The sequence below is a fragment of the Haemorhous mexicanus genome, chromosome 1 (genome assembly GCF_027477595.1).
Source record: "Haemorhous mexicanus isolate bHaeMex1 chromosome 1, bHaeMex1.pri, whole genome shotgun sequence".
NCBI lineage: Eukaryota > Metazoa > Chordata > Aves > Passeriformes > Fringillidae > Haemorhous > Haemorhous mexicanus.
Genome location: NC_082341.1, coordinates 75,357,804 through 75,429,892, shown reverse-complemented (window position 1 = coordinate 75,429,892; position 72,089 = coordinate 75,357,804).

Sequence of the window (72,089 nt, the reverse complement as noted above, 5' to 3'; positions counted from 1 at the left end):
TTGGAAGCGTATCAGGACTCGTGCACTCAACATGCACCAATAAGGATTTTCCAGGTTCACTTTGGGAAGTATTCACCCCGACAGTGTACTCAGGCAGGTTCCCAGGCCTGTGTTTCCCCCCCATGACAAGGGACCATTTTGCAAGTGCAGAATACTCTGCTTCTAACAAAACAGAGCGTACAGTAGTGGTGGGCCTGCCTTCCCAAGAACACTTCAAGGCTGGAATATGCTCCTAATCTGATTCTAATTTCTCTGTAGGTATCTTGATACAGCACTGTGCAGAGTGCCAGCATGCTAACCTCATAGCTCCAGGGAACCAGAGATTGTGGACTTCATTTTAAGGGACTCTGAGAGGAAGGTAAAATTTTTCCATAGTTAACATCAGCTGGCTTTTCTCTTACACTTAAAGCAAATTTTCAGGCTATGACAATGCTAAAGGCCTCTAGAAATGGACAAAGTGTTTTCCAGTATAATTCATTGCCTAGTATATCTTAGGCATACAAAGGGAGGTATCCTACTTATTTTTTCTACTGTTTCCATTCTACTTTGCACTAAAACAGGTCAATCAGCATTCAGAAGCAGATACATTCTCCATGTTCAGCTAGATCCTGAGCAAAAAAATCAAGGAGGTATTTGAGGAGGTCCTAGAGATAGAATCATGGCTTCGAGATATCACTGTCTGTTCTGGTATCATTCACTGATGTGTAAGTAGAACACAGGAGGATTTTATAAACAGTTTATTTAACTTTTATAAAAAAGTATTTTTTTTACAAAAGATAATAGATATTATATCAAAACCAGGAGGATATTTTCCTGTTCTTCTTTGGTGTGGGGCAAGACCTGAAAGTTATGCGAAATTATGTTTTACTCATAGTTGGTATTTAATTCCCAATCTGTAGCAAATATGAATTAGAAATTACTTATACTTTAAAACAGATTTTAATTTTAAGACAGCTCTTTCAGAGTTTCTTGAAGGAAAGGAGGTTCTCAGACCTTAATAAGATAGCTTTATTATTTTAAGTTCCCTGTAAAAAGAAAATGGACAGAGGTAGCTAGTATGTTTAGAAGTTAATGGTTTCTTGTGGTAATTTTTGATTTTGTTTCATTAGTGCATTTCATTGGAACATCACTGCATATGAAAAAATATTTATTATTATTATTATCAATGCATTTGATGCACTTATGTTTCAATAAGACAATGTTAGAAGCAAGGCATGATCTCTTATCACATTTAACAAGACTGTAAGTCACTGAATTGTCTTATCATCAAGGTTAGTAACACTGCACATGGAGGAAAAAACTGTCCCCTTCTCTTCAAATTACACCAATCATATCAGTTTATTCTGTACTAACAATATATGTGATCCATGCATAAAGCTGCATGCTAGGATTTTAGAAGAGCCTAAAGGAACATACTGCTCAAACCTGCTGATTTTCAGAGAGAATTAGAATGCACTTCATATTTTTATCTTTGTACAAGTTTTTGTTCCTACATTTGATGTATCTAAATTAAAATACAGTCTGAGATGATTCTGTTACTAGCTTAAAGGTAAATTTTCTCCCAGAGACAAACCAACAACAACAAAAAAAGGCTGGCCTATGTTTTTTTTTGAAGCGTGCTGACCTTCATGTGTTGTTTTGTTGTCGTATATCATTTATGGACTAACAAAACTATCAAAGGAGTGGAGCCTAGAAATAGTAATGCATTCCACTTTACACTAAAGAAATTACCCTTTCAGATGCACTACTGTCACTTACAAAATAAGTGGACTGTGTGTACTTTCTATGGAATGTGCCATTTGGCCTTACTGATTGCCACTGGCAGTGTTCATTAATCTACCTGCCTGACATCATCCTTTTCATGAAATACGTCTTTCTAGTTTTGTTGCTTTTGCTAATGCTTATTCCTATGCTTTGAATTTTATGGTGATGATGGATGTTGTATGCATGTGTGCACAGTGCCCTGTCTGATAGAGGGTTGCTACTTTGCCATGCAAATGACAGACTTGTCTTTTTTTGACTGGGAATTTGTTGCAGTCATCAGAGTGACAGCCTCAAAATGCATCAGCGAATGAATCAGAAATTCAGTGGTCTAAGCTGGAAATAATTTGATCTGGGAAAATTTCAGGTAGTATGCAGATACCTGCTTCATCTTGCAGGGCATATGATCTAATAAGCAGTTATGCACATGGATAACTTTATAGATGTGCCTAGTTTATTTTAATAGGACTGTCTGTCTGAATAAATAACTCTTGCATGCAAGAATTTGCAGAATAAAGCTTTTGATTTGCATATAATAAAATTTCCTGAGTTGGATAGAGCCCACAGGGTTCATCAATTCTGACTCCTGGCCATGCACAGGATGCTCAAAGTGCTGCGTCTTGTGCCTGAGACCATTGCCCAAATGCTTCTTGAACTCTGGCAGTCTTGGTGTTGTGACCACTTTCCTGGGGAGCCCATTCCAGCGCCCTACCACCCTCTGGATGAGGAACCTTTCTCTAAAATACAACTTAAACCTCCCCTGAGACAGCCCCAGGCCATTCCCTTGGATCCTGTCCTTGGTCACCACAGAGAAGAGATCAGTATCTCTCCATCTCTTCCACCCTTGAGGAAGTTGTAGACTGAAGTGAGGTCTCCCCTCAGCCTTCTCCAGGCTGAACAGACCAAGTGCTCTCAGCTACTCCTCACATGGCTTCCCCTCCAGACCCTTCACCACTTTTGTTGCCCTAGTTGTTTTGGACTTAGTTCTGTTAGTTTTGGGAAAAGAGGGTGTTTGTTGTGGATGGGGAGGAAGTCCAGATTTGCTGGGGGCAAACGGGCAAACCAGGGTGAAGGGTGATTGGACAAAGACACCATCCAATCATTCAACGCCCTGAGGAAGCAATTGGCCCAGAATGAACCTCGCTAAGGGCCAATCGGAGCCCCAAAATTCCATCAATCAGGGCAAGGATCCAAATCCCACCAATCCTGGGCCAAAGGGTGCTATAAAGGGAGGGGTTTTCAGCTGGGCAGGGTTCTTTCCTGTTCTATGAGTAGAGAGAGCTGCTCATGAGGGACAGAACCCAGCTGTTCTGTACACATTGTCATTTTGAGCTGATGTGAGGGGGTCCAAGCCTATCTTGGACCCTCCGTTCTTTCTGGTTTATTTTTTTTAAATAAATGAGAGCCTTTTTCATCCCTTTTTGAAATCTGGCCTCTTTCGTTCATAACACTCCTTATGACGTTTTCTCAAAGCTTTATATTCTTCTAATATAGTAGTGCCCAAAAATGCACAAAGTACAGAGCGGAGCAGAACAATTCCCTCCCTTGCCTGGCTGGCCATGCTGTACCTGATGCCCCGCAGGACAAGGTTGGCACTCCTGGCTGCCAGGGAACTGCTGGCTCAGATTCAACTTGCCATTCAGCAGAACTCCCATATCCCTTTCTGCAGGGCTGCTCTCCAGCCTCTCTGTCTGTACAGACACCTGGGTTTGTCCTGCCCCAAGAGCAGAATCCATCATTTTCCCTTGTTAAACTTCATATGGTTGGTGATTGCCCATCTCTATTTTGTCAAGGTCTCTGTGCAGTGCCGCTCTGCCTTTGAGGGAGTCAGCAGCTCCCTCCAGTTTAGTATCATTGGCATATTTACTTAGGACAACTTCTAATCCTTCATCCAAGTAATTTATGAAAATGTTAAAGTGAACTGGTCATAAAATTTAGCCCTGCAGTACCCCATCAGTGACTGGTCACCAGCCATATTTATTCAGCTGTCTGCTGGACATTTTATCTACAAGACCATGGTGAGAGACAGTATCAAAGGCTTTACTGAAATTTGAAAGGATACATCAATTGGCTTCCCTTGATCAACTATGTGGGTAGCTGTCATAAAATGAAATTAGGTTTGTTGATCAGGACTTTCCCCTCACAAACCCATGCTAGATGTGACCAATGATTGTATTGTCTTTATTTAGGTGTTTCTCAATAACTCACTACATAATCTTATCTATAATTTAACAAGGCACTGCAGTGACACTGACAGGTTTATAGTTTCCAGGGTCATCCCTCTCACCCTTCTTGAAAATCAGGACCATGTTAGTTGGCTGGAACCTCTCCAGATTCCCAAGACCGTTCAAAAATTATTGATAGAGGTCTTGGGATGAGATTAGCCATCTGTTTGAGTATTCTTGGATGAATCCCACAAGCCTTCATAGGTTCATAGGGATCCAGCTAGATCAGGAAATCCTGCACAAGTTCAGAGTTGGCTCCTTGGCTAGGAGTTAGCATTCTTGGAGTTACAGCTCAGAGTTCTGAGGAACCCCTGCAGGTGAAGAAAGTATTAGATATTTCTACCTTGTCTAGGTTCTTGTTTGTGAGGCAACATGGACTTTTCAATATGTTAGACTGTTTTCAATCTTTAGCTGTTTATATACCATCACCATTGTATAGAGTTTTTCCATTTAAGCCTCAAATTTAATTTTATTAGAAATGTAATAATTTAATAAGAATGTGATATTCTGTTAGCATTGATCTGTCATCCGTTCTCACTCTTTCCTTCTATCACTTTGTGTAAACTCTGCAACAGACAAAATCATTGTTTTGCATTTGTTTCTCTAATAGCATAGGACAAAGCATTAGCTGTTTCAATAGAGTGCTTGACAGGTTTTAATACACCCCGTAATTCTGTCCAAGTGGAATATTAATTGCTAAATGCATGTAAGGTGTTAACTCAGAGAAAACTGCTCAGAAGTTATACTATACTATATTATAATGTAAAATAAATATAGTTAAAAATGCTTGAAAAGGGAAAAACATGTGAGCTCTTAACAGGGAAATATAATGAAAGAAATGCTGCCCTTACTGTTATGAGAAATGAAAGTACAAAAAAAATAAAAAAAAGGAAAAAGGAATTTTAGTATTTTTTGTTTAATGCAGGCTTAAATTAATCTATTTGGATGTAATTTTTATGTGAGAGTTTGTGTTCATTTGGGGTTAGGCTTCTCCAGCATTTATTCATAGCATTTATTCAGGTCAAATACCAGTTGTAGCTGTCTTGTACCTCTGAACCTGCTGAGGCCCAGATGTAGGGCACAGTGTGTAATAAAGGCTTTAGATTAGAGACACAAGTAAAAGCATTCATGGAAGGAGCAAGTTGCTGTGCCGTTCATTCCTTTGAATAAATGATTGTGGGTTTATCCCTGTTTTGATGATGACTCACTTGAAATACAGATGATTTTCAAAAGTAGGAAGTTTGAAAGCATCACATCCTGTACAGAGCAAGATAGTTTGAGTCTGAAATGCTGGCTACATAGGAAGTGCAAGCATTGTGGTCTTAATCCTATTCAAGTTGCATTACTTAATTTTTCAAAGCAAAATCCTTCAGTTCTTGAGTGATCCTAACATGGTTTATTATTAACTTAGGCTAGCTATTTTTTCAGTGAAACAGACATGTTACAAAGTTCTTACTAGAGCATAAATTGTTTGCTTTACAGAGGAAATGTGGTCCAAATGAAGCATTCTTAAATGTGTTCAATACTGGTATGATTATTATTTCTAATTTTTATTCTTAAAACAGTTTCCTTGTCCTTTAAACTCCTTTCCCAACTATGAGCAAAGTTTCCTTTTTTTGTCCTTGGTTGATCCATGGAAGCTTATTTGTCATTTGTTATTCTTCTACTTGCTTTGTTTTCTCTGCCACCTGTGCTGACACAATTTGCTTGTGTCCCTGATTTTTTTTTTAGTACCTAGTTTGTAGCATTTCCCATGATATCCCTGAAAATACTGATGAATAAGGATTTTATGATTTACAGGCAGCCAGAAAGGAAGTATGTATGCATTTGACTAACACAGTAGCTTGTGTGATATCAGTTGTGATCTGTAGAAGAGTAGGAGCACAATTCATGATTCATTATTTGTCTGTAGTGTGAGGATCAGATTCTGCTAGCAAGGGCGACACCTTCACTCGTATGGCTGTCATCTCTGGTCCAGAATGGTGTTTCAGCTGGTGCCAGTCCTCCAGTAGGTCAGTTCCAATAAGTCACATGCTTAAAATCAGAACACAAAGTACATTGGATGCGAATTGGATATGGAAATAGATCCTTTCCTTACTGAAGTTCCTGTTTATTTAAATGAAATCTTGATGTGAGGCATTATGCTCACAAAGCAATGAGTTGCATAAGGGGAATTGAGGATATAGCTCTAGTACATTCAACATATATCATTAAGATATACTTTTGCCGAAATTTAAGTCTTAAATATCAGTTGGCAGAGGAACACTCTGTTAAGTCGTTTGCTCTTTTATGGAAATAAAAATGGCTTAAATATATTTCCGGTCTTAAGTTACAGCCATTCCAGAATTCACATTGTCGAACATAAATTTATATCCTTTTAGAAGATTAAAAGCATCAGTTGATATGAACTTTATATGTCAAGAATATTCAATATGAACAGACTACTCAGTTTTCATGTAAAATTTTGCAACAGGATTTGGCTTCTCAAATGAGGTTTTTTGTGTTCACTTTGTGAGGCAACTCTTGTCTTTTATGAGTATAATAGCTATAAGTTTTCCTCTTGAACTAAGTTATTTTTAATGCAAGGACTACATCAAATGCAACTCCTTCAGTTTCACTATTACTTTGGAAAACAGAATAAGGATTTGCATTCTTACAAATTGTAATTTGTTTATTAGGTGTTTATTTAGTTGTCTGCTTTTCTAAGTGAATCTTCAGTATTCCTCAACCAGATTTTAAATTCATGAAATCTTTACTTCATACAGTTTTTTAATAATTTCTGTATCACACAACTGACACATAACATTGTGCAATACATTCTAATAATTAACTTTAAAAGGAGTCATCATAATATGGATGGTTTATTATCTGTATCTGAAATATGGGGAAAAAACCAAACCCTCAACTGGTTATCATTAAAAATAACCAATAATCCCATGTAATGAAAGCAGTCTAACAGTGTCAGTTAGATGGTTGCTTACTTCAAGCCAGAGACAGCAACTTGGCTTTGTTCTCCTCAGGTTTTTTTTCCTCAAACATGAGAAAAATGTTTATATAGAGCAGTTCCTCATCATTTGTGATGCTTTGGCTTACATTGTGTAGAGTTTTTTTTTTTTTTTTTTTTTTTCAAAAGCAATTTTCATGCCCAAGTATGAGTGGCTTCTAAAAACAGAGTAAAGACTATGGCAAATTCTCCAGTGAAGCGGCAAGCTGAGAATGAATTAGTGGGGAAGGCTTATCCTTCCCTGTCGAGCGGCGAGCGTCCAGCACCGCTTGCAGTGGGGGCACTATCCTGGGTCGCGTTACCAGGACAGCGCCTGAGGAGACTGCTCCACTCTATGGCAGAGACAGCTCCCTGTGGCGGACGAGGCTTGCGGCAAAAATCAACAGAAATAAGAGAGGGGATTCCAGCCCACAGTGCAGTCAGGTTTAATCAATCCTGGGGAATCCCACAGTTGAAGACAAAATTACAGAGATGCCCTGGCTTATAAGGAGCAAGGGAAACAGGGGAGGAGTCAACCTTTGGGCGAATGGGAAACCAGAGGGGAGTGGAATACAGAGGATTCATTAAGAGAAAACCAATGGAGATACATTGAGGGAGGAGCCCTGGTCCCTGAGCCAATCACTCGAGGCTCCAGCTAGAAGTTTCTAGAGGGAAGGGAGAGAGCGCCGAGTGACGGACAGGGCACCAGGGAGGGATCAAAAGAAGGATGCATGGGTTCGGGAGGAGCAGGGATGATGGGCAGTGTGGAGGAGGGTGGAGTGAACCAAGCCTGAACCATTACAAACTGAGGGGGAAACAGTACAGTCCAACACAACACAGCGCTCCAGTGCCAAATTGTTCATTTTAGTTAAATGTGCACTTAGGGAAAGAACAGACAGAATACTGAAAATATATTTGGACTTAGACATTTCTTTTATGTTTTTCAGTTGTATCCTTAGGTCAGCCAAAATTCCAGAATTTTCTTGACTCTTGCCTGTGAAAGCAAGTTACTGTGTAATCTAATGTAGCTTGAATGTAAAAAAAGAGAGAATGAGAAACACTGAAAATTGCATTCTTCAAAGGGTTTTGGTGATTTCTTAATGGGGTTGGTTGGTTGGTTGGTTGGTTGGCTGGCTGGCTGTGGAAGGAGAAAAAAAAGTTTTGGAAACATTTTGAAAAGGCCTTTTGGCTAACATCTAGAGGGCTGTCAGGAGATGTCAGAAAAAATTTCATCGATAGCCTTGGACTAGAATTAATTTCACTTAGCCTGAAGCACTAAACTGAGCTGGAAAGATTCCCTGAGAATATTCCACTGCTGATTCATAGAGCTGCATGCCTTCGCAAACTGATTTACCTTTCTCACACTCCAGCTCACCAGGGGAGAAATATTTCTTTTTCTTCAGATTATATGAGGTGGTCAGGATGACACACTGATTTACTTGGTTGTTTCCATTCCAGGCTATGACTTATGAAGGCCTTCATCATGTGACCCCCTTCTGGCTGCAATGAGGGTTAGGCTTTTATGTGAATCTCAGCTACTTCCACCCATAATGAATGACGTAAACAGAAGAGAGGAACTTGTTATATTTTTTTACATTGGGCGAGGTCAGGAAACAATGGATAAAATTCAGGTGGTAACAGAGGTTTCTGACTGCTTTTTGTAAAGTTGGTTTGTTATTATTTTAAGAAGTAACAGCTGCTTGTTTTCCCTGGTCCCATGATTTTCATTATGTTATATCATAATGATTTCAGTGGCTTCAATCTGCTCCTTAGTCAAAAACATTAAAAAGATTTAAAGATCTGAGGGTTTTTTTTTCAGAAGCAACACACAAACTACATTGGTATTGTTGGCATCACAGTCATTGTGGTACAGATCCAGAAAAAACAGAAGTAAATCTGTGCAATTACCAGCGCTAATATTCTTGTCTCATGTAAACAGTAAGACACGTGTATAGCAAAATGTCTTTTGAAGTCTAAAGAAATCTCATGTGAAGGAATCTGCTTTCAAATAGTTTTTCTTACTCATGGTTTTTGTATGTTTATTTTGATCAGTCACTCACTTCATCATTCTGAAATATATTTTTAGAGTTGTGATTTTTTAATTAAAAATTAAGATTATTTTCAAGATAATTTTAGCTTTTATGTCATTTAGGCCTAGGTTTTTACTTTGGTATAGAAAATTCCGAATTTTATTAAGCTGCTCTTGCTTAAATGCTTACCTAAATGATTATGTCACTTCGGAAAGTTTTGTCTATAAAGACAGTAAAACTCCAAATGTTGTATTATTCCATTACAAATCTGCAACAGATGCAATGTTTTTCCCACAAGTATTTTCTTTTTTTTTTTTGTCCTTTTGCCAGCTAACAAAATAACCAAATAATAAAGTCTTAGGAGACATAATTCCAAAGTTTAAATATTTTGTCATGCCTCTAGTTGAAATACAATTGATGGTTCATCCCACTAGCCTGAGACATTAGCTAATTCATCATGACTAATGTGTGTATAGCAGCACTGACTTTATTCCCTTGGTGTGATTAGCTCAGTTGATATTAATAACCTTCACAAATACACCAAAATATATTTGTTTTCTGTAAAATAATGATGGAAGACAGTAAATTTACCTATAGAAAGGTAAACTTTTGTCTTCCTATGATTTTGACTATTCTGGATTTTGGTACAAACACTAATTTATAGATGTTCCTTTTTCTGACTTTGGGAGCTGTGTTCGTGCTGGAGCCCCTTTTTTTACCAAGATCATTTAATCTCTCATTGGCAGAGACGTATCTGAAGCCTCCAGATACCGGAGCAGGGAGTTCATCCTTCCTCTGTGCTCAGCACTGCTGAGGCCATGCCTTGAGTGCTGTGTCCAGTTTTGGGCCCCTCAGTTTAAGAAGGATGTTGAGAGGTTTGAACATGTCCAGAGGAGGCAACAAGGCTGGTGATGGGCTTGGAACACAAACCCTGTGAGGAACGGCTGAGGGAGCTGGGGGTGTTTAGCCTGGAGAAAAGGAGACTCAGAGGTGACCTTATCAGTCTCTACAACTTCCTGAAAGGTGGTTGTAGTCAGGTGGGAGTTGGTCTCTTCCACCAGGCAGCAACTGGAAAGGATGAGAGGGCAAAGTCTTAAGCTGCATCAAGGGAAATATAGTTTGGATATTAGGAAGAAGTTTTTTACAGAAAGAATGATAAAGTTCTGGAATGGTCTGCCTGGGAAGGTCGTGGAGTCACCATCCCTGGATGTGTCTAAGAAAAGACTGAATGTGGCGCTCAGTGCCCTGGTTTAGTTTAAGTGCTAGGCCTGGGTTGGACTAGATGATCTTTAAGTCTCTTCCAACCTCGCCATTCTGTGAATTCTGTGAATTTTTTGATGGCCTCCATTGGGAGCTCCTCCATGGTGTAACACGCTATGGAAGCTTTGATTTGATTCCTTTCAATTATTTCTTATTGTCTCTCCCTTATTAGAACTTTTCCAATTTAACAACCACTCAAGAATAATTGATTTCCTCATCTGTTTTGAAGCACCATATTCATATAGGTCTTCAACTTAGTTGCTGCTTTGTTGCATTTCTGTTAAGTGAATGGCCCACATTAAAAGACTATTAAAAGCAGATTATTGTTCCAAGGATTTTCAGTTCTAAAATGTGTGTGTTCCTGGGAAGCTAAGGCAGATGAAGAGCAAGAATTAGGTACTGAAGAAGAGATGAAACAGTAGACATTGAGGATGTTCCTGTCACAAACAAAAAGACTTTTTAGATCTCAATGAGAGATCTAGGTGACAAGAGAAACACCTTATAACTTTTGATCTCCTAGTGTTACAGAATCAGTGCACTGTGAACTTATGAATAGTCTAGTAAAAATTAGTAGAAGACTGAGAGATATCTCTCTTTTATTATGAAAAGCCAGAGTTTCCAATGCCTGAAAACTTAGAAGCAGATTGAAAAATATTTAAGTGATTGCCTGCACAATGGTGTTGATACTTTGAATTTTCAGTTTCCATAATTTTTTTAAAATCTTATCTTTAGCTCTTCCATTTTTTGCATTTTCAGGGACGGCATGGTACCAGTCTGAGTAGTGTTAAGAAGTAAGAACTTACAATAAAAATACCATATATCATAAAGGTCTCTGTGTTACCATGAAGGGAGTCTGTCAAATTAAATATATATATATATATATATATATATATATATATTTAATTCTATGCCTCAACGTGACTGAATTCAGTCGTACCTAATTTAGTCAGTCAATCAGAAAGAAACTTTACTCTATACGCATTGTTACTGTTAGTGTAGCTCTGGCCTGGACTGTTGCATCTCTCTGGTGGACTCATTAGGCTGGGCTTAAGGCAGAGTTCATGTGTTTACTCAGCTTTTGAGCCAACAGTGGAGCTCTTCCAGATGTTGATGGACTGGAGAGGTTAATTGTCTCTTGGACTGGCATCTGGCCTCGAGCTGCTGAGTGGTTCAGTTTGGCAAACTGTTGCTAGCGGCGAACCTACATTAGCAATTCAGCTTTGCCAGGGAATGTCCTGCTGAATGTCTTCACTTACTGGGCTTTAGCTTTCATCACAGAATCATTTGTGAGTGCTTGAACTGTGCTTGTTTGGTGGTTTTTTTTGGTTTTTGTTCTTTTTTTTTTTTCTTTTCTTTTTTTTTTTTTTTTTTTTTTGGTGAATCTAAAGCAAAAGAGATATTACTGGAATAAAACTGGTGAATTTCAACTGACACAAAGACTCCTTTTATTGCATTCTGGAGCTAGTCTAAAGTACCATTCCTGTTCTTCTTTATCCTCCCACCCCCATATCTATGCAGTACAGGTTTTAAATCCTCAGCAACAATTGCTTCTCTGCCACCTATGGCTCTGTTGCACTACAGTACTTTGTAATGTAGACACAGTCAAAAAAAGTGATCTTCTGAGTTGTTATGTGGCTTAGTTGCCAAACATTGTGGAGGTATTGACAAGGCTTGCTTAACACGGGAAAGAAGAGACCTTGGGGGAAAGCATTGCCAATTATTTAGTGGCAGGTTCCAATTTTGCACCTAGACTTCTTGGCAAGATCTGCACTTCTGTGATAGGGACCCAGAAGAACACTGGAACCAGTACTCTAGTTTTAGGATGGAAATTTTAAAGTCTGTCTTTTTGTTATCAGTGGTTGAACCATTACTTTTACTTGGGTTTGTATAATTCATGAAATACAGAGGATACCTGACAGTGTTGCTGATGTAAATTTCCAAGATTAATTTGGTCCTAGATGTTTTTTTGGGGGAAAATATCAATGTGTGAATGGACTTCTTCTGTTTTTTCTCACAATGCAAAGACAATTACTATTCCAAAGACAGTGTAATTTTTAGTTTTTATTGTCTAGAAAGGTTGAAACTCTATGAGGAGAGTAATGATAGACTTTCTGGCTGAAGACAATACCTAACAGAAACATACTTGCTGAACAGAAACACAGCATTTTACTGGGTACTGAGACTGCTGAAAGAGATGATTGCTTACGTGTGGGCTCTGTTTCAGAGCCAGAACATTTGGATAAAACAAGTTAGCCACAGAATTTTCCTTGTTCTCATATTTTTTAACTGTGAGTCTATCGAGCAAGGCACTAGGTAAGCTTTTTTATTGTGCTGAATATTGCCACTTTTTAAAGTTATGGTTTCAGTATAGCAACATTGGATCAAGCCTCAGTGTATTGCATTGTTTATTCCTTAATGTATTTTTAGTACTATATTATTCAGAAGTTTGTCAGTCTCATAATCTGACAAATGTCTTGAATGTTTATAAAATGTACCAAAGTGAATGTTTTAAATACATAATTAAAACTAAAACTCAGTTTTGATCTATTTATTATTTCCATATTGACTTCCTGATCTCTTTTTTAATAACAGTAATGTAAAGTTAAGATTAAAATTTATTCTAAAAAACATCCTACACTGTTCATCAAAGGATGTGTTGATGTACATAAATAGATGTAAACCAAAGTGTAAATTGACCACAGTGTTGTATATCACATCTTCAGAAAAAAACATCCTCATACCCAGAAGACTGAAATGGAAAACAGTTTTGTGAGGTTTTTTAAAATAAATTTTGACTAAATTTGAATAAAATTTTGAATTAAATTTACCTTGGTAAAAACCAGCACCATTGCAGTGTTTGAAACTCAGTTGATTTCTTGCACTAAGGAAAAAAAAAAAAAGAATTCTTCCACCGTCTATCTTTATTATTCCATTCATTCAGAAACTCTCTCAAAATAGCATATTTTTAGCAGCAAGAAATAAAACAAGATTTCTAATATTCCTGATGGTTTCTCATCCTACTTCTCATCCTTTTTTCCCCAACAAAATTAAGATCAGTGTAGTGCACAATTTATTTCCACACCTAATTTCAAAGGGCTATGCAGCCATCCATTTTGCTCCCAAGATCCTGGTACCATTACTTGAAATGTAACATAGAAATGTAACATATCTGTGGTGCCAATTACATTTAGGTTTGCTTTATAAAACAGAAATAAGGAGCAACAATCTACAATTTGTTTTTGTTTGATTGAACAAAGTTTTCAATCCTCAAAGAGGAAGTGTGGAAGTTGATAGTACCAGTGGGGGAATACCTTTAAATTGAAAGAGCATAGGCTTAGATTAGATATCAGGAAAAAAGTTTTCACTGTGAGGATGATGAGTGGCTGGAACAATTTGCCTGGAGAAACTGTGGATGATCCATCCCTGGAAGTTTTCAAGGCCAGGTGGGATGGGGTTTTAAGCAACTGGATCCAGATTTCCTTTGAAATGGCAGGGGTTTTGGAACCTGATCTTCAAGGCCCCTTCCACACTTAAATTATTGTATGATTTTGTGCTGTCATTCTGTAAACTTACATTAAAACAAAAATTACTGTAAGTGCATATTGTAGTAATACAGTCTTGGAAACTCAGAGTTCAGGCAGGGAGGCTGTTAGAGTGGAGTATGATCTCCATAGATCAAAGGCAAGCCAACATGCACAACAAGTTTGAAAGTGTGAGGCATTATCTCTGCTGGCATGAACTGGCATGGCTCGGCTTGCGTATCAGCAAGGAACAGGATCATCAGTGCATTTCTGTCACTAAATGTGAATGATTTATTTAAATGCATGGAGTCACAAGAAAATTATAGGAAGCAAGCACCACATAGTAAAATCTGAGGTCCTTCACATTAGATTAGCCTGGTATAGGAACTCTGGCAATGCAACCCAGCCATCCTGACTCAGACACCCACAGAGGAGTCACAGAGTCATAATGACTAGAGCTCTTTTACTGGCAGAGATGATGAATCGCTTGTTATCAGCTCTAAGACTGCACAGCAGAAGTCAGGAGCAATGAACAGGAGGTATCAAAGCACCAGAGTAATTTGTTTAAGTGAAAGAAATAAGGGCACAATCCAACAATTAAAAAACCTGTGAAGAGACTGTACACAGACCAAGGTGCATTTTTTAAAGGAACACATTAATGGTGAAGATGTGAACCAGCTACTGATGTGTTATCAGTAAAAGCAACTGTGAAATATTGTGGGAAAGGATTTCAACAGCTTTGTCGCTTGGTAAATGATTTTCCTTTTCTTCTATGATAAACATTTATTTCCCAAGTAGGCTTTCTACACTTCAGTCATACATCTCTATGTCTTAACAGAAGACTGTCCTGCCCACCGGAGCATTATCTTTCAGATGTCATTAGCTGAGACTCCTCATTCCTTTAGAGGAGGGGTATTGGGATAGTGGCAAAGGTTATCACAGGTAAACACTGACAAACATAGGTTTTCAGTTGCCCTGCGATTTTTCATAACAACCACAAGAGTCTGTTTCACACTCAGGTAAATAATGAAGTGCTTTACATAACGTGTCATAAGAGGGGAAATTTGGTCTTGGTGTATTGCTGCGTGCCCTCTGGCTTTCTGTAGTAGCCAAAGAACTGCAATGAAGTACCTGCTGGTTGTATACTTCCTTCATGACAGGAAGATAATCTGTCATTCCTTCTGGCTTGATCTGGTAATTATTCCCTCTTAGTATCATAGATAAAAAAACAGATGAATTTTCAAGAAAGCTGGATTCCCTCGTGTTGAAATGAATGGGACCATTTCTACTGACATCTTCAATAGACTTTGGATCATGTAGGTGTTCTCTTGCCTGAGACTAAACATTATCTTAGTCATGCTCTTTTCAGTTTTGATCACTGGTTCCTGCTTTCTTTTTAATGCAAAAGTATATCAAACAGCTCCAAAACACTAAAAAAAAAAAAAAAAAAAAAAAAAGGAATAGGAAAATCATCAAAAGATTGGCAGCTCATTCAGAATGCTGTTTTATGGTTTGGGAATATATATTTTGCATACCAGATAAAACTTTCAGGAGGGCAGATGTCAGTTGCTTGGGATGGATTTACTTACAATATCTAAGGTAAAATGCCCAGGTTCTGATGGCATGTGTTTATTTTTGATTCTTAGAAATCCAGTCTTTTTTTACCATAAACAGACTCCAAATTTTACTTCAGTTTTGTTCCATAAAGAAGCTTTGCTGCAGTCAGCCCTACATGATGAACATATTCTGGTTCAGTAGTGGAATGAGTGAAGCTACTATGTTTTGTAAGGGATGCTGATGAAGTACAAGTTTATTTCTAATATGTGTGGGTCAACTGATAAAAAAGATTTGAAGATCATCTTCCCAATTCTGAATTTATTTAACCCTGAATAAGAAGTGGAATCTTAAATGCAAATGAGGAGAGAACTTTGTGGATATTTGCCCATGAGTGTGTGTTGCTGAATGCCCTCACACGTTAACTTAAATGCTGTCTTGTTCTACATATTCTAGAATGTTCCGCAAGAATAAATTATAGATGGGACCTTTGCACACATTGTATTGATTAAAGATGCTGAACATTAAACTAAGAGCATACTCATCTCCTGAAAAAATGTTCAAAGTTCTAATTCTAATGTAGATAGAATTACAAGAAGTGTACACTTGGCAAAAAACGGATGGAAGTTTAGTGTAATGTATTAGCAAAAAAATTTATTTCTATTTTGGGGATGCCTTCAAGTAGTTTTTTGGATTTCATAGGTTGGAAACTAAAACTTTTTGGCCTTTTGAAACCTTGTATGTCATATATGAATGCTTGGTGGCTGTTCAAAATGAAGAAGATAAAGGGACAATATTTTCTGTAATTCAAAACTGGGATAGTGTTTTCCTAAAAACCCTGTATTCTGAAAGTATTAGTTTTCCTGAGTAAGATGTATGCATCAATGTAGTTTGAAATTCTACGTATAAAATACATATAATTGTACTGAAATTCTAGGTTACCTCTAAAGTAAAAGCGCTAGCAGTAGTGGCTACAAGAAAGTTATCAAATTAATAAAGAAGTGGGATAATTCATAATGTTAATAACATAATGTTTCCATTAATATTTTTGGTATGCTAATTGTTTGAACATAAATTAACAAATAAATATTGTTAAGTTAGTGGCTCTTTTTGAACCTCATCATTCACTTTCTACTGCACTTCTACATTAAGAATTCATTGAGGCTCAGGGAATGCTGGGGGTAACCAGTGTACAACTAATGTAGTGAGATTTGTGAGAAAAAATATAGGAAAAGCAAAGGAAAATGTTTGAAAACATAGACAAATTTATTCTTATCAATGTGCATTTATAAAGTACAGTAAATGTTATATGTTTGTTAAATTATTACACAGACAAAATCATTTAGATTATAAATGGTATTGACTATTTACAGCCACCAACCAGACAAATCTTTATTGTCAAAGAAAGTAACAAATGAAGAATAAGCACGTGTTGAAATTCCAACTTATGGACAAAGAATACAACTTTTTGCCATTGTGTCTCCCAGAGCATAGCAGAGTATGTAGTTCATTCTGACCATACTGTTTAACATATGTTGCTTGGATGTTTTTGTTGTTTCTATTGTGAGTATAAACAAATCGGGAAGATGTGGCTTTTTTTTTTTTTTTTTTTTTTTTGAGACAGATTGAGGCAATAAGAAAAAATTGATCTAATTTGAAGATGACTTCATCTCCAGACAAGAGAAACCCTGTTTCTTTCAGAGGTGGATGGATGTACTCCTACTATTGACTGTGATCACAACAATAATGAGTGCTTCTACCTCCACTACTTTGGGGATTATGGAAAATGATTGAAATAAAACAGTAATACTGTTTGTGATTCAAGATGAAAATAACACTATGTCACTGACAGAAGTCTCTTATTTCAAAAACGTACTCTGAGTTGATTAAAAAATAGTATTGACCCCATCTGAGCAAAACATTCTAAATCCAGATGGTTGAAAATCAACATAACCTAGAGTGATTATAATATTAAATTTTTTAATTCTTTGTGATTGGCACTACTGAATGTCAGATATAATGGTTAGCACTGCAGACACCTTATACCACAGCAGGATAATGTCCCAGAGACTGTTTACATAGTTATTGTGTTACCAGCCCTGCTATCTCATATTAAATGTGCAGATCCATCACTGCAAACATAACTGCCGGATTTTCTTTTTTTTTTTTTTTTCCTCTGGTGGCATCAGCTCTGTTTTATTTACAGTCATTCCTAAATGTCTTAAAAAAAGAGTGGGAAATCCTTTTTTAGTTATTTTTTCTTCTCTTGTCTTCATAGCTAAAAAATGTAGGCTTTCTTAGTTTTCTTGGTAAGAGAATCTCCAGCCTTGTTTTCCACCTGTACTCTGAATTCTAATTCAATAACTATTTCCCAGTTAAATGTAATGAAATCTGGACCAGATAAGCATGATAATCATTGGCATATGGTTATTAGCAGTGCAAGTGTCCGTGATAACTTTATCATCTTCTTGTTTGCTGTGAATTAGCATTTACACCGCCTTCAGCACATTGGTTGTGTTTGTCCAGTGATGTACAATTCTTCTGACACCACCATCCAAACTTCATTAATATTCTGTCCTAAACTATTAATTTACTAATGTTTCTGCAACAGTTCTGTTAACTATTTCCACCATCCTGTCTTCTGGCTTTAACTTTGTGACTGTTGATTGTGCTCAGATCAGTGATCAAAGACCTGAACATCAATAGAATATTATGAAACACTGGAAAACTGGGTGAAGTTAAAATAGAATTTTAAAAAGCAGTCTGTATTTTCTTCTCCAGCCTTCTTACTCAAAATTAGAGATACTGCAACAACAAGCCAGGAAAAAATATGCCTGCAATGTGTTCAGACATCACATTCACACATGACGAACGCATATTGAAAAGTATTTATTTTACAGTATCTGTAAGTCACTGGTCTTGTACACGTGCATATATTCAATCATGCATCAGCTGTACTGCAGTTGTCCATGCTTGGTAGTGGAAAAATAATTTGTGATAAATGATAACATGATTTCTATTGTTGGATGAACCTCTCAGCCTTGGTAATTTTAATGAATGTATATCCCTACTTTTGCAGTTGTCTGGATACTGGAAAGAAATATTTTCCTAGAATTACCCGATGTTGTCAATGTGTAACTGAATCAATTATCACTGACCATCAGTATTTGGTGGATAATGAGAGGTGAATTGTCTGCTAAGATATGTGGTGAAGATTTGACATTGACTTAAAAAATAGCATGATTTGCCAGCAAGTTGTGATAAGATATTAAATGGAAAGACATAAAAAATTTTATACCTGACATCACTGTGTATTACACTATTAACTTAAGGACTATATTTGTCAGACTGGATAGCTCGAGAGAGAGTTGTAGTGAATGGCAGAAAATACTGTTAATTTCTGCTGCTTTATTAGTCTAACCAGCATGGTATAGGTGATTTGCACAGACTCCTGCAGGCTCCAAATGAAGGTGAAAGGCCAAAACCATTTCGTTTGGGGACCTTTATTAAAAAAATATTTCCCAAGAATTCTGTATTCTCCAGAATAAAAATACTTTATTAATCCTAAATTTTCAAGAAAGTTACAGACATTTATGATTATTGTCTCTTCTAGTTTGTTTAGCATTATTTACTGCAAACAGTGCAATTTTATAGAACTGGGTAGAATGCTTCCAAGAAAAAAAAAAAAATGAAAACCAGCAAGTTAAAAATGCATTGCACCTCCATTTGTACTAAAGTGAAGAAAAAAATTGAGAAAATTTTATCTGATAACCAGAAAACATATAAATAAGTAAAGAAACACGTAAACACCATTACAGCTGATAGAGCTGTTCTGTGGAAAGCATGAGTTAGAAAATCCATCTTGCATAATTAAAATACTGGACCCTTGTACAAGATACTGTGAAAATTTGTACCTTGTTTTCTAGAGGAAGGTAAGGTAAATAATAAAACATATTACTGAGGAAGAAATTAACCAAGACAGTTGGTGATGCTTCCTTATTCTAATGGATTTTAAGGAGAATCAATAGTATGTAAGGCTGCTCAGACATTTCTATTAAAAAACCCAAAACACATATTTAAGACAATGTATATTTTTGTGTATGTATGTGTGGGTGGGTCTCTAGATATGTCTGCATGTAATTCCATACGTACCTGTGTACTGAATTCTCAGGTTATAAAATCCAGCTGAGAACTTTTTCATTTAATATATGGTCATGGTGATGTTGTCTATGCCCAAAGTCTTAAATTAATTTATTTTAAAAATTGAAATTCAATATTTTTTCTTCATTGAAAAATTGAAGAGACCTTTGGCTTTTCAAGACAAACATATTTATAATTGTAGCTGCTATTTTTTAATTTTCTTTTTGGATTTACATATTTTTAAGTCAGCCTAATCATTGAAGTGCCTGAATATGTGGACATTTTTTAATACTTATCCTGCAGCAGCACAGTTCAAATAATCAAGGAAGTGGAAAATAAGCTGATATCTATTACCTAGGAAATGTTAGTTAATAATAAAAAAAAAATTAATTTGAAGGGATATGACATCAACTGACAAGCTAATAGAGAAAAAAATTGGGGATTTGGGGAAAAAAATTTGAGTGAAAGTTATTAATAGTGCATTAAAAAGAAAAAAAAAAAAAGGGAAAAATATAGATACTGGCCAAAGGAAAGAAATGTCTAATTTTTTCTTTTTTTTTTCTATTTAGTGAAGAGGAAGAAAATTAAGTGTTCCTTAAATTGAAATTGTCTGCTCATTTGTTCATCCTTTTTTTTTTATCATCTTTTCTCAGTTTAATGAAGGAAAACACCTTAATTTTAACACAGTTGGATCCTATCCCTTGTGCTTCACTCTAATTACTTTCTGTGTAGAAGCCAGTCAGGAGACTTAAATGGTCTCATAGAGACTCTTGTGGAGGCAGCCAGATGGTGACATCTTCTCCAAACTGATACTAGAATTTCAACACTGAAGTTGTTTTTCAACAATCTATGTATTTCATTAGGTAAGAAAGTTATGTGCAGTGTTATATTTAAATAACAAGAACATTTTCATTATGCAATCAAAGATCTGGAGTTTGGATACTAATACTACATGATTTTTCATGTATGAACAGTACAGAAATAAGTTGGTCCTAATAGTAATCTTGAATATTTGGCGGGCAGATAGTTTTTAAAGAAAAGTAATGTTTAACTTGCAAAGACAGAGAACGGTATGGAAAAATCTCTCTTTTCACAGTAGGTTTCATTGACTTTTTAGCACGCTAACACTACTCAAGAATGAATGTTTGAGTCCAAAAGCATCTGCACTAAGATATGGAATCCAAAGTGCAGGACAAGTAATAGATTTTCAAAGGCAATGTGTTTTCTTGCCCAGTTTATATGTATTTCTCATGTACTCCTTCTGCTCAAATAATTCTGGGTTGAAAAAAATTACATTACTGAGGATTTGTGCATTGTAGTGATTTGCGCTTCTTATCTTTTGTCCTGTGAAGAAAACTTTCTCAATGCTCTTGCATTTTGTTCTCTGTGTAGTGTTCTCTGTGTAGTACCTGAGTGCCTCACAATCTTTGAGCTATTCTGTCTCACAATACTGAGGTGAAAAGGGAAGGTTGAGAAAGCCAGATCACCTCTGAGGTTTCTAAAAAAGACAGTGTAAAATACTCAGAACCTTGATTCCCTTGCATTCAAGTCACTGTTAAATGAAATTCCTTTCCATATTTTATGGTGGTTTACTTTGATGATAAATTATTCTCTGGTACAGCCCTTATGTTGTTTAAAAATAATTTTTTCTTGTTTCTTTTTCCCACTGGCAGAATCAATGTAATTACTTAGAAACAGCCATGCTAAAATCATGCATTGATGGATTATGTATAAGGTGTCCAGATGGTAATAGTTTTATATATTGTTTCCAGCTCCTCTGAAAAATTTAGAAAGAATCCAGAAAAAAAAGTCTAAAAAGATTGTCATTGAAGTTAGGAACATTTGTGACACTTATTTAAGTGGTAATTATATAAAATGCATAATGCATTATGAGTTGTTTTGAGGACAAAATTTTGAGGTCTAAACCAGATCATCATTGGCTGGGATATAGCGAATACAAAAAATTAAGTCACACATAAAAGTGAAACTGTGAACAATTTATACATGTAGCTGGCTGCAAAATGCTAATTTTTCCCGGGAGACGGGGAGGAGGGTGGAAATTATTTGTCAAGAAAAGATGTTTGGGGGGGGGGGGAGGTTACAAAAGGCTATTTTTTTTTTTTTTTGGTTTTTTATAACACATTTAGTAATTTATTTGAGAAAATGCAATTATTGTTGAATTTTATCCCGTTAAGTCAGAATTCTTTAGGGAGAAATATGTTCAAATTGGCATGAGAAAGTATTCTGTTCTGTGTATTTCTGTTTCTGAAAACTCTCTGAAGACCATAGCTGTAAACAACACTGTCTCTAGTTGATTGAATGCCTGGATTAGCGTGGCACTCCTACACGAATCCCTAGCATGGGTCAGTCACACCTTAAAGAAGAGGAAACTACACACAGCTGAAAATTCTGAAAATTTGTGATATTATTATGGGCTGTACTACACATTCTGAGCGCACAAGAAAGCTGTAGGGAATAGCATTTGAGAACATACAGAATAGATTTCTTCCCTACCTTGACACAGAGTTACACCATGCAAGATTGAAATAACAAAAAAAAAAAAAAAAAAAAAAAAAAAGCCAGCTGTTTCCATTTCTCTAAAAAAAGTTTTCAGAAACCGAGGTAAAGATTTTGTTCTGAAATTTAATATAATTTTACAGTTTAAAACACTTTGCTGTAAAACTAGAGAGGACTGAGTATGAAAGACTCTGATATGAGAATCAAGAAGTTTACTATAACTGAGTTATGCCTAATCTGAGAGTTCACTTCCATGGAGCTTGGGAGGAATGGGCAGGGCAGGGTGGGGAGCAAGGCTTTTTTGGTGCATGGTCCCAGAATGTGCTTAAATTGAATTATTCCTATATTTTTTGCTTTTTAGTAATACTGATCTAACAGCTGTTTGTAAGAGATTAGAAGAAAACAGTTCAAGCATCTCTAAATTACGCTAAAAATGACCCTTGCCTTTCAAGCAGTGTGGACACCTGCTGCAGACCCTCTTAAAAATACAGAGTATTTGGGAAGAGGAGTGATGGTGTGACAAAGTAATTCTTTTCATCCTGAATTTTGTGCACAGAAGAAAGCTTCTACTTATTCCTTCTTACAGTTTCCATCTGATAACTTTTATATTCATCGGAATAAGTATTGCAGTTTTCACCTGTTCCTCCCGTTTCAATCACACACTGGTTCTTCTGGAAAATTAAAAAAAAAAAAAAAAAAAAAAAAAAAAAAAAAAAAGCCTGCTGGATATAAGCTCAGGAGGGAAACTGGTTTCATCTTTATCAAAAAGCCTTCCTTTTTCTATGTTTGCAGAAGTTTACAGGTTGTTTGAATAGGAGGAAAAACAAAGAGAATATGCTGTGCTATTTGGAAGACTTCAGTGCTACAGATGTCAAAAGAACTGCTTCTCTAATTTTGCCCTCATTACGAAATTACTTAAGTCACAAGCTGTGCAGTATTTTCACTGTTGTCTCACCAACAGGCATTGCTTCTGTGCTGTGGAATTCTGCAGAAAAGATTGCGATAACCTGTAAACAATAGATAGGATTTAGTGCTGAATTGAGAAGTCTTCCTAAATATCAAAAGAATTCATCTGTTTCGCTTTCTGTGGTATGCAATCTTCAAAAATTTAAGAGCTGCCTTATTAACCTTATATTTTTCAAAATTTTGCATGCATATTTCTCAAAAGACAGAAAAGATAGTGTAATTAGTCTTCTGAGGAAAAAAAAGGTATGCTAAATCAGTATTAATCAGATCTGGCTTTTGGGTATATATCAATCTTATAAAGCTGCCCACAGTGGAAGGAGTAAATTGACAAAGAGGTGGGATAGTAACAAAGGGGCAAGCAGAGGATTTATTCTTGCATAATTTGAAAATGGGGTACTTGTGCAATAGAAGAGTGAAAGAAATGGTATGGAAGTGAATGAACTCTCCACAAAGAGCTCCATGGCTTTGGCACAACAGGCTTCAAGTACAAGGTCGTGGGATTCTCAGTCTGATGAATGTCTTCTCTGCCCCCAAGCTCTGCTCTCAAAGACTAGCAAGGGGACGGGAGAATTAATAAAGAAACGAGAGAGACAAGAGTATGAGCCAAAAAATGGCAATAATAGAGAGAGGAGATGTAGAAACAATAGCTATGTTATGGTTGCTTCAGCAGAGAAAGTATTTCATCCTATTTTTGAGAATCTTTATATGTTACAAGACCTTTGTACTAAGAAAAAAACCCCAACAACCAAATATTGGCATTGAATAACAAGGTAAAATACATATTTTCTCTCCCCTACTAGGAGAAAAGGTAGTGTTCCTCTTGTTAGCCTTTGGGTCAGTTTCATTTGAAGAACACAATTGATAGCAAATAGTATGTACAATCTACATATATTGCTTCTGGTTAAGGAAAGTGGCACAAGACTTCAGGAAGTGAAGAAAGTATCTGTAAAAATTCAAAGAATTAAGTCATTTGTTGTTTTCTTTATATTTTTAATCCTTATTCCAGTTACTGACACATCAGATATAACAAATTAACATTAATGTCTATTTATGGAATTTATGTATTCCATTAACACATGCAACATAATAAATCTCAAAAAAAGTAGTATATTTGTTCTGACACATTCTTTTCCTTTAATGTGTAGCCTTTCCAGTAGAGCACAGAAGAGATATTGTTCTTTAAAGATGATTTTTGTATTACTCATGTAAACTAGTAATGCTAATGTGGCTACAGGGCCCTTATATCAGAGTATCATGCTGCTCTTTTCAAGACGATATTTTCAAGCTGAAATAGTCATTGCCAAGATGAATGATAATTACCACTGATACACTGGGAACAAATCAGTCCTTGAAATAACGAACAGGAAAGGAACAACATGTAAAATGGGAACTGGTGTCTTTTGATATCTTGATGATGGCAAGGTGTGGTAAAGTTCTTCACAGAAAAACATAAAATCATGGGGCCAGGGTCAAGGCCCCACAAGGAGGGGGTTTGAAGGGTGCTGTGACAGTTTGCCAGATTGTGATTTCTGTGGCAGCCATGCTGCTGGAAGATGTGCAAAGAGGCAGTACAGAGTCGCACAAATATCCTGGCTACCTGATGGAGATATTTGTTTAATCTCCAAAGGAGGACTACCCATGGCAGAAGGATTTCTCACTAAATCCCTTTCTCCTGTCTCCCATGCCTCATCCTACCCATCATGAGGCAGGAGAGCATGAATACATGCTCACTGGTCCTGAACCATAATCGCACCAGGATCTATCGCATGCGGAAACATCACAGACTCTGTAGCTCTCTAGAAGGGCTGTTTGCCAAAGCACTCTGGCTGAATGCCTGTTATAAATTGCAGCTTCTCCTCTTGATGCCCCCAAAAGTTTAAGGGAAGCAGAAAGCGAAATGAAAGGTGAGGTTATTTTGAAGGCTTAATTTGGGAACAAGGGGAGAGAAACAGCGTGAATTTCCAGAATACAGAGACAGGATAAACCATTTGGGCAAAATCAATACCATATATACTTTGATATAAATTGGCTGGAAAGCTCAGCTCTCAACATGGCAAATGAATTTTAACCCTGAGCTGGAGTAGGAATCTCACTGTTAGTAAAGCAAATTCCCTGTGTTAGACATTCCCCATTCCTGAATAAACCTTTCTTATTGACATGTCCAGGGAACCAGGTTATGTTCCATAGCTTTTGAAGATGGTAGAAGCTAACCTCTGGAAAAAAGATGCTGGACTCACACATGAAGCAATGGTCTCACCGGCAAAGAAGCAAACTATCAGCTGAGGAGGAAAATATATTAGGAAGGACCTCTGCAAATGCATGCACATTTTCCAGTAATTGTAAAATGCATTCCTATTGCCTAGAAAATAGGATAGAGCTCTTTAAGTCAAGGGAAGCTTCAAAGTTTCCCAAACCTAATCTTTCAGTTCCAGACAAATTGAAGCCCATCTAAGTGATGTCTGTCACATTAAGATACCAGTACAGCACTGCGATCCTTGCTGAGTTGTGTGATTTGCATTGTTGTATTCGGGTTTTGATCAAAACTTCTGTGTTTGAGTGAGGCTGCGCTGTAGCTTGATCCTGGATGGCTCCTTGAGCCTTGGCATGAGCGCAGTGCCTGCCTGCATGTGCATGTACTTCTGCTCACTGCAGTTTTTCACCTTCATTTCCTGCTGCTAACACCGGCAATTTCCAAGAAATAGGTGGTTCCAGGTGATGGTAAGAAATCCTTTTAATGGAAAAAGGCAGCTCTAGTTTTTTTGCTTGGAAATGCATGAAAAAACCTGCAAAATCCTCGGCAAATCTCAATGAGGAGTTCCATCTTCTGATGCTTTTAACTTCAAATGGCACCTCTTTACAGCTTATCATCACAACAGCCCATGAAATCATAATAGCATTTGATCAGTATGATCATAAGACCATTTAGATCACCAGCTCCTTCTCTTGCAGATCCTTTCTGTCATTGTCTTAGTGGGTTTGCAGAGTTTCCTTCTTGAAGGATCTGTGTTGCTGTGAACTCAGGGGTTAATTGAGTCTTCAGAACTGTTACAGCATTAATAGATGCACGTACTGACCCTCATCAAGCTGCTGATCTCATCTGTTAGTTTTTAAAGTCAGAGATAATGCCGTTATGTTGGGTTACCTTTCCCAAGAAAAGTTTAAGAAATATGAAAAGGTTATTTATAAAATTACAGTAAACTCAGGAGAAGGCGAAAAAGGCCACCTTGCAGTGAAATTGCAGTCAAGGAAACAGCTTTATGACTCAGAACTAAATTAAACCTCTTCCTCAGTTGTGTAAGTTACGATGAATAGAGGAACAAAAAAAAAGGCAATACGAAAAAAAACAGGGACAAATTAAAGTGCAATTAATGTGCTTAAAGTTGAAACAGTAAATTATTCTGCAAAAACAGTGAATGAAAACATGTATATGGTAAAGAATTAAAATCTTAAAACCTCACACAAGCCAGGGACAGTACTCTCAGACTGAAAATAAGGTAGATGTACGCTAAGAAAATTTGCTCATAGCAAAACCTGAAAACCATTGTAAACATAAAGGTAGAACCGGAATATTGCAGTGAGGGTTAGAACTTTGAGAAATGAAGTGATAAAAATGGGAAAAAAATAATCATTCAAAGTACAGTCATCCATTCAGGGACTAATGAGAAGAACATCTGTTATACCACAGCACTTTATGGGGTTGAAATGAAGGAGAGAGGAAACTGCAATGCTTGATAGTCAATATTTGAATGTTTTCCAGTTATCCTTGTGATATGAAATCCTGAAGGTGAATACAGTATGAAATCCAGAAGGTGAATTCATAGGTATTTTGGAGAGGCATTTCTGCAGAGAAAGGAGAGTTTGAATGTCTTGTACAAAGAACTGGTCAGATCTCTGTAAGATTGTTTAAAATTCAGTCCACCTCCCTTCAAGAGATAACAGTTTCAGACTAGAATTGATGAAGAAAGTGTCTGCTAAAATGAGAAGAGAATGGAATGTCCATCCCTTGGGACTGATTTAAAAGAACCTTGCTTGTTTATCGTAGTAAACAAAAAAACTGAGAGTGGATATGATTTATTTCTGTGCACTGTGAGAAAAGCTCTAGAAAGAAAAGAACTTTTGAAGCTTAAAGGGCAGCACTGACTTAAAAGCAAATGTATATAGCAGTCCATGACTAAAGTTACTCAGTGAATGTAGAGACCCCTAAGACTGAAAAAGTGCAAATACACCTGGAAAATCATATCTGAAGAGAAAGTGCCAGTGACTCACCAATAAATTGAAAGCAGGTACTCACTGCAGTTTAGGTTAAGAATACATGATTTAATTGTCTGTGATTGCAGAGGAGTGTAGACAGCAACCTAAGAAGTCTTTTATTCCTGTGTTTTCCATTACCCATGTGATATAAATTGGTGTGAAGATCCTTGAGCTTTTCTGTGCTAATTAACTGTGCTCCAATACAACACATCTTTCAGCAAACCAGCACTGAATTTTAGGTAATTAAGTTAAGCAAATCTTGCTGTAATGACTACTAGCATCTGGGAACGTTTCCTTGTGACATTTCTCCTTTACTCTAAACTGTAAAAGTACTTTTGAAAAGCCATTTTTCTACAATACATATGGGCATTTAATGAAGAATGTAAGCACATATTTTGACCTTTCTTTGTGTATAATGTAGAAGTAATAGTATTATAATATCAATGTAGATGAAAAATGCTAAAAATATTGTTCTTAAATGTTTCACTGTGTATCTAATGTAATTACTTTGGGTCTCATATTATTATGAACCGCACAAATGTCTTTTTGAGAGCATTTGTTACATTTTCTTCACAATGATACTTATAATATTGTAAAAGGGTTATTTTTATTCCAGTTATACTTTGCAAGAAAAAGATTTCCAAGTAACATCACTTTTTATTCTAAAAACATACCAAATTTTCTTTTGAGCAGAGAGAAAGGTGGGTGATATCATACAAAGTAAAAAATGTAGCTAACACTCAAATCAAGAAAAAGATGTTTTGATTTTGCTTCTTTTGGAAATCCTGCCACTGGAACATGGGTGCACCTTGTCACTGTATTTCACAAGAAGAAGTTTGTCGCAAGAGGTTCTAATTGTGCCTGAGAGCAGTGTGATCAATATTGCCATTTGGTGCAACCTTACGGGTTCAAGGTTCTAGAACTCAGAGCCAAAGATGCTGTTTCATTGTTGCATTAGCAGCTGGAAGCATAACAATTTTTACACACACAGTTTGCATGGTGACATTCTCTTTTTATCCCCATATCAGGAAAAGATAGGAAAGGAAGAGACAGGTCTGAGTCTCTGTTTTCTGCAGTGGACAACACATTCTGATCTACAGACATATTAAGCAGAAAATTCTTTCTACATCCCATTATTTTTTTCCTGCTTTGGGGCAGTGACAGTTCTCTTCTATCTCAAGCTCTCCCAGAGTAGTTAGTTCTGCATGCTGCTGTGGAGTAAAGAGTGAACATTAAATTTAACCCCAAGTTGTGTTTGTATGTATTTCACTGTGCAGCAATCGGAAGGATGAACACAGCAAGCCTGCAAGGCAAGACCCCAAATGAAAAGCACTGTGTGATTTCCTGGCATCTATACCTGACAGTGGTCTGCTGTGTAACTGTTGATGAAATTACTAATTTGACACATGCAAAATGAAAATCAGATTAAAAGAATATGACTCTTGAGATGTGATCTTGCTCAGACAAGAAAAATGCCTGCTGTTTTTCTAGAACACTCTGATTAAACTACTAACATTTAAAATGTGCATAATAAGAAATTTATGATTCTCTCAAAATGCCTGGTTCAGTGAAAGAAGGACATAAGCTAAGCATTGTGACTGCAGTTTATAAAATCTCTGCTTTTATAAACAGAAGAATTACAAGAGTTTTATTTGGAAAGACATGCTGACAGCTGTAAGAAACCAGATCTTGCTAGCTGTACTAATGTTAATGGTGCCATTAAAATCAGTGTAACTGATGGTGTGAAGAGGGCAATCAAGATTTGGCCCCATACTTGTGCTTTGTAAACATTAGCATTACAGAGATTAATATAATACTGACTAGCCAATGACATGTTAAAGCCTTAGTAAAGTTAATTTGTTTGGAAAGCTTTTCTTTTAAAATCTAAAACAAATGGTTCAAGTGAAATGTGAGATGTACAGGATGTAGAGAAAATCAATAAACCAGCAGACTGTAAATGATGTGGAAATAACTTCTTTATGTTTTCCTGTTTTTGTAGTTTATAGTTAGCACCAGTACATAAACTTAACAGCTTTGTGCAAGGGAAGAAAAGTAAATCCAAATGTGGGGAGTGTTGAGATGAGCTACCATTTCCTCAATTAATTCTCTTTTTTTCTATGAAACATTAGATTTCTTTTTGCATACTACTAATTGAAAAATACTACTATGTGATGATTGGTTAGCAATAGCTTGGCTATTTCTATTCATTTTTTTTCTATTTATCTGCACATTACTTCAATCCCCTTACTAACTATTTTTTTCCAAAAATAGAGTTCACTGATCCTCCTGAATTCCCATCCAATATTGCTGCTTGTAGGGATGAGAGATATTTTTAAAATAGGTATTGAAAATCATTCAAATATATCAGGTTGTTTATATTTCTTGTAAGGACTTTATGGTCGCTCAAATTTTTATGTTCTATAGCGCAGCTTAAATGGTCATTCTGCAATCTTCATAATACTGATGTATAGTAGGGAAAATTGGGTCTGTCCTAAAAGCATTCACTGATAAGGGATGCACCTTTAGTTGTGATTTCAAAAACCTATACAAACCCATGCTGGGTGTCATCACAACTAAATGCCATGGACAAGTGGTACTTAAGAGAATTTTAAAGACCCTTCCAGTATGTGGCTGCTGATAAATGACTGTATAAGCCTGTTTTATGTCTTCTAAGATTGGACCTTTCATCAAAATTTTAGAATAGAAAACAGCAACTGGGAAATTTACAAGCAAGATAAGTGTATATAATGTGGTACAGGCTGTAAGTCTTCTGCCACCCATAGCTTTTTTTTTTTCATTTTTTTTATTTTAATCTGTAAACAAAGAGAATTTTTATATTTTATGTGTGGACTGAGAAATAAGTTAAGAGATAGGAAAGAGCTTGGTTGAAGGCAGTGGAGATTGGATTAAAAGCAAATCTGTCATACAGCTTCCCAACTGTAAATTCAGGTGGAATGGTCTAGATCTCTCTCAGCTTTCTTCAAGCCTCTGGCAGAAAGAAATCCATCTGAGTCCGAGGGCAGATTTATAGAAAGTCTTTGGAAGCTGGCATGTAAGTGCAGTACAAAATTATTATCGTCAATGTGCTGATGGAGAAAAGTTGTTGATGAAAAGATTAGTAGTAATTTCAGGCCTGTTCACTTAGCTGCTATTAGCAGAGAAGATGCTGGAGAGTGGTGGCATGGCTATCTGTAAAAGTAAAGTATGTGTGTCATAATCAAATGTAGTCAGGAGGGCGGTCACAGGGAGACCGTTCTTCAGTCTGGCATCAGCTCATCCTAGCTTGCTTATTTCAATCACATGGGAAGTGTTCCAGCCACAGCTACAGCACAGATCTTTGCAGTTTTCAGTTCTCAAGGTTTCTGTGTGAAATCTCCAGAGTGAGGCTTTGATGGGTACTGCAAGGGTCATAACCTGGCAGAGGAAGATGAGTCAGACAGTGAACCTGAGAAGGGACTCTGCATTTAACATCTGAACCTGTTAATGGACACTTAGAAAGAAGGTAACTGGATGAAGAATAAAAAAAAAAAAAAAAAAGTCAAAATGGAGAGCCTGGTAAGCTAGTTTGCTAGTTATGGTAGAGATTTTATTCTAAACAGGAGCAGGCAGAGCACTTAAGTGTAAATAATGTGCAAAGTATAGATCAGAAGTGGGAATATCTGCAGTAAATTTAGCTTAATTCACTAAATACAAAGCATCAAAATCTTTTCATATGTATTCAGTTTGAGTTATTGATCTTTTTTTCTCCATGCTTTAATTCCATACAGAGCCCATAAAAATTGTATAAGGAAAGGTAGAAAGAGATCCTTGTTTCATGAGCAGAATGAAATCACTGAAGCCATGTCTCCAGACACCATCTGAAGACCTGGCCCACATGATCCTTTATCTAGAATGGCATAAGACACTAGCTATAAATCCCAAAGTGTATTTTCCTGATGTCTGATTAAAGTAGTACGCACATGCTTGTGATATAAATATTCACTTTACATTAAAAATCTGTGGTTGGAAATTCTGGAGTTCATATTATGAATACATAATTTAGTTCCATGAATAATAGTGCAAATTAAATCAAAAAGGGAGTGCAAACTTAAGAAAAGAGCACAACTGCAAATGGGAAAATGATAACTAAGTTTGAAAATATGCTCCACCTTTTTAGATGTGTTAAGCTGGCAAGTAACTGGAATCAGTGGAGTAGAGATAACAGAGAAAAATTTTACAGTTGCAGTCCTGACCCTACAGAGTGGGAATTTTGCCATAGATTAATTGGGGCTGACATTTTATACAGTGCTTCATCACTAACAGTTCAGGGATCTGATCCACAAGTGATTGCTCTGCTTGGAGTTTTTCCATTGCTTTCACAGATCTTTGGATCAGACCCATGTTGCAGATGCATAGTTCTGCCATCTGAGGGGTAATTTCACATGTAATTGTTAGAGCTATCAGAAGAGCCTCAGGCAAAGTTGGGAAAGAACATCTACATCTGGACGGAGACCTTGAGATGTAAGCAGGGCAACGATTTTAGGAACACTACAATGATTTTTCTTGGTCTAAAAATCCAAATAAATGTATTTCTTTAACTCTTAACAGCTAGCTTTGCTGGAGGAAGTAAAACTTTTTCCTATGAATTGATCCAGCTGGAGAACTGCTGTCTCAGCTGTACCCTACATAATTTCTATTAGGTTAAATGTGGAGTATTCCTACTTTCATGCAGGTAGCATGTATAATGTACATACAAACATTTTTGCAAGAATCCCTGATCTAAGCTCAGCTATTTATTCAAATGTGTTGAATGTAAAGTATCAGAATGGTCCCCTGAGTTCTGAGAGGCTTTTCCTCTGTGAACAGTTATGTACAGCTGAGACTTTTGGTGGTATTAGGACAAGGGTGCTCATTAACTCTCAAGACAAAGGCCAGATACTCAACCAGACTAAATGAAGAGCACTGTTTGTAAATCTCAGACTTTATGTGTTTGGTTATGCTGTAAAAAAACCTACTCTATAAGCCTGATAATTGGAGTAAACAATTTGATTTTTTCAGGGCTAGAGAGTAAATGCTGGTACTAGCCAAGAAAAAGTAATGTAACAGCTGTTTTTGCATACCCAGTAATTGTCACTCTCCTAGAACGCTGTGAACACCTGCATTTTTCTGTTGTGACTTCAAATAGATAAAAGATGTCAAAATAATCTGGCTTTATATAATAATGTGATTTTCAAAATCTATTTACACCTTACTATATTTAGCATGAAAATATAATCTTGCAATGTCGATTAAATATGTTAATTTGAAAAAATAACATATTTATAAATTTTTAAAAGTATTTTACTTAGTTTTGGGGGGGAAAAATAGTTTATCTTCTGGTATCTTCAAGTGCTGCCCATCTTTCTGTAATTGTATGACACTATCACTATTCACTATTCTGTCTATTCTTGCATAGAGAATTGAAACATCACTTGAGTTTCCTCTGAGGATGGATTAACAAGATTTGCTATGACATGATTTGATTAATTAATGAGACTAGAGTATTCTTTGGTCCTGGTGTGCTGTTCTTGAACTTCTTAGATGGGAAAATTCTAACCTTCAATATTTGAGAAGTCAACTGGGTAAAGCAAAACTCTTGTATGACCTTCACTAATAATAAAACTGAAAATCCATTATAGAAGATACCTGAATAGCTGTACACATTCAAGGTGATTTTTTTTTCATATTTGAAGAATGAAAGTGCACACGATTTAAGTAGAGTACAGAAAAATACGTCACCGGCTGTTTAAAACATAATTAGATGCCTTTCTACTTTTTTTTCTGCAATCTTCTACAAAAAGAAATAGCTTTTCTAAGTGCTGCACCACAGTAGTAGTGTTCCTCTGTGTACATACCCCCAAGGAAATAGAGAAGGTTCTCAGAGGGCAAATACCAGATGAAAGCCAGCACATCTGATCCATTGACCCTGCTTTAGAAATTTCTTGTCCATGACTGAGTATCAGGCTATATAGGGAAGTGTTGAGAGCCATGCCTGTGATATAGTTGTGAGATACACATTTTAAAGCCAAAGGGTCTACCTATCTCACCAAGAGACTCAGATTAGTCTAAAACAATAAAATTCCATCCATTTTACAGATGACTTTAGGCTTCCTTCATGCATAGCTAGCAGAAGTAACAGGAATCTGGATTTAGAGACCTGACAATGCTGTAAATTGGGTTTTTTGTTGAGTGTAGTTGATTTGGTCATTAAGTCAACACTTCAGTGGAGGCTCTTGGGATCTATAGTTTGCATGTTGGTGATAAGGGTGTCAGGAAGCTTTTCACCTTCTCTTTCCTTCCTGCTCCCATCAAAGAAATCTTTTGTGAAACAAAGCTTGTGGACTTTGATTACTATTTTTACTCTTATCCATAAATTGACTCTCAGTATGTGAGTGTAAATATTAAAAATTTCCTGTGCAATAAAAACCAGAGTTGAAAATTAGAATATTTTATCTAATCAGACAGGGATCAAATTGATTGTTTCTTTTATGTACAAAAAGAAGGCAATGACTCTGCAATGTGCATTTCCTTCTCAGATATGTTTTGAAAAAAATGTAATAAGATTAACATTATGGATGTCAGCTGGATTTGCCTTCACAGATGCCAGACAGCATTAGCAAAGAAAACCTGATGCAAGTTTTTTAGCTAATATTATTAGACTTCTTTCCTCCTACATGCCAGCACAAGATATGCATTAATGAAATTAGACCTGAACACATCCAACAATCCTAAGTCAGTAGTAGAGAGAGGAAATAATTTATTGTAGGTGACAGAGAACAGCTATAAAATACAAACTACATCTAGTGAGATGGGAAAAATGAATCACTAATGACTGATGGCCACCAGTACCACTACCCTCAGAAAGATAATGCCCCTGACAGACATAGCATAAGTGGATAAGTGCACATTGCATGGAAATTATTCAGGAGCCTTATAATGTCATAGAAATCTGAAGTTGCCTTTACCCATCTCACTTCTGGAGTCATGCACTGCTATTACCTGGTCTTGATATCTCTGCATAGGTAAATAATCCCCTATCAGGGACACAAAAAACCCATAGTAAATGGTGTTTCACGTAGGCTGGACAAGTACTGTAACAGTTATTAGATATTTATCTTTAAAATTTTCAGTTAAACAACTTGTAAACAGTTACCTGCAATTTTCCTACCTAGATGGAGATTTGAGTGAATCCGGGTATAAATCCATTGTAATGTTTCAATCCTATAGAAAAGAGGCATGGAAAGGCAGTAGCACTATGGGGAATGATCTCTTATATATTTTGTATTGTTAAATTGAAGAGTAAATCCTGTCTTTTTATTTAAAATGTTTTAAAGATCAAATGTTCTGAGCTAGAGATATATTGGTAAATTAGGCATGACCATGTTTTTACCCTAAGAAAATCTACCCTGACTCAAAAAAAAAAAAAAAAAAAAAAAAAGAATTACAGTTTAGGCATTATTAGAGGTTTAACTTTTAGCTATGAATTTTCTCTAAGTTTGTGCCTACCCTGTGTGTGCTTTAATTTTTTTACTCAAAAAGATCTCCATTGAAACAGATTTGTTCCTTGTGTTTCCTATTCTAGTTCTGAACATCTACATTGAAATCAATGAATCTCCATCACTTTCAGTCTCAGAGGAACTTTCTACTGGACAGAAGAGCAAAGCAGATTGAGGAAAGAAGTCTGCAGGAAAGTAAAGGTGGTGATCAAAAACCCAGTAAGAGAGAGACAGAAAAACACAGTAGTAAACATATACAGAAAGAGAAAGCTTGGACTCCAGTACAGACAGAGATGAAAACCAGGTACTAAAGTTAAAATAATAATTTGAGGCTGGTAGGGGGAAAAAAAAATTTCCAAGGTGGAGGGGAGATAAAGGTGAGGCAAGGAGGAGGCAAATAAGATTTTTTCTTTTCTTAACAGAAAAACACCACTTTTTTAGAGTGAGAATAGAAAAACTACGAATCCCACAACTTTCTTGCTCTCAGGAAACAAGCCTAAATTGTAAATCCCTTTAGCAAAATAAATATATAAATTACCTCTTCTGTCCTATGCTCAGAGGGGATAACTTCCACTCAGTCTTTAATTAAATACCAAATTAAGCACAGTTTTCTATTAACTGCTTCTATTTCTGCTTGAGAGCATGATAACATTATAATGTCTGTGTCATTTAGAGCCTGGTATGCAGTCTGATCACAGAGAGAAAGTGATATTAGCCCTACTTCATAGGACATAAAAAAAGTTACCAACTGGATTATACAGAGTATCCACTGGTCTCAAAACTAAGCCTTGGACTGAGTAAACAGAAGGTAAAGGCTATGTAGTTTCTCACATTGAGAAGTCTAGTGTCAGGATTCTTGATGAATAAGCAGGGCTAATTTTTTTTTCTCACCTCAGGAGATGAGCAGTAAAATTTTAGTGCACCACGTCATACACTCAAAATGTCCCTGCCTCAGAGAAGAGTCAGCAGAATAAAACATTTGCTACTGCCTCAGCCATTGTCAATCACAGTGCAGTTGTTTTGATTAAATTGCTCAGAAATGTGGGCTTGTGTTACCAATGTCAGCCAGAGCACCTGGGCTGCTGAGATAGTGCTGAATCTGCTTATGCTTAGGGATGGGAATCTACAGAAGAGGAAAATAACAAGAAGCTTAGGAAGGCAGGAAGGAAGGCAGAAACCTTAATGTTTTAGTCAGTGACTACAATTCAGGAAGCCTTGAATTTTACTTGTGGTTAGAGATGACCTCTGTGCCACAGGAAGAGAAAGCTAACAGCTTTTCAGGTCATCCTTAATGTAACCCCACCTTGTAGCCTTCTGCCTTCCCCACTGCACACATCCTAGCTTGAGTTCAGAACATAATATCATTCTACCAGCTTGTGGGTCTAAATTTAGAGTCTGTGTCTTATGATGCAACCTGTTGTTATATAGTAGCATAAAATCATGGAGAATAATGGGACATTACAAGGTTATGTATTATCCTCCTGTTATGAGGCCTATTCTTCCAGGCATTCAAAGACAGAGAAACTACAAACTCTGCAGGAACCCATTCCAATATTTTATTTTTTTCAAAGGGAAGAAACCTGAAGATATTTTTGTCTTGTGTCTGATCAGGTACTTCCTGTTGTCTACTTAAACTCTTACTTGACCACAACACCAGCAATCCAATCATCTCCTTCTTCATAGCTGCTTTTATATATTTGAAAATATTATCATCCTCTCTATTAGACTTCTCCTCCTTCATTAACATAGTCTGTTTTTTTTTTTCAATCTTTCCTTAGAGGTCTGTGTTTTATAGTTCTCTCATCAGTTTTGTTTTCTGTTTTGACCTTTCTTCACCTGGTCAAAGGGGAGAAATTATGCAAGCCAGCTTAATTTGAACTGTACCTAATTGAAATACTTGTCCTCACAACTGTAGAGAAGGATTTCACTAGTTATCAATAATCTAAAAAATAAAGAAGTTCATGTGTGTTTTGTGGGAAAGCAGCTCTGCTCATGTAATGGAAGCCAAATTAGGACTTAAGAAGTTTACTGATTTATTAATAATATGTAATTAACCAGCAATAAATGAATTACATACAGGAACTCTATCCGTACCTACTAGATAATAACTAAATGCTAATATAACGATTTCTGATCACATTTTGGAACATTAACATTAATTATAACTAATGTCAAAATATTCTACCTGAACATGCACACTATGTAACTCATATTCCCTGCCTGACTCCAGGCCCTGAGTGTCACCAACCCATTCCCTTTTTGCGAGGAGAGAGGAGATTCCCTGTTTGCCCAGCCCTCTTGTGAGACATTTAGATGTCCCAGCTCTGCATGTACTTCTGCTGCTTCCTATTGTCTGGTGTTGCACATGCTGGCAAGGAATCATCTTGGGAAGGCCAACACACATGGTGGTTCCCTGCTTGCCTCAGCTTATGTTCTCTACATACATATGTAGGTATAAAAAATACTGAGTTGGAAAGGACTCACAAGGGATCATCACTCCTGGCTCTGTACAGGATATCTCAAGAGTAAAAATGTGTGCCTGAGAGCATTGCCCAAATATTTCTTGAACTCTGTCAGGGCTGGTGCTGTGACCACTTCCTCAGGGAGCCTGTTTCCAGTGCCCAACCACCCTCTGGGTGAAGAATCTTTTTCTAATATCCAACCTAAACCTCCCCCTACACAACTTCAAGTCATTCCCTTGAGTCTTGTCACTGCTCACAAGAGAGGGGGCTGTTGCCTGCCCCTCCTCTTCCCCTTGTGAGAGAGCTGTGTAGAAAGTGATAAGGTCTCCTCTCAGATTCCCTGCTGCCCTGGCTAGTGCAGGCTGCTCCTGGTGACCTTGAGGAGGCTGCACCATCAGTCCTAGGAAGAGTTTGTGATGGGATGACTGCCACCAGTGTCAAACCAGAGGCTGACTCCTGCTTTTTTTTTCAATCCAGAGTCCCTTCTCTTCATTACAATTTCCATTCTGTTTACACACACACACACACACACACATACACACACACACACACACACACACACACACACACACATCTATCCATCTATCTGTCTGTCTATCTATCTATCTATCTATCTATCTATCTATCTATCTATCTCTCTTTCTAACATGAACTTTGTTTCAGAAACCTCTTTGTAATTCCGAGGTTACATTGTGATCTGTCAGGTAAAGGTAAATACCTGCTCAGATGTTTTTGTGTTCAATTCACCCACAGTACTTACACTCATATCCTTATTTTTAACAAATGTTGTTTTCTAGGACATTTGCCAAATGTGAACAAAGTGAGTACTCTCGCATGTGTTTTTGAATTTCAGACCCATTGGTCATTAAATATACATCAATGATCTTATCTTACAGATTTGGGAAATTTTTAATTTTTTAATTTTGATTTTACTTACCCCTTCACCCCCTGCCTGATGTAAATCAAAACATCTGTCCTTAATATTCCCCTAGGATGCTTCAAATTACTTTCTTGGGCCCAGCTACTAGACAGAATCAAATAAAGTAATACAGATTTGCCAAGTAGTGAAGGGATAAAATGCTTTTAGGGTTTTTTAATAAATAGGAAACAGTCTGGGCAAGATAGTTTTTAACCATATTCTGATATTGAAATGATTGTGTGTACTGCTGGCCACTCCATGGTTGCTTCAAGTTGTAAGAGGATCACCCTAAAGAAAGCCTGAGGAGAAACCCAGTTCTGGCTGTTGAAGCAAAATATGTGATTCACAACCCATGTCAATACTAGTCACAGTTAGAGGAAGCTTGATTTATTTAGCTCTCAAATCTTTCTCTTTTCAGACTCAGAACATGTGTCATCATCACTAGATAATTAGGACAGTCTTATCCAAAAGAAGAGGACAGGGAAAAGCTAAAAATGATGACAATGAAGCATGCAAAGACTTTTGAATAGTTACCATTACCAAATCAGTAAGAAAAGAAGAAAGAGGAAGAGGAATAATCAGTCCTTTTATCATTTGTCAGAACTTGGAATAATATCATGTGTAGGCTGCTTATTGTGATTGAAAGTGCATATGCTAAGGAGCAAACTTTTCTCCTATTCTCATATTCTTGAAGGTCACAATGTCCTGTAGGCTATGAAAGGACAGAGTGCTTTGAATTTTTAGTTTAATAATCAAATTTGGTCCATGACCTTAGTGTTGCAAATCATCTGTATGTGTGTTTAAGAAAATACATCTACGGTTAGAATGCAAATACAACAGAATAATCTATAAGTCTTTAAAACACCATCTGAAAAGAACAGTGATGTTATTCCCTGCCCCGTTATGGGGTCCCACATCTTCAGAGCAGGAATGGTAAGGAGGAAGCCAAAAACCACTCATTGCCATCACCCTACACAATACAGTTTAGAGTATTGAGGGCACTGAAGAGTGAAAGAATGGCATTTTCTTGGATCTCCTCAAAGGCTCTTACATAAATGACTACAAGGAGAATTAACCTTCTGGGGAGTTGGACTTCAGTGAATGTGCAGAGACAGGAGATCTGAAGCCAGTCAGAAGCTACAACATCAGTGGATGGATGATGTAATTGGGAATGCTGAATGCACCATGCACTGATATGGGCATTTAAATTCAGCTTAGAAGAACAAATTTAGAGAAACCTGCCATTTGTTCAGCAATGGATTTCACTGCTTCTTAGCTCCAGGAGATTCAGCCAAATCTTTTCCAGACTGATATTTTCCATTGCAAAGCTTTCTTTCATCAAAATTTCCTAAAGGAGAAAGGGACTTCTTGTCCTTCAGTTTGGAAGTTAATCAGACTACATAAATCACCTGCTTACTTCAGGAGATGTGTGAGTTTCCTGACAAGTGTCTAAGTAAATACTAAGTAAAGGTCTTACACTCTGTGGGATGAATAAATGTTTTCCTAAGCAAGATTATTTCATCAATGTAAATTAATATCAATTTTACTTAAGAAAATGTACCCAAGTGCCTAAACCTCAGACATAGAGTAGTTTCTCAAGATACTGGATATTTTTGGATCCAGCTGGAAATTCAGCTCAGTGCTGATGAAAATCAGGCTAGGAGTTGTAAGTTTTAAAGATTATTTAGGTATTTCTTTACTAAATCATGAGCTCAGTGTTTTGATAACTTGCAGCATTAAGATCAGTGTAGTTAAATTTTAACATCCAAAGTTAGAATATTTAACATTAAATTCTTATAGTCTAAGCAATAATGGATGGAAAATACATATATTCATATAAAAATGTAAAAATTTTGTTGGATACGAATCAAAGATCTATTAGTATTAAAAATTTATTTTTGGCCTGCTTCTTTCAACTACCTTTATTTGAACAATGAAATAGTCATAATATATAGACAGCTGAATTTCAGAAAATGTACTAAAGACCCTCAGAAGGCTTTTCAATTGCCTCTGCAGTCTCTGTACAGAAACTGAGATTGTTGTTGCTTTGTTTTTTTTTTTTTTCTTAGAGTTCTTCATCAAAATGTCTTCTCTGATACATGGCTCCCACTGATTGCTTCCCCTTGAGATAGCAACTCACCACTTGTATTGTGCATAGATATATTAAAACGCACATGGATACACACACATATTTACAGAAAGCAATCACCTCGGTGTTCCCAGGGTGAGAACTCTGATAATACATGACAAAACTCAGTTACCTCTTGCAGTGCATGTTCGTATGTGTGTTTTTTATGGAGCTGGTAAGGGGATGGCTTATGAACAACAGATTTTAAGTGGTTGATTTTATTATTTCCCAGAGGAACAAGAGCTCTTGCTCCCCTGCTGTGTGTCCTGGAAGTGTGCTGCAGCACCAGGAGTTATCACCTCCTGCAGGGATGGATGTGTGCTATTTTTTCCTGTTCTTCAGGTAAGGCAGAGACAGGAATTAAGCTGCTGAAAAGACACTGAAAGATGCTCAAAATTGACCAGGACAGTTATCTGAAGAGTAGCATTGCTTTTTCAGAGTGGATATGAATCACAGTAATATCTGAGACAGAGCTCACTGAAGCGAGCTGAGTTATTTCTGTTGTCCTCCATGGCATTTGCCTCACCATCCTCAATATTTTGGCATTATGAGAAATGGTTCCTTTAGTAGCTTTCATGTAGTTAGCATATAGAAATCTACCTCTTGAGCAGTTTTCTTTTATACTGTGGAATAAAGGTGGCTTGTGGCATGGTCAGGGGGTGAATGACAACTTGGGTTTATTATACTATAAATAAATAATAGCTGCAATCTTTAAGACAGAAAAATGGCAATTATTGCTTAGCCCTGTGGGGTTAGCATTCATTATGCACAGCATTTCAGAGCTATTGAATTCTATGGCTAGTAAAGAAGGAAGGGTAAATTACTTCTCAGAAAAGTGTTATATTTAAATGTATATCACTTTCATTTAAAATACTTTCTTACCAGCTGTCAGCTCTTGGGAAGGGAAAACTCATGCAGGAGATAAATAGCTGGATAAATGTAATGCAAGTGACAGCAAAGAATTACATTTCAACTGTGGTCTTTTGTGAATAGATCCTTAGTGATAGTGGAGGAATTGTTAACTTTTGCAGAGGTAACATAAAGTTTATCTTGGTGTTGTTCTCCATATCTAAAATTGCTGTGAGTGAACTTGTTCAACGATATATGTGAGAGGAGTCTGAAAAAAGATAGTAATATTTGCTGTCTCACACCCCAGGTTCTGAATACTAGTGACATCTAAAATGCCAGCAATAAGCACTTAGCCCTCAGCTTAGGTGGTGTCTTTGGGCATAAAAAGGAAAATTAAGACCATTACTGCAAGCAATTGTATTTCACCAAGTTCATAGCTGCTTGGTGAAATAAGATCCACTTTTCTCAAAGTGCTTGCTCGCCTGACACCAGAATAGGGGACTGAAGAAACTCAGTGATTTTTAAAGAAAAATTTTGGTCTTGTTTTCCTCAAAACAGTGGCACTAAAACTGGGTTATATGATCAGTATCCCTGAAGGAAGATGAATTTATAATGTATGACAAAATAGTCAGTACCCAGTCAAGCAGGAACAACCTCATCTGCTTGTCTAGCCTTGAAAAGGGATGCAAATGGAGAGACTAGAAAGGAAGAAGAAGGATGAAGTCAGGCTGAGAGACATCCGATTGCAAGAAGTGTGTTCGCGATGGTATGAAAAGGTAGATGTCCAATTCTAGACACTATCATTCTAATCCTTCAACTCATTGCACAATCGTCTATAATCTTGCCTTTTCCTTAGGAATCCTAAGTTATACTCACTATACTATAAAAAATTTCTTGAGTCACATTAGCAGGATAGCCAAAAACAAACCTGGAGGAAATGGTACTTTGTTTTATGATGGGTATTACACTTATCTGAATGTTATTAGCAATCTTTTAACATGAAATGAAACTTTAAAAATTCCCAAACAAACTGATATCTAAAACATACATTTATAATACTGACAATATTTTTTTAATCCTCAAAATTGCAAAGCAAATAGAGATTTTTATTTCCAAAAGATAAGGAGAAAAATCAGCAGAGGAATGACCAGCTTTCTATGTCTTAGAAATGGATAATGATGTCTTTTGTGTGTTCTTATCTGAATAACGACAGCATAATTAGCTTTTTTTGAGGGGACGTAAATTACATTGCATTTTCTAATTGAAAATAATCCTGTGTATTTTTGCTCAATAAGGAGCACCCATCACTAGGACAGACGTGAGCCTTCATTTAGTTGTTCTGATACAAGCATAAATGTAGTATTTGACTATGATTGGTGGCAGTTTTTTCCTTAGAATTTTGTTGTCTAGATATTTCTTGGTAAATAATCAACTGCAATATTTAATGGGTAGAATAAAATTTTGTATCAATACAATGGTATCCTTATAGTGGAACAGATGGAAATTCAAGTGTGAAGCTTATTTCCCATATATTTTTTACCTTAAATATAAGCAGCAACTATCTTTGTGGCATTACAAATGTAGCATCCTAAATCATTGTTGAATACTGCTGTGGAAAGGCTGTCTCTGAGTCATCAAGTCATTATCTTTCTCCCTTGCCTTTGGAAAAGCCAGAAGGCAACTCCTGCTTAATTTGATGTCTTTTGGGGAAACCATGACATGGTCCAAGTAAGGTAGTACATTTTATCTGCGTCTTCTTTTTCCAAATTGGATTGCCCAGTTCTTTTGTGGTCTTTGTAAAGCTAATTGAAAAGGAGAAACCTTTCAAATCTCTTCTTTTGTTGCTTATATTGTAAAAGTCCTTAGAACAGTTCAATTCTCCATTGGAAACATGGGAGTTCAGCCATGCCACTGCTGGGAAGTAGATCATTAACTCAAAAAAATCAATGCATCAAGCCTGAGATACATGTCAAACTTCACTGCTTAAGGCAGTAAACGGGAATTGCTGAGGAGAAGCATGTATCTCAACTTCAAGTGAAAATGGAGGGGAGAGTAATTTGTAACTCAGAGAAGTCCCCTTTTGAACAGACATAGGTGTAGGGGTACCATAAGTCAACGGCAGAGCTTGACTCCCTCTATTGCTTGCTAACTCTTACTTCATGAATTATTTTTTACAGAATGGCCTGTGCATTGTGGATATATCAATTCCTGTTTTTTGGAGTAAAATATCTGGAAAAAACTGGGTATCTAGTAGGTAAATGAGGGAATTGTTCTCCTAGAACTCAGCACTGAAACTCCAGCTCCTAGGTACCTCTTTGAAACAGAGGCACATGGAGTAAAGGGACTAAGTCTCCTGTCTCATAGTCTTTACTCAAGAAAAAATCTCACCAAGTCTATTTGCTCAGATAGAAACATCATAGCTGATAGCAGTAGAAAGTGAGAAAAGATAGTAGGAACCCTCATAGCTTCCCCTTTATGCAACAGTATTTCCTAAAGCCATGATTCCTCAATCATGTTCATGCACAACTTGATGTAAAGGAAAAAAGCAATGACATCATTCACAGTACATAAAGCTGATTACACTGAAGTCTGTGGAGTTTGGAGGCCAGAGTGAATTGCTGCACTGAAGGTACATCAGTCTTTGTGGCTAGTATAAAACAAAACCAAAAAAAAAAATCTTGACAATATTTTTCAAAGCATTTTATGTACCATATACCTTGTGGTTAATTTTATGGGGTTTTTTTACCTTTTTTTTTCCTGTCCTGTCTAATGTAGAAATCAACATTTTATATAAAAATTCAAAACATTATCAAGGTAAGTCCCAAGATCACCAATGCTAGAAAACATTTGTCTTGCAAATCTTAGAGATTATTGTCAGCTAATATTGAACAATTTTTGGCCCACAGATCAGTAAGTTCACTCAAGTTATTCCACTGAGACCATAGAATCTTTAATTTTAGTTTTGATAGCAAATTTAGGCATAAGATTTACAATAATAAAAAATAAGTTTCAAACCCACATTAGTTTTTCAGGGTTTATTTTTCATTTCAAAAAACAAACATCCTGGTTTAAAGTTCTGCTGCAGAAGATTTTTCTTCCATCTTTCTTTATTCCTCTGTTTTTCAAATGTGCTAATGCATTTCTCATCTATTCATTAAAAAAAAATCTTGTTCTGTACTATTACAGGAGCATCAGATGATTCTCAAATAGAAATTGTAGAATTCATTCTATAATTTTTAATAATGCATTCCAGACATGGACATTATTATCTATGAATAAAATAAGGGAAGTCCTATATTCTGTAAACTAGCTCTTAATACTGTTTTTAAAATAAATAATTTTGTGTGTGGTCACACTGATCTTAAACAAATACTGACTATTCTGTAAGACAGATCAAATCACAATTAATGAGAAAACATAATGGTAACGGTACACTAAGAACAGTGTGAAGATGAATGTTTCAAAGTATTTTTAATGGACCATGGTTTCTTACCTATATATGTGAAGAAAAATTATAAAACTCTTAAATTCATACAGTCATTCCAGAGATACAAAGGAACTATGTAAATGGTGATACATCTTCTGATAACGGTGGCAAACTCATTAGTGTACTGTGATATCCATTACAGGGAACATCATACAGATGAAAGCTATTAAATGAGAAAATGGTCTTGAGTTCTGTCTCAGTAAAGGAACCATGATTTATTACTCAAACTAATATAAGTAAAATGAAGGGTAAGTTGTACTTATGATGTATAGTGTGGAAGTTCTAAGCCTTGCTTAAGTATAAGCCAGCACTTTGCCAGGTGCTTCAGTGATAGAGTGACTCCATGGTCCAAGAAGCATTTGCAGCCCCAGCACATTTGCTGACTGACAGAATTCTATTGAGCAGGATAAAAATGCAAAGAATGGAAGAAGGAAAGTGCTGGCAAATGGGACAGCACATGACATCAACAACCTGACAGCGTAATATGCAAATCTTCACCCTTTAAAGAGCCTTAAAAATGGTAAATGCAGTATAAGACCTTAAAAATCAGAAAGTTATGAAGTTAGTTTAGCCTGACAACATTTTCTCCAGTCAGGAAATAATGTTCTCTTCCTTATTTCTTTATCTTTTATCCCTCTCTCTGGAGTCTGAAATGATGTCTAGTGATTAGAGACACTCTTTCTTTTTTTTTGCTTACGATATCACTATAAGGAGGCTTTTCTGCTGACTGCCCTTCCTGTCCTTCTCTGAGTGGCCAGGAGGAAACAGAGATACTCAGATTCTCATCTTACACTGTCATGTACTACGTGTCTCTTTCCTCTAACATTAGATACGTGAAAAATATTTCTTTAATTTCCTGAGTATTTTCAAAATGTTCACCATCTCAATAAATGAGGCATTTATCTACAGTAGCTATGCAGTACTGGTCACTCAGTATGATGTTGCCTTTTCTCATTATCAGGTCTGGAATCTCAGTGGAGTGGTTTGTAGAACTTTGTTCTTTAATCATTCACTTTCCATTTTCTACACTAATTATAATCACTATATATGGCAACTAAGCTATCAAACATCACCATTAGTTGCACACTCTGTGCTTAAGTTTCAGTCATCCCGTACCCAGATACACAGACTTTATCAAGATTTTTATCCAGTTTGTTAAACTAGCTTTAAAATCTTCTGGGACTGTTGTTCAATGCTTATTTAATCAAAAATCAATCCTGCACAAACCCATTTCTTGTTATCATACTTTAATAGGGAAATGATCTTTTGCGTCACTTCCTTCATGTGATCTCATAAATCCTGAAACGCAATTTTTAATTCTTTTTCACAGCCCACTCTGTTGCATTCCTGAACATAGCTGAATTATCTGCAGGCCCCGAGGCACAGATGCAGAGACATTTATATGCATTGGTAAGCATCTGTGGGTTACTTGAGAGGCCGTGTCTTGTTCCATGTATGTGGCATCCTTTATGACTGCTCAGTCCTCTTACTCTCACCTTGCAATGCCATGAGTCATAGCAGAACTGTAAAGTCATCAACAGCACTTTTCAAAAGTGTCATTAAAGGTTTTCTAATGGCTCATTATCAAAGTGCTTTTCCGTCTCCTTTAACTGTGAAATCATCCCATTCCAAAAAATCCACAGCAAGAAACTCCTCTAGCAGCCAAGTGTTTTCTCCTCTTTAGCTGTCAAGAGCCTAAGCAGTACAAGCTTCTAGCTGCGCTTTAGTACCTTCCTGAGGCATTCTCACATTCTTATTAAAGCAGCTTTTCTGTAGTACGGTCTTGGTATCAGTTCCCTTCACTCTGTCAAATGCCTTCTTGTGGGTTTTTGGTCATTTTCCGTGCTGCTCCTGTGTTCACACATTCTCTTTAAGACTCACAGACCTCAACAGGATACCAACCACAAAGCTGAAGGGGGGAAGCAAAACACTGTTCTAAAAAAATTCTCGGGCAGTCTGTCCATTCTTTGGCCTGGTCTCACTTAGAGGCAGTAATATTCACAAATTTATCCCTAAATATGACAGAACTGCTACCATGAGCATGCAGATGGTAAATGCGTGTTCCTAAGCACTGATTTGGCACCACGTCCTTCTGTTCTCCTCATCCAGGTCTCATACTGCTAAAAGCAGTATTCAAGATTTAGTCTTTGCTATGAATAAAGTCTTCAAGGTTTGCTTCTGTTCTGTAATACTTCTATTGCCATAGCCCAACTTTTCTTTGCCATAGCAAGTGTATATCACAGATTATTTTTATTTCTGCCTTAATTATTTCTTCATATTTAACGCGTTTATTTTGCAATAATGATTCTGACATTTTTGTACTTGTGAACTTGTCCCTTTTCTTAGAAAAAGTTTTTTGCTTCTTCCCTTCACTTTAGCATGCAATGTGAATGCAACCCATTGTAATAGATCACCTACGGAATCAATAGATCTAAGTGAAGCAGTACTTAGGAGTATGACACAAAATATCTATAGTGAAAACAAGACAGTTCTGAAAATTTACCATTTCTAGGTTTAAAATTCATGGGGTTTTTTGTTTGTTTTTCTTCCTCTACTCTGGTACCATGGGATTAACACCTGCCTACAAGTGGCTTGCATATAGGCATCTCCTGAACCTTGTTGTGTTGTTTAGTTTCATCTGGAAAGATGAAAAAGTAATGGATTCAACAGGCTACATGGACTGATACTTCTCTATAGAATGGCTTAAAAGACAGTAGGTGTTATTTTGGGTTAATTTGAAAAGCAAAATTCAAATCCTAACTGATATATTCATGTAGATGCATCCACTTAGCAAAAATAAACTAACAATACCCAAAATGGAACAAAAAAAGGCACTATTCACTCTCCTCAAGGCTGCTGTTTTCAGTGTGGGATTTCATCAAAAGCCACATAAATATCCCATAAGTGATAGGACAAGGGGAAATTGCTTTAAACTGGAAGAGGGTTTGGGTTAGATATTATGAAATTCTTTACTGTGAGGGTGGTAAGACACTGGAACAGGTTGCTCAGAAAAGTTGTGGATGGCCCTGTCAGAGACTAAAATAATGTAGTTTATGACTTAAACATTTCCTTGAAGGACTTTTAGCAAAACTGTATTACAAAAGCTGCAAAGAATACCACCACACTCTGACTGGAGCTTTGGGGGGCCTTACACCTCATGGTTTGCTGAGGAAGATAAGATAAAATAACAGCTCAGGGCTGGGGACATTCACAAAGCACAAGCCTAATACCTTCAGGGAGGAGCTACCAAATATCAAGGCTATCAGCTGTCAGGCTTGCACAGACCCCTGCACCAAAGGCTGGGGGAGAGAGGCTTTGGGTGTAAGTTGGGAAGCCTCAGTCAGAAGCAGTAACCTCTCATCCTTCGCTGTGCAGACGAGCCCAGCTGAGGGGCCCTCCTGCCAGGGGAAACTTATCCACACCAGAGGGGATGACACAGCCCATCAAAGGGCCCCCCAGAGGGGTCCCCAGATCCTGCACCAGAGCACTGCAGTGTGATGCAACAGACCCTCAGTGCTGCAAGGGATGGTGTCAAACTGGCCCCCTGCCAGGGCGTTCCCACCCGGCCCAAAGTGTATATTTATCCATGGAATTCTCTGCTCTTCGGTGTGTGGCAGCATGATGTGGCACGGCCACGGCAGGGGACCCTCAGCCCCAAGAAAATCAGATGGAGGGAAGCAATGAGACATCATTGGGACCCTCAGATGGATTATATGCTTCCACCTAACCCCTGTCACTCTCCCCATCCCCCCACCCCCCATGCACATTTCTTTCTCTATTTATTCTTTGCTTCTTTTCTCTTTCTTTCTCTTTGCCTTTTTTACTATTAAATAAAACATATCAATCTTTTGGCACCAGCATCTAACCTCATTTGGTTTAAATCTCATTTTTGGGTATATTTTGAACCTTCAAAGTTTTTTCAGTTTTTTATACAGACTTAACTTTCTTTGCTCCTCTGGGTTTAAACTAGATCAGCATTCTAGGGGCTAAATAGTTAAAAAAAAACACTAAAAGCCTTGCTTTTGACTTTTGGTACTTAGTTTTGCACAAGAAATTTGAAATTTCCTTTTGATTACAAAAGTAAAACATAACTTAATAGACAAAGAAGTACTCTCAATAAAGGATTAATACTCTTTAGCTAAAAGAATTCCTCAAGAGTTCAGTCAGTCCAGATACAGGCTATGTCTCATTTTTGTTCAAAACTGATGAATCTCCATCGGTATATGATGTGGCATGCTCTGCAATGCAAGCTTTTTTTTTTTTTTTTTCTTATCAGAATCTACCTTTTGTGCCCCAAAGAGTTGCATCATTTCACTCCTATTTTCTTTGTCAATATTTGGAGGGAGGGCAGGAAAAACCTCTTAGAATTTTTCTATTTTTAGGACAAAACCACTTCAAGTTTAATGCACATTTCTAATATACAGTAAGGAAAGATAATATTCCTCTTGTTCTTAAATAATCCATGTACATTTCTTTTCGACTGGAGACCTTTATTAACTGAAGGGAACACTATCATGTCTTCAGGCAACATGTATTATACATTCAATTACTGTAGTTTAAGCTAAAACATCAAGATTAAGCTCTCCAAAACAGCCTAAGGGATTTAATCTTATTATATTCAGGATGAAGAATTTCACTGGGATCTGGGTCCCTAACTCCCTTAGGTGTGTCTAAAATATTAGTCAAAATTCCCATTTTATGAATATGAGTTAAAAATTACCTTAATGGATCTAAGTTTATTGCTTGTGTGGTTTCTAGGTAAAATCTGATGAATTATAACTTGAATTACCTGCTTTAATGTCAGCTAACTATTCAATTGGCCTCTTTTACCACCACTAGGATACTTTCTGAAAATCGGACATCAGACAGAATTAAATGAACTGAGGGTAAACTACAACTTCACCTCAGATACTTTTGCCATTTACTGACACTCAAATGCACTAAAATATAGTTATGATAATAGTCTTATCTTGAATTGAACTTAATAGAGATGCTATGTTTTAAATGGAATTGATATTTTAAATGTTAAATCTGTAAAAGTCCCTGGAAAGATGATCATGTCTAAAAATCAGGTATTCTAGCAAATGTGTGAATGTAGAATAAAGCACCAGACCTTATTTTTTTGTTAATGGCACTGAGCAATTTCATTAGAAAAGTTAATATATATTGTTAGGGGCTAGACACTAGGGGTTATATGGTGTGTGTATTAAAAAGGCTTCTGTGATGTCACTTGTTTGTTGTTACTTATACAAAGATTATTGGGGAGTGACTTCTGATGTAAGCAACAGAGAAGGATGAAACCAGTCTGCAGCCTCTATACCTGTGGAAGGAGAGTGAACCCAAAAAGGGAAGATGTCGAGCAGTGAAGAAGTCCATCCCGTTTCTGATATCTGAACCAACATTTAAGTCTCTTGTGGTGATGGCATTTTCTAAATCCCCTAGTTTTCCAGTCTTTAAATATCTTTATTTTTTTACCCCAAGTCATTAAAAATGCTTCTCTTGTAAGCAGAAGCTCTTCTGTGGTGAACAATTCCTTAACCCTATTGACAGATAAATTTGAAGACCTTTTGCTTTTATTAAAAGACAGATTCTAAGCCAAGAAAGGAAACATTCGCAAAAAAGTTAAAACGCAGAGGAAAAAAATTTAACTAAACTCTTGATAAATTCTTAGTCTTGTAAGAACATCTAAGCAATGGTAAATGTTGACATTAATGCAGGATGGAAGACAGATATTAGCTAGTAGATGTAGTTCAGGAATAATCAGTTAGGGGGTATCTTATTGCAAAGAAAAAATTTAGGTTACCAGTTATTCTGTCATTATATTTTTTTTTTTCCACCACTGCAATCAGTCTTGAAGATGTTCATACATAAATAAGGATAAGAAACCTGAAATTTCAGATTTATCAGAAAGTTTTCTTCTGATCTGACAGATTAAAACATATTAAAAGTAAATGTAATTTGTCATCAAAGGCTCAGATACTGAAGTATGGTGTACTGATAATGAAAATTTTTGTAGCTTGTATTGCTAAACATAATTATCAGAAAATTACACTTCCTTTAGTCTGTGTACTGAATAAAAGCTTTAGAAGGCATTTCATATAACAGTATACCAATTTAGCAGCACGAGAACTGAGTGCAACTAACCTAACCTGTCCCAAATGGTAATAGGTTTCCCAATTTCTATGAATAAAAAATGTGATGAAGTTGCAATAAATATAATTATCACTCTAATTTTCAAGCTGTATAATGTTTGCTAAGGTCTAATTCAAATGTTTATATTCTTTTCACTTTTATTTCTAAGTGAAGTAGTGCAGTATATTCCAAATATAGGACATTGGTAGTTATCCAGAATAATATTAAAAAAAAAAAATCAAATTCAGCTTGATCAGACATGCTAAGCCAGGTGCTCTGCCTTTTTTTTCCCCTTTCTTTCTAAATTAGAGAGATTTGAAAGTGATGCTGTTGACATGTCACTTGGGACTAGAGCCTGTACAACCTTTCCCCGAATTTTCCTATCTAAAATGAAAAAATTGTGATATTTTAAGTGAAGACACAATTTTTGCGAGAAAATGTATAACTTTTAGTTTCATAACATGGTGATCCTCACACAATTAAATTTTGTTATTAATAGTCCATCACACTTTTTGCATCAAGAATGATTAGAATGCTTCATGGTGTTCAATAGGGAGTATTATATTTTAGCACAAATGCCTAAAAGGCCAGCTACCCAATGGACTACTTTCTCCATTCATTGTGCTCACAGTCAACACATTATATCAAAATTATAAGTCACATTCTAGTTGAGACCACTGTTTTGTGCTTTCTGAAACATCAGAAGCTTTGTTCAGCTTTGGGGTTTTTTTATGGGGACTGAGGTGTAGAGGTTTCCTTCCGTTTTAGATCATAGAAACAGTGACACAAATGTGATTAACTTTAAGCACTTTTGGTATAACATCGGGTGTGGCACAGATCCCTTCTATTCACTGACTTTCTGAAGAGAGCTGGTAATTCTCATGCCTAGATTAAATTTTTGTTATGAATCTATTCCTGCCACCTGCTACATCTCTGAAGATTCTTATCAGATTCACAACTCTAAATATTTGCAGTTCTTCAACTTACCTCTTTTCTTCTGTCTTGTCATTTCTAGGTCTCTTTTTACTTAAATAGCTTTATTAGTAGTCACTGGAGGTTATTACACATGCAATTCAGAATCAGTTCTCTCCTTTAAATTTAGAAATGCTTCCGCAAAGACAAGGACAAGCAGGATCATATCCAGGTAAGATAAGGTCTCTGTGTGCATCTGACATGCAGGGCCTTGAGGCACATCAAAAAGTCCATACCTGCTGTGTTAGCTCAGTTACCAAGAAGTTGAATGTGGACCTTGTGAAGACAGTAAATGCTCAATATTATTATTGGAAAAAATATCCTTTGTGCTATTAGAAAGGGAACAGGATTGCTAAAGTGAGGTTGTGGTGCACTTTTCTGAAAAGTTTGGATCTTGTGGTGCTTCAAGGAAACTGTATCTTTTACCTTGTGCAGAGAAATTATTAAAAAGGCAAAGAAAGAACTTGAACAGAATCACAAAATATTTGTCTGGCAAGAAGCCATTAATGGAAATTGGTGAAGACAACAGCATATTTTAAGTTTTATCTTTTATCTCTTTTTCAGTATTTACATATTTCCTACAAAACAGCACACCCTCTTGGTGAGAAGCGCATTACTCCATGGGAGATATGTCAACTAAAATCTGCTGAGATATAGAATTTGTCTTATGACAATTTGTCTTAAGACCGTGTGATACTATATTATTTTATACTATAATTCAGTTGTTAAAATGCTTTCTCAAACATGAAAGAGTGAAGCACAAACCATATATTTTACAGACATCTCTTACAGATATATTTATTTATATGTAATTATTGAGTAGAATAACTCTTATGTTGTAAAACAGTTATGGTTGTGGGATACAATAAGGGTGGCCATATCCTTGCTAAAGTTTTTTGCTTTGCATGAAATAATTAAATATTCATTGAAGCAGAAAGAGAAGAAGAATTACTTTATTGCCTTCTGGTTAGAGAGGAATAATAAGAATGGCACTCTAGTCCTTTACTCCAATAATACCGTAATATGAAATTCTTTAATAAAAAACCCATAAGCATTCATTGGAAAAGAAACTGTAACTCAGAACTCTACTAGAAGGCTAGAGTAATTCTCATTACATCAGTCTATTTCCAATTCAATGCATATTTAATTATATATACATATTTAAAATTTCAACAAATTGGAATTAGAAAGTCAGCTCCCCATCTCCAACATACTTTTTAGTTTTTTTTGTGAGCACATGTGCATCAGATATTCAGATGATTCATGCAGAAGAAAAAATAAATCTGAGCTGGTTTCCCCACTTCCTGGGCACTGAAATCCTGAATTAAACTATAGCTTAACAGACTTCCTTGCTCAGTACTTTTCTTTCTGATCCAGCAGGTATTTCAATGTATTTGCAAAGCAAGGTATCATGAAATCCATCTGACTATGAGAACTAATTTATAGTTGTCTGGCTATAAAATATGTAGCCACTCCAGATTTACACAATCAGTGTAAAAAAGGAGCAACACTTTACAAATGTAAACAAAAATTATTCCCAAAGGCTCAGAACCTAGTCAGGCTACCATCAAACAATAGAATAAAGAGTATAAACTTAGATTCTTCTTGGATTATCTTACTTTTTTTTTCCTCTCTTCCACTTTTTCAGCCCACTCCCCAGTTACATTCTTGTTTTAAAATTATTCTCTGCTAGGTTTCAAATTATGCATGTTTGAATTAATAGATACACCTGAAGGATTGAGGTCTATGTTTAGGTAGTGGTAAAATGTTTATCTGCATAGACATCTAAAGTTCACTTCTTGATAAGATACATCATTAAAAAGCTAGAATATGCTTTCCTTCATTATATGGACTATATTTCAATGAGTTCCTTAATCATTCATCTTTTCTAACACTACATATCTTGCTTCATTTTCTTTAGCCAGGCTATGCTTTTACTTGAAGTTAGACAAGAAATTAGGTACTTGGCTGTATCAAGACCTTAAATCTTAAAAGAAATGTAGTATTATTGCCACTGGTTAAGCAGTTGATTGTTACCAAAAAAATGTTAACTGTATTTTTTATGCTGAGGGTGACGCAGTTTATGCAGATAATTAAAGAAGAGGTTCAATTTCCATTATATGCTTAAGTATCTTCTCAATCCAGATGAGATTTAATAGAGCTATTTGCATGCACATTTGATTGATTTGAAGCTTTGTCATGCAAACAATTTGATATTAAAGTTATTGACTGACTTACCCTTTATTTCCTTATTTTATTGACCTATTGAGATATTGTCAGCACTATAAATTTATTTTTGCTAAGTGCTAAACTTGAATCAATAAGGTTATTGATGTACTATTCACTGAATGACTAAACAAACTGATCTCAAGGGATTTTCATGAATTTAAGCATTATTATATAAATTTTTAAATGACTAATCAATAAAGGTTAAATTAAACAACTAAATATTACCTAAATAGATGTAAGATCAAACCAAAATAAAAAAGGTATTTTGTGTTTGCATTTAAAAAATTGAATAATTTTCTAACGACTGTTTACAATTCACTTAAAAATAATTGCACAAAGTTCAGTGAGAGTAGTTTAAAAACTACAGGTTCATGTGGAAAGTTCATGCTACAAAAAGTAATAGGAACACCTGTATATCTCAGCTGCACAAAAAGAATTTAGGACTTTATTTGTTCTGAGATATCCTAGAGGACAATTTCACATCTACTGTTTTAACAGGATAAAATAGTCACGATAAAAAGAAAGGTTTGGGTGACCCTGGGTAGTAGGATTTAAAAATTTAATCTAGGAATTCAAATATTCAGCACTTACTAGTCTCTCTGAGTAACATGGCAAACATTGTGGTGGTGTTTTGTAAAGATTATTGCTGATAAGAAAATGTTGAAATTGCTGATAAGAAAATGTTGAAATTGCTGAATGGCATCAAGGTGACAAAAGTGAGATGGTTACTCCCTTCTTTCAGGAAACTGAAGTAAGGTAATATGGTGCATAGGGTAATAAAGACATAAATCTCACTGAAGTTCGTACAGGCAGTAAGGCAATTCTGTACACTTTCCAAAGTAGTATGTTTTTAAATTCCCTGAAGAAGATCTGTCTACTTCTCATGCTGTAACAGGTACATTTGCTTCAAGATCAGAAAGTTGTAACTGTGGGGTGAAGTTTCTTTGAACTATTTGCCCTAAAAGCCTTTCCAGTGAAATTAATTAAAAACACAGTTCCTCTGCATAAATACTGTAAGATGTAACTGTGAAGATATCTCTGTGGAATATTTCAATGTTATATCTCATCAGTATGTTAAAGCAAATTATTTTCAAAATTTCAATGACAAATGGCAAAATATTTATTGTTTCATTTAATTTGCTTTAATGTTTTAAAGTTAGGAGGTTTGGAAAACAGGAAATGTTTTGTCATTGGTTTCAATGAATGCAGAATTTCATGTATAAATCTGGAAAATATTTCTGAGCATTAAAAAAAATTCTTCCTTATATATAGAGAAAATTATCCTCTTTCAGTCCCTGCTAGCAAGTTTAGCACTATTTTTCTTATAGGCCTCCTGTAAATATTGAAGGACTGCAATAATATTTCCCTAGACCCTTCCCTTCTCCAGACTGAACAACCCCAACTCTCTCAGCTTATCTTCTCAGGACAAGTGTTCCACCCCTCTGATCATTTTTTATTCTTTCCTCTGCATCTGCTTCAACAGACTAATTTCTTCCCTGTGGCGTCAGGATGCAGTCTTTTAGGTGGGGTCTCACCAGAGTGGAGTAGAGAGGCAGAACCAACTCACTTGGCCTCTTGGTCACTTTTGTTGCAGCCCAGGATACAGCTGCTTTGTGCACTGCAAGCACACTTTCAGATCATGTCCAATTTTTCATCTGTCCATAGCTCCAAGGCCTTCTCAGTAGGGTTGCCTTCAATCCCTTCATTCCCCAGACTGTATTGATATGGCCCCCACTAAGATGCAGGTCCTTGTACTTTGCCTTGTTGTACCTCCTGAAATTCACATGGACCCACTTCTCAAGCTTGTTCTGGTCCCTCTGGATGGTATCCCATTCCTTAAGTGTGTCAGCTGCACCACTGAGCTTACTGTCATCTGCAAACTTGCTGAGAGTGCATTTGATCCTTCTGTGTTTTTGATGAAGCTATTAAATGGTACTGGTCCCAATAAAGACTCCTGAGGGACACCATTTGTCACTGATCTCCATCTGGATATTGAGCATTTGAACGCTACTTACAAATGTTCACATTTTCCTCAGGTGGTCATGAACCTGATCAACTCTTGCAGTGGAAGGGAACTTGCTCTCCCATGCCCTGCCTTGAGGTCCATCCAAGCAGAGGGTGTGGGAAGAGAGGTTTCCAGTGAAGACTGAGGCAAAAAGTAGTTGAGTACTTCAGCCTTCATGTCCTTCATTTTTACCAGGTTGATGGTGGTGTTTATCAGAGAGTGAGTTTTCTCTGACCCTTGTTTTCTGTCTGACATAGCTTTTCTGTCTGACATAGTCTTTCTTTGTATCCTTGATGTGTTCAGCTTCTGCTGTGCTTTGTCTTTCCTGACCCCATCCCTACACAAGTGATCAGCATGTTATACTCTTCCAAGGAGACCTGTCTCTGCTTCCACTTCCTTTTCCTTCTTGCCCTTTAGTCTGACCAGCAGGCCTTGACTCAGCCATGCCACTCTTAAATTCCTTTCTCAATTTCGTACACATTAAAATCAAGAGCTCTTTCATTCCATGAAAAACATCCTTAAGGATATGCCAATTCTGCTCTGCTCCCTTATCCCAGAGGACAGTTTCCCAGAGGGTCTTACTGACTGATTCTTTGAATAACTGAAATTATACTTTTGTAAAATGTAGGATCTTTATTCTTCACCTGATCCATAAGCCTCAGGACTGGAAATTCCAATAGTGCCTGGATACTGCAGCTCAGGCCACCCCTAGTTGTGACAGCACCTATTAACTAACTTGTGTTGGAGACCAGGTCCAGGTCCATGTATCCCATGGATAATAATTTATCCTCAACCCTTTTCAGGAATCTCCTGGATTGTCTGTAGCTCACCATGATACTTTCTCAGCAGATTTTGGGGCAGTTGAAGTCCCCCTGGTAGGAAAGAGTCAGTGAGTGCAATGCCTCCTGTAGCAAGACTTCATCAAGTAGATTCTTCTGGATCAGGCAGCTTGCAGGAGACAGGAGCCACAGGGTTCCCTTTGTTGCCTTGGTCTCTGATTTTTACCCACATGCTTTTGGCTTGCTCGTGGCTGTTCTTCAGCTCTTCACACTGCTCATTTCATGATGCAGAGGGCAACCTCTCCAACTCTCCTTCCTCTCCCATCCCTTCTGAACAACCGGTTTTTCCAATGTTTTTCTCCCTGCAACTGGAAGGATAAAGGAGAAAACAACCTGTGCTCCATTGCCTTACTAACCCTTCCAAGGCTCTGAAGTATTTTTTGTTTGGCCTTGGCCTAGCAATTTCATCTTCGACTATGGGCGGCATCTTCATGGAAGATCAGTAACAGATAGTAACCAAAGGGCTGTAGCACATTGAGAAGTTTGCAAGTCATGTCCATAACCTGGGCCCCAGTAAGTCATTTGACCTCCCTAAGAGGATGGTCTGTCAGAAATATTGGACCCTCTGTTCCCTTCTGAAGGGGGTCATTGGACCCTTTGTTCCCTTCATGGAGGTGGTTGTGATACTGGGCGTATCCCAGCAACATCCATGGTGTAGATGCGCAGTTATCCACATCATCCGTTGACGGTACTTCCACATCCAATGCCTCATACTTGTTGTACAAAGGCACCTGGGAAGGAGAGGCGGTTCTACTAAAAGTCTGTCAGATGTGCCATTTATAGCAAAGTGCATAACTAGGCAGAAAACCACGCCTGCCACCCACAGAGATGGATGGACTGAGAGGATTCCTCACAAGAAAAAGCACAGTTTCTTTTGTAATAATTGCTTGAGGAAAAGTAATATTGAATACTTTTTCTGGTGGAAATGATAGAAAAAATTAAGTAGGTTGAAGATATGCCTTCAAGTTTTAAAAAAAAACATCAGAACATTACCTTGTGTTTGGTAGGAATGTCATTCTGCATGGTGTTCCATACTTTTATATAACTATATTAATCTTGATTAAAAATATTATTAAGAAGAAAAGTTATTATAGGCTAAATTAATAATATTTACTTTTTATTTCATCTGTCTCTCACAGGTCTTTTCTGCTGTACAAAATAATTGCTCTATACATAGTCCCGGACATGGCCGTCTTTTTTTAAACCATGTTGAGTAGAAATAAATTGCACTTCTAATGTCAGTTTCTAACTAGTCAAATAAATCAGGCTGCAGCTTTTATCAAGATAAGAGCAGTGAGTTACTATGAATGCAGTAGCACATGAGAAGTATCTAATAAAACAGGTATTTGTAATGTATTTATTTGCATTATAATAGATGCCTTTGATTGCAAGGGCTTCTAATCCATTTATATGTAGTTTTTTGTCGAATGACTAATGTGCCTTCAAGATATAATTTTCTGGAAGAAAATAGTATTTACTTGAGAACATTCGCATTTTGATTATAATTGTCTTTACAACACATTTTTCTGTGCTGTAATGAAAAAATATATCATAGCAACTGAATTGTTTATCAGGTTACAGAGTATCATGGTGGCTGGATAAAAAACATATAGGTGAGATCCTTCTTCATTTTTTTTTCATTGTGTTTTTTGCTATTCCATTGTGATAAATAAAAGGTAAGTTACATACTAAATATAATGAGGTTTTGCTATTATTTTCTTCCTGTTAATATTCAAGATAAAATTTTAAAGGTGTTATTGAAAAAGTGAGAAAAGGTCTGCAATACTCATTAGGAGGCAGAGAAATAAAAATCTATCAGATTCTAATTAATCAGTATAATAAGGCAGTTTTTCTATACTTATATTTATTCTGGTGTTTAACTTGCAGGAACATACCAGAAAGCAAGTTTTCAATAGCAGATATGTTGCTTTTGAAAGTCAAAAGTCAGATGATAAGTAATATATATATGTATATATGTATATACTCATATGCCCCATTTCAGTGTTATTCCTTTTAATTCAACTCTAAGAGCTTATAGCTCTGTGAAGATTTTCCCAGAATTTTCCTGTCCCAGAGAAAGTCTTCTGGGAGTAGTCAGGCAGGAAAAAAAAAATCAATTTACTTTGACTTACTGGGTTAATCACAATCAACAGGTCCATCTTGAAGATGTACAATGTATAAGGCAAATTTTTTTGGAAAGACGTTTTTTGAAGACATTTAAATGTTTTATTCATTAAGGAAATATATGATCAACTCACAAATTATATAAGAAGGAAAAGAAATTTAATTTTCTAGTGTATAATCTTCTAGAAATTATTCCTTGCTCTATTTATCATCCAAGATTATCTTTAGAATTGTTTTTTGTTTAATAATTTCACATAATTAGTATTCTTATGATGGTACACACTGTATTGATTTTTTGAGTTGTCTTAAAATACTTGAGAGATATACTTTTCCTGTTATATTTTATCATCAAAACATTTTTACTCTAAATAAAGAAGCTGATCTTTATTACAGATAGGTCCTACTCATATATATGCATTTATCATTTAATGCTCAGTCTTAATACCTACTGAATGCACTTGAGTGTTGCATGTTGTTATCCTGAAACTGAGTCTTAGTTATACATTTAAAGTATGTCACTGGATAATAAAAAAAGTGTCAGTCTAAAAATGGAATACGTCACATTTAAAAACAAGGTTAAATAATCAGGGAAATAACTTTAGATGTAGTCACAGATCTTTCACAGCAAATGACAAATCAGAGTATAAAAGTTTATGCTGGCCGTTTATTAAGTAGGTAGCTGATGCAAAATTATTATACAACAGTACCATTGACCACCTGTGATTAAATTTCACCTGGCCAAATAGGTTGGATGCTGCAAAAATGATGCCCTTACTCATTTTGAAGGATTAACACAGACACTGTTCATAAAGTACAAAAATTATTTTAACATTTATTTTTGTAATGAGCTAGTGATTTTTAGGCTGCCATTTCCACTTTCAGGTCTACATTTAGATTTTTTCTCATTTCCTCCAAGTAAGGTCATCAAAATGCCATTTCTCATTGTCTTTGTGACTTTTCTGTAAATAAGAAGAATCCTTGAGGTCAGTTCATCTTGGTGGAGAAGGGAATTTATTTCCGTGTGTAAAATTTATTTCCCTATGTAATAGCTCTGAAAATATTTACTAACCTAACTTACCTGCTGCAGAAAATAATAGTTTCCAAAATTATTTATATTGTCTGAGTCATCTAGAAGGCTTAATTAATGGAAATCCAGCAAGACTTAATTCTTCAGAAGGTGATTACACATGCTTTCAACTCTGATAATTATGATATTTAGACCTTTTAACTGTTTAAAGCCCTTTCCAAAATAAATTGTAACCAAGATATAGTACAAATTAGTGAAAAAAAAAAAAAGCCTTCTCAAAACAGGAAAAAATAGATTAGTTTGTTTCTAAGTAAATGAAGATCTTTTTCTTCAGCATTTAGGAGATGCAAACCACAATGCTTTTTTTAGATGTAATTTTGTGTTTAGCTTTTATCAGTGCACCCCAATTTACATTTTTTATGCATTTATCTCATATTCATGCTTAAGAGTTATAATTAAGACCTCAAAAGGCTGTTCACAAAAAAGATGACACAGAACCTGAGATTATGAACCCATTTCAGACTTTAATGAAGTCAATGAAGAGCACTTTAGTGACCACAGCACACTTTGAATCAGTCCCTAATGCAATTGTGATGTACTATCTAGGAAGCATAAAATTTTAAACTTAAAATTAAACTAAAAAGGGCATGGAACATTAAACATCAGGGTGACTCGTGTCTGCCAAAAAAAGCCAAGGTTCACTGTGAAAAGTACCTTATTTGACATATCTGCTGACTTGTATTTAAACAGTCTGTGAGAGCCTCTGTAAGTCAATAAAGGAAGGAAAATAACTGAGCTTCTGGCAGAAAGTACGTAATGAGAATGAGACTTTAACTACCAGACAGTCAAAGTCTGATCCAATTCTCATCAAAATCAATATGAAATGTAACTGTTATCTTATAATTTCCTTTGTTGAATGATGAGGTCTGCAGAGCTGCAACAATAAAGTTTTGCTAATGATGTTGGAGACGAGACTGTCAGTTAATGTCTGCGGAACTGGGCGCCACACTCTGCAGCAACAGCTGACACACATTCAGAAATCTCTAGATAAGCTTACAGGGATCAAAAAATAAGAGGTTAAACAGAACTTTTGTACTTCATGGAAATCAATTTGATAAAAACAAAACTTTAAATGCTAATTATTTGGTCTTTCTTTGCTTATTAATCCCAGCTTGCCACAAGCATGCTCTTTGGACCAACAGAGAAAATAGCTGTCCATAAGGACAGTTTTTCCCACTGAAATTTGTTTTTGGGGTCACAGATTACTGGTACTAGCTGAATGTCATCTGAAGAAGAAAAATGGTACTGCATTATACTCAGGTGAAAAGAAGCAACTTTTGCAAACATTGAGATCCTGATATGAAGATATCTTTTCTATGAAATAAAGTAATGATTTGTTGTAACTGGATGTTAAATTATTAGAAATAAGAGAAAATATGAATCTACATGGCTGTCTAACTCTTAGATATCTCTGAATGTGTCTCAAGAGACTCCTTTTCATGAGATCTCTGCAAATCTAAATTTACAAACCCTTGAGTATGGAGATGAGAAAATACAACTCTACATAAAAAAGTTTCTGAATCTCTTTTATGTTCTCTTACTTGTAGAACAGTCCTCTGATCTACTAAAGACCTCTCAGAGCATTTGATAAAATTAAACGTTTCCTCATCTGAATGTAGTTTTTTGAGATATTGCATCTGAGACTCAGTTTTGGTTTCCTTTTTATTTATTCTGAAAAACTAAGAATACAGATAGAGCAAAGAACTACTTATAATCCTCTGCAAAATTCAGCATTAATTTTATTTTGAAATAAAGTAATCTCCAGGCAACAACTTTCAGGACAGTATGCAGGTGTATCACCAAGTCAGATATAGGCTAAGGACAGGAAGAATAATTTTGGTTACTTCTTTTGCAAGGAGCTATTTTTTTTAACAATAATTGAAATACAGAGTGTAGTTTTCATTCTAGAAAATTTATTTTTGTGTGCAAACCAAGCTAATTTTCCTCACAGTGTATGAAAAGCAATTTATTTTCTTAATCCTTATATAAACATATTCTTGTCCCTGTTTCTATTTACTGGTGATTCTGTACTTAACTGCCAATAAAAATAGATAAATAATCAGAGTAACATAAAAATCTTTATTTACTCTGAGTTAGCCAGTTTGAGTTATTTGGTATACTTGTGTTTAGATCTGATTTGCTTTATTGTTTCAATTCTACGTGGGCACCTCACCTTTTTAGGATTATATTAGTGATGACAGGCTCCCTGAGTGAAAAGCTTAATCTTGAATCCAGCATAATTCTTTCCCTACTTGAATGATCTGACAATTTTCCTCCAGCAATGAAATTTAACTGAAGCTGAGAAAGAGAAAGAAGTATGGTTTAGAAAATCAGAAAACACTGGTTTCAGAACAATAAGAAATATGTAGTGGGTAAATACTAAAGTGTACTTTGGTATTTCTCAAGAGCTTTATTCTGTAGACAGAAAACTCATAAAGGATTATGTTTCCACCCTAGGACTACTGATCTACCAATAAATTGTCAGCTTTGATATGCAGGGCCTCTATTAAGTGGATCACCTAAGTTGTGGTTTTGACTTTGTGCGACATTCAAGTAAAGAGATTGTGAAAAAAAAAGTGGGTCGCATTTGGCAGATGCTGCCTGAATTTTAATTAGTTTTAATGGCAGTGTTATAAAACAAAATGGCAAGGACTCACTAAACTTCCACAATAAAACAAAACAAAGCAAAACAAACAAACAAACAAAAAACACCAAAAAAAAACCCCAACCCAATAAAAAAACCCAAAACAAACTACCACCAACAGTCTTTTTGGACAAAACTGAATTACAAGTATCTCTCAAAGTCCTGAGCTCACACAGACCCATTTCCAATAGCATTCCTCAAAGTTTTTATAAAGCATGTATCCTGAATTTCACCTTTTTTTTAAAAATTGATCTTTGAAGTATTTGAGCTCATCTACTCATCTGTCTTTTGATTTATTTTTATCGATTGAAGGGATCATATTTTCAATATTGTCACTTGTTTGAATTACATATGTAATCATGTGAAAGCTTTTAAGGTGCTAGATGACAGTTCCTGACTATTTATTTGTCTTCAATTGTCCATCTTCTTGCTTCAGTGGTCTTCATGTTTAGAGAAGAAGGTTGAGAAAATACATCTGCCTGGATTGGGTCCTCAGTTCCAAGAGTGCGTGGTTTGTGTGCGTGTGAATTTGTGTTTACACACTTGCTTGGGACAGTGCATACACTTAGTGGGTGTGGTGGGTTGACCCTGTCTGGGTGCCAGGTGCCCACCAAAGCCACTCTATCAGCCCTCTCCACAGCTAGAGAGGGAAATGTAACAAAAGATTCAGGGGTTGGGATAAGGGCAGGGAGAAATCACTCATCTATTACAGTCATGGGCACAAAAGACTCAGCTTGGGAAAATTAATTGAATTTATTACCAGTCAAAATCAGATCAGCATGATGAGAAGTAAAACAAATCTTAACAAAACCAATGCCTTCAAGCCACCTGTCTTCTTACCTCACCCAAACTTTATTCCTGAGTCTCTACCCTCTTCATCTGCATGGCACACAGAGACAGAGAGTGGAGGTTACAGTCGGTTCATCACAGGTTGTTTCTGCCTCTGCTTCCTCCTCGGGGAGAGGAGTCCTTTACCTGCCTCACCATGGGGGTCCATCTCATGGGAGACAGTCCTCCACAAATTTCTCCAACGTGAGTCCTTCCCATGGGCTACAGTTCTTCAGGAAAAGGCAGTTCCAGTGCTGGTCCTCAGAGTGGCCAAAATTCCTTCCAGGAAACCTGCTCCAGCATGGTTTTCTCTCTGCATGGTTCTACAAGCCCTGCCAAGAGTGGCTCCAGGTTTCCCACAGGATCACAGCTGTTTTTTCGGCATCTGAAACCCTGCTCCAGAGTGGGGCTCCTCCATGAGCTGCACATGCATCTCTGCACTACTGACTTCCATGGGCTGCAGAGGCACAGCTGCTTCACCATGGTCCTCACCACTGCCTGCAGGGAAATCTCAGCTCTGGCTCATGCAGCACCTCCTTCCCCTCCTTCTGCCCTGACCTTGGAGCTTGCTGAGTTGTTCTGCTCACATGTTCTCACTCCTCTCCTCTGGCTGCAATTGCAGCTCTGCAATTATTTTTCTTCCTTCTTAAATATGTTATTCCAGAGGATTTGCTGTCATCACTGTTTGGCTTGGCTTTGGACGGCAACAGGTCAATTCATGCAGGCATTGGCTCTGTTGGAGATGGAGAAAACTTCTACCAGCTTTTCAAAGAAGACATCCCTGTAGCCTCCCCACCTTGCTATCACCTTGGCCATGCAAACCCAATACAGGGGGAAATTTTAGTTTTGCAGTATAAAATCTTTCCTCCAGGGAAACAGAGATTCCCTTAGCAAAGAGAGGGACATATTATTTTTATCTTAACTTAAAGATACTGAAATAGGCATTTTCTGGTACACACTGTGTATCAAGGGACACTTGCAGAATGAAAGCTGGACAAAAGGATGAGTGTAGAGCAGGTAGAAAAAAGGGATGAGGTATGAAATTCCTTATTGTCTTTGCCTCTTCACAACTGGGCTAAGGTCCCTAAGGTCTCTTGCTCACTGTTAAGTTCTACGTTGATTAGTGAGGTATAGAAACCTGACACAGATATTGAATACAATAACAGGGCCGGAGATTCCTAATTTCAGTAGTAGTCTTCAGTGGTAGATGGGAGAAGAAATGATGTTTTTCCAGGCTTGCTTTTGTCTGACTCATTGAGAGTAGTATTGCTAACTAGCAGCAGCACAATTTCAATGTGAATGACAGGGAAGTTAAGTTGTCTAGAAATATGGTCTAATGGTTATAACATACTTTTTAAAGTGCAGAGAGGAGAGTTTCAGCTTTTCTTGCTGGTTTTAGAAAACAGCCTGTCCCTGTTTCTAAATGGGCAGGAGATCCAAGGGAGGAGAGAGACATAAAATATACTTGGAAGCAATTACATATTTCATAAAAGCTAGCAGCTAGGGGACATGACATTTGGCTTTCTAGTGCTCTCAAGACTGGCAAGATGCTCTAGCTATCTGAATCATATAGTTAAGAAATTTAGAAATATTCCCTTCTGATTGAAAACCTTGTCAAGGATTATAGGCCTTAGTCATTCATCCCCACCAAAACAACTCTTGCTGACAGATTTTGCCTTGGTACAGATGACAACATCTTGCTTAAAATCCAGGCAAATGTGTGATTTTCTTTAACCATATACCTGAGTGTCAAGGCTTTCATTAATGTCTTGAAATGCCTTTCTACAGAGAGAAAGTTACACTTTTAGAAGAAACAAATCAAGAGTTTAGCTGTTCTCAAATTAGTTTTTTCTGCATTACGCCTGATAAAGCATATTGCTCAGCACTATATCTTGAGAAGCATTACACATTTGTCTTTAAGCTGTTTAAAAACATCAGGGGTTTTTTCCCTCTTCTCTTTCTGTCTTTTTTCTGTACTTTTACAAATATCTTTGCAATTTTCTTTGCTGTCTCAGTGCACACCAATGCAACATCAATTTGATGTTATTATCAAAGTCTTGGAAATAAAAGCTGCGGCAAGCTGTTCACTGGAGATTTGATCTTTGACAAATAAGCTTGTGTCAGTGCATCTAAAAAAACCCTGAGTCCATACCTCTGTTTTCCTGCCAATAGGGTCTTGGCAGGGATGCAATTAAAAAAAGAAAATCAATCTGTTCTTTGCTGTCTTATTTCTGAAGAATGGCATTGAGCTGCCAGGGTGTGAAGACGTGGGATTGTAAACACGGAGACATCCTCATGAATTCCACTTTCCTCACTGGTCTCTAAATGAGTCTGATTTATCAAAGCATTAGAATGAGAGGGAGGAAAGGCTGAGATAAAGGGCAGTGGATTCTTTTAGCTGACTTCTGATAATTCAAAGGATTCTGTGTGTTGTTTCAAAATTAAACCATAAAAAAGGATTACACCCACGAGGGATCACTTATTTTTTTTTTTATTTTCAGAAGGGTTGAACATCTATCACTAGGTAGAAATCCTTAGGAGTTACAGAATCTGTGACAATCATATTTTTTATTTTTTTCCTTCTAAATGTGAGTTTTGGAACATAAATGTGAAAAGATGTTGGTTTGAAATTGATTTTGAGGTTCATGGATTAGGTCAGATGTGATATTCCCAAACCTATGAAGTACTTTTGTTCCCAGATCAGCAAACATTCTCATATCCACATTTTATAACTTTTACCTTTTTGGTATTTCTTCTGATGTCACTGACACTCCTTGCCTTTGGAAACTTCAACAACTGTTTAAGTTTCTGTAGAACTATGATTTTTAATAACATAAGAGTCATTTCCACATTCATCTACAAGTTTCAGTTCAGAAAACCGAAACCATCAACAAAATGTACTAAATATGCAGGTGAATTTCCTAGTGGACATATTTTGATTTAAAAATGCCATTTTCCAGTTTCTTAAGAAATCCCAAACACTCACAAGACTATTTTTAACATTAGCAGCTAACAGTCCATAACCCATTATTAGGGCTGTTTTTCTTCAACTCCCCTGAACATCTCTGGGTTCAGAATCAAGACTTTGCAGGCTGGCCCATGTGAGACACTGAAATGGTAATGGTTAATGATTCAAACAATTGGCCATTGACCAAAAGCAGCAGGTGCTTTGCCGAGTCCAGATTTGCAACCCCCAACCAAAGATACGAGTTTTGAGTGTGTACTGGCAGAAGCTCTGATCTCCTTAAGAACAGCCCAGGTGCAGAGCCTGAGCTCATCCACCATCAGAGGATGACCAGGACAAACCAATCTCTATTTAATGACAATCAGGTTTTTGAGCCACATAGGGGAAAAGGCAAGAAGCAGATTCTGTGAGGTGGGATACTGCTTTTTATCATGCCAATGTCTTCCCTTCTGTGGAAGCCCAGAGACTGGGCCCCTCTCCCTCTTCCCCAAGGAGGTACTGGGACATTCACACATAGGCCTGAGAGTATTCATCTCTTCTGATAAAGCATAACTGGCTTAATTATACAGGTCTGACATACAGCTTTCATATTTTAGAAAGGATTATAAACGGTCAGAAACCCTTAAAGTACCCCCAGACTCTTATCTGTCACCTTCCAACCAAAAACTGTACATGATCGAGAGTGTCACATCAGACAGTGTAAAAGGCCCCTCCAGGGGAGGTACCTGGAGTTTCCCACCTGAACCTGAATGTTCAAACCTTTTTTTTGTGGCTTCCCCCACTCTTGTTATTTCTTTCTCTTACTTTCTTCTCTTTATATATTTTCTTCAGTGTATGTATTGACAAGAACCTCACTCTGCCTCAGAGGAGGTTGTAACAGCCCATTGCTACAAGTTTAGAGCAAAGCACCTTTCCTACTAAGCATAGTTACTGCTTTTCAAGATGATAATAATTTTGCTAAGTTTAGTGTTGAAAGAATCAAGAATCTGAAATGAAACTTAGGATATTGTTCATGTGGTTTCTTTTCAATCCCATTTAAACTGCCCTTTTTGTTTTTTTCTTTTATATTGCAGAGCATTTGCACAGTGCTGCCTAAGAGTTATTATCTTGGCACAGACACTCCAGAATGAAATAACTGTAAAAGACTGAAGTTCTCCCTGAGTGTTGCAGCTTGCCAAATGAGAAGTGCCGTAGGTCTAAATAACTTCTGTGTCCTCCCAACCTTGAGCAAACTCATCAGCAGTTACAGCTAAGGAAGCTCTTCTGCAGTATGCCCTAGGAATGGTGTGGTGGCCCAGATTTTCCATGCTGGTTCCCTGTAGCACACGCCTCCTTCCTCACTGTGTCCCCCACAGTGGCAGGGTACTTTTTGGCAGCAGCAGGCACAGCCCCTGTGAGCCAGCACAGTGCTTGATGCAAACATGCTCTTGCTGCAGTGGCTGCTAAGGGGGAAGTGGGAAGGGGAGCTGAAGGTCCTGTCATTCTCTGTACCTTTCTTCTCCCCTTCCTGTGAGAGTTGAGAAAGAACAGCTGGGTTAAAGGCATGGCTGCTCTTCCTGATGCTTCCTGCATGCCTTCACCTAGAAGCACCTACCTCACCTTCAGTGAGGATTTGAGATTCTTTCCTACTTCTCAAATACTCTGTCTAACATAAGAGGTCTCATAGGATATTTATCCTCTATATACACTGCAAACACAAGCCTTTTTAAAATGTAATTTTTATTTATTTAATTTCTTAGACTTTAACTAAGTTTTTTACAACTATTTTTATGACAGAAGGTGTTTACCAGGAAGGTAGAATGATCAAAAATCTTCCTAAATTCAACAAATGTTATGTTTGAATTTTTTTTTTTTTATTTTCATGACAGCTAGAATGCAACAGCTGGACTAAATTAAAGAGACAAACAAGTAGATCATGCTAGGACTAAGTTGCTTGATGTGTCTTATTTTTTTCACTAAAACTGCAGTATCTCGGAAGCTTGTAATCTTGCCAGACCTTGCCACTAATATCTGAATTAATATTGAAGGAGGCATCTGGATATTTACTGGTAATTTTCCAAATGACATCTTCAAATATGAAACGTCCTCGGTGTATTTACAATTGGTTATTTTTTGAAAGCATCATACATATATATATATATATATATATATATATATATATATATATATATATATATATATAACCATATATATCAAACTCTATATATATATAACTATATGTCTAGATGGTTTATGCATATGTAAGTAAACATATATACAAGTATATGTTTGTGTTTATATATCTAAATATACAAAATCACTTATTTAAGAGAGAGGGATAACTCTGAGAGCTCAGTTTTACTAATATTCCTGCACTGTTGGCCAAAACATTAAACAGTGCTCTAGCTGTGCCAACGCCTAGTCTACTGCAGCAGTGCGTTCCCTGAAATTAAAATGATAAAGCCAGTCATATGCTGAACATGATTCAAACCATGAATAAAATTACAAGGCAATGTCACCAAATTAAGTAACATTTTTGCTCTTCAATATCAAATTTCATTTAAATGCTGTAATTAATACAGAATAGCATAACATAACCTTCAAGTTAGCCTAAAAATTAGACCAAATAATTATGCTTAACTTTTGACGCATTCTAAGCAAAATTCTGCATGGTATATAAAACAAACTTACATTATCCTGCTCTTCACACAGGTAAATATATACAGTCAAGGACTCTTCTGAATCGCAGTCCTAGTCACATTGCCTCAGTTACAGAAACTCAGAATCCTGCAGTACAGTTTCTGGCAAAGTCATGACTTTCAAAAATGCAAGTGACCTCTCAGAGGCTATAAAGTTGGACCCTATAATCTGGACCAGCAAATGTCAGACTTCTCACAGACACCCAAAGCTGCACAGGTGGAGCTGCACTGGGAGGCAGGTCTGCCCTCAAGAGCTTGAAGTGACCCTGATAAACTTGAACCAGGTTGGTGGCCCCAACATGCCAATGAGTATTTCTTCAGTGTCTGTCCCCCTGGCTGGGACATCAGCACAGGGCAAAGAGTCATTTATTCCCATCTCTGTGACAGCTGTGTAATTGAGATCCTTTCATTCATGCTTTTGACATGTAAAAGGGAGCTGGAAGCGATCTGATTAGAGAAAGTCTACCACAGTATTTTACAGAGGCAGCTTGTACTGTGTATAATTAATCCCCTCTAGTAATAGGATCATTGGACAAATTTATTCAAGAAAGATTAGCAGACTGTTGGCAGGACTTTAAATTAAATAATAATACTAAATAACTTTCAGTCCTATTTTTTCCTGCATCTGTAGTGTATATTTCTATTTGGGTCAGGGACTTTCCTCTGTCCTTTAGGGTGTCTACACAAGGACAGAGGAAAGTATCCAACAAATTCTCTAGACATACATATTCCATTTTTGCAAAAAACTTTGTGAGTTAAAAGTTGATTTTTTGAATTCACAGTGTCCAGAAGTTCAGTGAAAAACAAAGCAATCAGTTAGATTGGAGATGTCAATTAAAAGTTTCATGTTCAGTGCCATTAATCATTATTGCTCACTTTTCTTCACGGCAAAGTTATTGTAAAATTTGAAAATAAATATTTAATCTAAGTTCCTGTAAATAAAAATAAAATGCATTTTTAAATTAATGTTTGTTAAATTAGGGCCATAAAAATTGTCCTAATGGATCTGACCCACAGCCAATATTCTGTCTGACAGTAGCTGGAAACAAGATTAAAAAAAGACTTAGGTAAACAGCTGTGAAATAATATGTGCACATTAAATCAGCTCCTCATACCTACCAGTCAGTAACTGACTTAAATGCATGATGTGTAAAATTAGTTTTGCTGTTTGGGATACAATCATGCATAGTAAGATGTTCTAAGCCTAGTGTCAATTGTTTTATGGTTTAATGACAGCTTTTAATTGCTTTGATGGTTTTGTCTTCAACATTCCTATTTATTGAACTACACTTCAGGGTTTCTTTAGGATGTGCTGTTTTTACAGTGCTGCTGATTGGCTCCAATTAGGCCTTGAATATTTGTTACAGTTCAGGAAATGCAGGCAAAAACCTTTCTCCCAGTGAATTTTTGCTAAGCTGAACTTATGCTCTGTGTCTTAAGCAAGGTCCCTTTTTCTTTCTCCTCATCATGGAGATTAAATGGATGAATGAACCAATTGAACCTTTTGACAATGCTGGCACAGGTACAAGGAGATGGAATGTGTGGCTTGTGAGCATGATATAGATGGTGGATCTTTCTTACTATATCTGGAAGATACAGTGAGTAAGCAAACCAGAAATATTTGTTCTGATCTTTGCTAGCTTTCATAACTTATTCAAGAGAATTAATGAAAACTCTTTCATTTAAATCAATACTGTTCTTAAACACTGCCCTTTGGGGAGCAACATCAGGCTTGCTTGGATGAAATCTGTAGCACAAAAGACCTGACTCAATATGGAGGCATCAGAAAAGCCTACAGCACAATGAAACTTTGAAAGGAAGGTTAATCATAAGTTTATTGGACTCAACACAAGTCAGTGCTTTGTGGAATTAGTTGAAGAAGTAAAATTTCCTCCAGTACTATTTGTGCACAAGGAGGCTGCTGGGGAAACAGGGACTTCACAAGACTCCTTCAGACCAGCAAATGAGAACTGGAATATCAAATGCAAAATGATGATACTTTGACCCAGTCAATCAGATAAGTAATATGAGAAGATCCCGGATCAAAAGAGGCAAGCTAAGAGAGAGTAAAGTTTGGCTCTACATGTCAAAGCATCAATAAGCCACTAATGCAGACACAGTTGAGAGTAACACTAGAATTAAGAGAGTCATTAATGTCTCTGCCCCTGAAATTCAGAGAGCTACCAAGAATGTCATTAACACTGAAATCAAGGACATGATTTACATTATATATGTTTAGCAGATGCACTCAGCCATATTTTGAGTTGAAAAAATAATCCTGTGTGATATTTTAGGAAGGCTGTACCTCTTTTCAACAGGTTTTATCCGTACAGATATGCTGTGAGAAGTGATGTGATAATGCTGCTCTTTCTTTTGCTGTTCAGGACTTACTGCAGCTTGAAATAGAAACACATTTTGGAAGGTCTTTGAGCTCATGAATTTGGGTGCTACAGATTGTTCTGAAGTGTATGAAGTGTGCAAACTGTTAGGAATATGTCAGCAATTTAACTTGAAGGAGAAAAGTAATTTTATTCAATCAATGCTTGGCAGCAGCCAGCATGCAGCAATGGGTCGTGGTGGCTTCCCATCTACCTTCTGAGTCTGATCCAATTGAATGGACAGGCACCTAAGGGGAAAAATTTGCAATGAGGAGAACCAGGGAAAAAGGTTGTATATTTGCCTGTGTTTGAAAATTGTGGCTTTAAGCTATCTAGAAAAGGAAGAAAAAGATTTGGGATGGGTACAGAAGATCAGAGATCTAATAAAGAATTTTTTAAATGGTTATATCATATTTCTTGGTTTTGGGTGATATTTCCTGAATGTCCTAACTGTGCTTTTCCCCCTTAGATACCTGTCGTTGGACTAATCCTGTAAACTGGATCAGTCTCTAAAGAGAGATAGAAAGGCACCAAAAGACAGCAAGACTCATTCCTTCAGGCTGACTGCTGCAAATAATTGACTGAATATATGTACTATTATTTTTAACGTAAGTGTTAATTCTACATAGTTCATAGAATCA